The following is a 72,089-nucleotide window of genomic DNA, read 5'->3' as shown; positions in this document are numbered from 1 at the left end:
TTTTTAGACTAGAAGTCAGTGGTGAGATACGGACGTGTTCCGTGTGAAGGTGGTTTCGAAGCGAGTAATTAAGCAATTTATGGACTACTGCGGAAACCATCAATAACTTGGAGAAGACATTTTCTTTAGATACTTAGCATTTGTTACGTGTATGTCTCACTTTTATCACCAGCGATGTACGGGACAAAGCACAACATACGTGTGTAGTGGGCGGACTATGTGAGGAACCTGTAACCTCCACAGCATTAATGCTACTAATTAAGAAAAAGTAATTATTGATAACTTATGTAATCAGTATTGGACTCTTACAAAATTGTGATAATAGCAACGATCTTTTGAAAGTAATTTAGTTTCGTGACTGGAATAGAATCGAATCATTTAGTTTCTACCCAGAAGAAAATTTAATTTTATGCCCCAAGCGGTAATTACCCTTAGGTTTGGCACCACTGGTGTACTGCATGTGCAAAATATGACATCTGAATGGAATGGAATGCATATTTATGTTTGCATTTTTGTTTTGAAATATGTCAGACTTTGAAGTTTTGCTAATGTAATAACTCATGTATTACTTTTCTTCTAATGAAGAACCTTCTTGAAAAAAAGAGTACTTCTCCATAAAGATTATAAAGAGAATCGATAATAATATTGAATTCTGCGTTTTAATTTTTTCTCGATAGTAACGATCGTATTCTACAGTCGTATGTATACGCACCACTTGAACCTGGCAAGCGGTCGCTCAGACTAAATGGACAGTGAAAGGATTAACTGTCAATGAAACTAAGTTCCTTTAAAGCAGACAGTTGTATAAAGGCTGTGATTACTTTCCTCTTGTAATCGTTGGTTACTAAGTTTTCAGTATGTCAACTTACTAACAATGTAAATACAAAGACAGTTTCTTTTCAAAGGGTTTTGAGACACAGCCTGTGTAAGATATGTTGAATGTAATTTTCCATTGTTGCTAAGGGTTGCAGAATTTTTGATCGGCCTACGAATGTATGGATTGCACAGTTTTATTGGTAATCGAGAAAGATGGTTCTCTTCTTGAAACTATATCATTTCTTAGGTTTCGATCAAATTTCAAGATGCTTGTTGGGGAATACATCACGCTGGGTTTGGCATGGCGAAGCCATTGGATGTTGAGTACTCCCCCTGCAACCTCTTTTAAGTTACCCACGAGTTTAAAAAGACTCGAAGAGGTCTTCAGTTACACGTATTTAGCGTTTGTTAGCTGTGTAGGGGTGACTTCAAAACGGAAATGCTTATGGAAGAGATTATTTGGGTTCTATCACAAATTGTTTAATTTATTTCATCCGCTTTATTTCATCTAAATTCGTTGCCGTACCAGTGCTTATGTTTTTCACGTTATTCTATTGTGATGTAAAGAGTGAGATGTCTAGCCCCCATGGCAACTTGTCCTTCAGGTTTTACCGTATTTATCTGATTCTCAACTTTTTAGTTGAGGAGACAAGCTGATGTATGCGGGTTCTATCTTGAAATTCTTATGAACCCTTTCCGTTAGCCTCCAAGATGAAATGAACTTATAATTAACTTTGTCAACTGAGTCAATGCCTCATTATTTAGTATAGTAGCCTGTTTTAATAATTACAACTCAGTAATTTTCATATGAATGTTCTGATAATCTAGAGGCTTATGTGATCCTCAATTTCCTAGTTAAGCAAGAGCCAATGAGAAATTATATCAGGGCACAAGCTGATGTTTGCGGGTCTGCCTGTCGATAGTGTAATGGAAAAGGTGGTTCTTAGTGTTTAACGTCCCGTCGACAACGAGGTCATTAAAGACGGAGCGCCAGCTCGGGTTAGGGAATGATTGGGAAGGTAATCGGCCGTGCCCTTTCAATTAACCATCCCGGCATTTGCCTGAAACGATTTAGGGAAATCACGGAAAACCTAAATCAGGATGGCCGGAGACGGGATTGAACCGTCGTCCTCCCGAATGCGAGTCCAGTGTGCAGTGTAATGGAAAACTGTCAACACTGTAGAGTGCGTTTGGCAACTATGTGACCATCGATTTACTTCCTGTAATGGTCCCGTAAATTCACTTGATATTTTCTTACCATTTGTTATGAATTAAACACACTTAAGGCATTACATAGTGGTAACAAATTTATGTTTTTTTCATCCAGGAAGCTCATTTGAACAGGAACTGCAGCTTTTTCGCCATTATTTGAACAACAAGGGAGCGCTGGAGTGCTGTTTGACTCAGCTTTATGCTAGCTTAGTGGGAAAGTGTTCACCCTTTAAGTGAAAGACTATGTTAGTTTTCAATTTTAATGTTGCTGGAGAAAAGATTTTTACCACTTCTGTGGAAGAGCCACTAGCAGGAAGATCGACCATCAGTAAAGAAATCCTAAGACAACTTCTTCCCCATAAATTTGGTTGCTTCCTTGGTTCTGTATCCTTTAGATTTAAAGGTGAAAACCTCACTAAATTTCACACTTGTTAGTGCCTGCCCTTTCTGTTTCTGTCAGTCGTGCTGATTTAATTGTTGCAGTGAATTATTTATTAAATGAATTTTGTTATGTACCTACTACTACTACTACTACTACTGCTACACTGACATACTTTCCTGGTAGTCCTGTAGCGTTATTTCAGTTTGCCTGTTGACTGCATGTAGACGTAGACCATTTCGAAGCCAAAACTGCGTATTATCCCTCTAATTCGGAACAATTTGTCCATATCACTATTCTATTTCTTTGTTACCTCTGTGTAGTACCACTCTGCTCTTGTGGCAGAGACAGTTATTCGTCTGAATGACGCAATCGTCGTCAGGAAAAACCGGAAACATGAAGTGATAGAACTAGCCCGCAACAATATTCACAGAGTACGCTGGTGGTATGGTGCCTTCAATAACTACCACAGATGATATGGAACCCAGGTGAGTGACCCCATAGCATAATACTGCTTCTGCAGCCTGCGTTCGTCGCGATGTACATACTTTGAGTAGATCTTCGCCTGGTTGACGGTGTATACGAACACGGCAATCGACCCTGTGTAACAAGAAATTTGATTGGTTCAACCAGGCTACATATTTCCATTTGTCCACAATCCAGTCACGATGTTGGCTATGTCACTGGGCCAACGTGGGAATACCTAGGATCGATCGGATGCGGAGCCCTCTGTCCAACAATATGTGCTGAACGGTGTACTCCGAAACTCTTGTGCCTGGCTGCTAACTTTACTTGGATTACATAAGGATTGAGAATTTTACCTCGTTCGATACTCATTTCCCACGTCATGTCGCTATAGGATGGAGAAACCAAGACATCTTTTCTGCATAAAATGTATTTGTGAATTATGGTATATTTCCAGTGCATTAGTATGTATTTAGTCACCTAACACGTTCACTGAGGAGTTACTCAGCAGTTTAATGAGGACGTGAGAGTGTATTACTGTGGAGAATCGGTTAAGACGCACGTTCATTATCGAGATGTAAATTTTAAATTCGGTTCCTACTGTTGAAACGTAACAGAATTTTTATTGACAAATAATGATACGGTATCTTTGATAGACAAAAAGCAGCTATGCGTGGAAGGTAGATTCTCTAAATATAACAATTATTCCTTGAAACAACCTACAATCTCGACACACAGCCCTCCATCTCTATGTCGTCACACAAATCTAGAATTCAGCCTTACATATGTCTGCAATCTGCTGATATTCATTCTGCTTAGAAATTTTGCAGTACATTGGATACCAATTCAGTGGGCAGATGAAAAGAACTGCATAAAGATAACGTACAATGTGCACGACACAGTCTCTGGTGTAAACATTGAAACTACATTGTTTTTGAATGAAAGTTATTTGAAGTATGTGCTAGAGTTAACTTTTTGCAATCACATAGGAAAAAATTAACTCACCAAACATCTCTCTGGTTATATCGATTTCATAATCTATCTTTACGTAACGTTCCAAACCAAGACGTAATCAAATGGTTCAAATGGCTCTGAGCACTATGCGACTTAACTTCTGAGATCATCAGTCGCCTAGAACTTAGAACTAATTAAACCTAACCAAACCAAGGACATTACACACATCCATGCCCGAGGCAGGAATCGAACCTGCGACCGTAGCGGTCTCGCGGTGCCAGACTGACGCACCTAGAACCGCACGGCCACACCGGCCGGCAAGACGTAATCATCAGAGTTCTTAATAAAGACGTGATTTATACCATTCACGTTAACTAAAGAAGTTACTGTAATTAACGTTTCAAGCCAAAAGTCGGCCGGTGTGGCCCTGCGGTTCTAGGCCCTTCAGTTTGGAACCGCATGACCGCTACGGTCGCAGGTTCGAATCCTGCTTCGGGCATGGATGTGTGTGATGTCCTTAGGTTAGTTAGGTTTAAGTAGTTCTAAGTTCTAGGGGACTGATGACCACAGATGTTAAGTCCCATAGTGCTCAGAGCCATTTGAACTACACTCCTGGAAATTGAAATAAGAACACCGTGAATTCATTGTCCCAGGAAGGGGAAACTTTATTGACACATTCCTAGGGTCAGATACATCACATGATCACACTGACAGAACCACAGGCACATAGACACAGGCAACAGAGCATGCACAATGTCGGCACTAGTACAGTGTATATCCACCTTTCGCAGCAATGCAGGCTGCTATTCTCCCATGGAGACCATCGTACAGATGCTGGATGTAGTCCTGTGGAACGGCTTGCCATGCCATTTCCACCTGGCGCCTCAGTTGGACCAGCGTTCGTGCTGGACGTGCAGACCGCGTGAGACGACGGTTCATCCAGTCCCAAACATGCTCAATGGGGGACAGATCCGGAGATCTTGCTGGCCAGGGTAGTTGACTTACACCTTCTAGAACACGTTGGGTGGCACGGGATACATGCGGACGTGCATTGTCCTGTTGGAACAGCAAGTTCCCTTGCCGGTCTAGGAATGGTAGAACGATGGGTTCGATGACGGTTTGGATGTACCGTGCACTATTCAGTGTCCCCTCGACGATCACCAGAGGTGTACGGCCAATGTAGGAGATCGCTCCCCACACCATGATGCCGGGTGTTGGCCCTGTGTGCCTCGGTCGTATGCAGTCCTGATTGTGGCGCTCACCTGCACGGCGCCAAACACGCATACGACCATCATTGGCACCACGGCAGAAGCGACTCTCATTGCTGAAGACGACACGTCTCCATTCGTCCTTCCATTCACGCCTGTTGCGACACCACTGGAGGCGGGCTGCAGGAAGTTGGGGCGTGAGCGGAAGACGGCCTAACGGTGTGCGGGACCGTAGCCCAGCTTCATGGAGACGGTTGCGAATGGTCCTCGCCGATACCCCAGGAGCAACAGTGTCCCTAATTTGCTGGGAAGTGGCGGTGCGGTCCCCTACGGCACTGCATAGGATCCTACGGTCTTGGCGTGCATCCGTGCGTCGCTGCGGTCCGGTCCCAGGTCGACGGGCACGTGCACCTTCCGCCGACCACTGGCGACAACATCGATCTACTGTGGAGACCTCACGCCCCACGTGTTGAGCAATTCGGCGGTACGTCCACCCGGCCTCCCGCATGCCCACTATACACCCTCGCTCAAAGTCCGTCAACTGCACATACGGTTCACGTCCACGCTGTCGCGGCATGCTACCAGTGTTAAAGACTGCGATGGAGCTCCGTATGCCACGGCAAACTGGCTGACACTGACGGCGGCGGTGCACAAATGCTGCGCAGCTAGCGCCATTCGACGGCCAACACCGCGGTTCCTGGTGTGTCCGCTGTGCCGTGCGTGTGATCATTGCTTGTACAGCACTCTCGCAGTGTCCGGAGCAAGTATGGTGGGTCTGACACACCGGTGTCAATGTGTTCTTTTTTCCATTTCCAGGAGTGTATTTGAAGCCAAAAATCTGGGATGGTTTAATGCATATAATAAGTGTAAGCAAAAGCCAAATTACTCCATTACGACACAGTGGTGCTCCCCGAGGCACTATATGCAGTAGAGACCACACTAATCCTAGGGCATACACGTATCAGACAATTAGAAAAAGTAGGACGGAAAATACTTAGGAAAATATTTAGCGCAACTAACAACAATGGAATATGGATCAAGAAACCTACAGAGGAACTATACAAACATACGAAGACAATCACAGAATATATTAGAAAACGCAGACTACAATTCTATGGACACCTATACAGAATGCCATCATACAGGCTGACCAAACAGATCTTTGACTGGGTAACAACTAGAAACAACAAATGGGTGGCAGAGGTAGAAAACGACCTGAACCAACTCAACATAACAGCAGACACAATAAACGACAGAATAAAATTCAGAAACATCATTAAGAAAAGTACATGAGATATAATGTGACAAACGAACAGGCATAAAATGGACCGAAGAACGCAAGCAAGATCACAGCCAGAAGGTGAAAGAAATATGGGCAGCCAAAAAGGCATTCAAGATGAAGCCGAAGACACAAAGCCGACAAGAAGCATGGACAGAGGACCGGAAACAGAAACACAGCGAGCGAATGAAGGAAGCTTGGGCAGCAAGGAAGGCAGCAAAAGGAACTGGCCATGTAGTTTAGTCTAGATGCGCTCTTTAAGGGCAAAACACCAATAATAATAATAAGTGCAAGCAAATATCTGAAATGCCGTCTGCCTATGATTTTGTTTATCTTAATGCTACATATGTCAGCATTATTTTTGTAATAAACACTTCAACTTCAAATTTTCCGCAGTAGCTGCTCGTTACTATGTTTGTGTGGCGTTACACAAGTTTTAAGGATCCGAACTGCCTTCATACATAGTACGGAAAGCGATGCTTGTCATATACCGAAGAAGGCTTGAGTTTCGAATGTACTAACTGCAACGCGTAAACTGCCCGTTAACTGTAATAAGGAAGTTGTCCTTTGAGTTAGGGAAAACCCGCTGCTATCAGATTGACCTTTACTGAAAGCTGTCGTTCAGACTTGTTACTGAATTTCCCATCTGTTACGTTCGCAGCGATTTCGTTGAACGCGAAGTTCCGCGAACATCAGAAGGAAACACCCAATTTTTGAGCGAAAGAAATTTTTTGTCCGGACTTTTAGGTTAATTCTCTAAGGTAACTTTCGGCCATATTTAAAACAGAAATACACTACTTTTTAAACATATTTACTATTCCACAATGAAGAAGTATTTCGTACTAAAGGCTTGCAGTTACCATTAAGGAAAGTAAGCGAGTCTTAGTTCGACGCCGCACACTGTTAGATTGTTGGTATTTTTGCTTCATTACAAAAAAAAAAAAAAAAACTGCAAGTCCTCGTTGCTGGTGCATTAAGATGCACAAGACTTTCCACGGTCACGAATCTCTGAGCAGCTATTTATTGGCTGTATTGCATAACGTGGAGTTGTGGCGCAATGTTACACGATATGTGGAATAAACAAGGTCGTACGTTACTGGCATGAAATCACTTGTAATCGTTAAGCCCTCACATTTTGCACCAGATAAATACTTTTATACTGTGCAAAGGTGGATTACCTGTTCTGGATTTACAAACTGTTTTTTAACCATCGGACGAGATGTTCATATATGAGAACAAACTGAAAGTTTGTCTGTTCAGCTGCGAAAACGTACGTTGTGAAGTAAAATGTGCCTTTAAATTTCATCCAGTCTATTTTCAAGTCCAAGCGCTTCACGCAGAGGTTTTGCATTCCGTGAATTCCACCCCTGCAGTGTGACTGTGCGCAGGTTGCAAGATATCCATCAACAGTTGTCGTAACCTCTTTCACGATACAAAGTTCATTGCATGTCAGAGTAGGCTATAAATTATACGTTGTCGGGTTGAAAGTCAGATCTGGAAGCTGGAGAGATCTGTAGAGATTGAATAAGTGTCCCTAAGCGTTCTTTCCACCAACCTGTCTTCTAAAGTTGGGTCCCCAGCGCAGGAGACAGCTCATCGGTCGTGGGGTCTTCTTCGGCGGAGGCTGCTATGCTGTCATCTCGAAATTGAACCTGTGTTTGTGCTTTTTTCAGGTTGGTTTCTGTATCTACAGATGGCAAGATCTGTAATACTGACAATGATGGTAGGCGATACCTCTCATTATTGTATCCTGTTTGTTTATATTTTAAAATATCACTTTTTACACTGTCTTCTACAACACCCGACATACCTTTCTTAATAGTATACTAACTTTTCTGACAACTTCCTACACAGAGTACGACATCTCCGTCCAGCTCTGAAGAAGACCCGAAACAGAGTGACAAGCGCAGTTGAAGTACATCGTCTCCCATCGCACCAAAGCGACCCGAAGATGCACTTCGCTTGTAATATCATTAATCTTATGTTTCTCAAAACTAGTGAACATTAATAAACAAAAATGGTAGACATGCAGGTTAGCTATGAGAGAGTGTCATACTGAAAACTGGGTTAAATACAATAAAAAGTATATAAATCATTAATAAGAGAAGTTTGGCGTTTTGGCGCCCAACACCCAAATGTGCCGACCAAACAGAAGGAAGTTCAATACAACTGGAGGACTGTACCATCTGCTGCTTGTACCTTACTCCACTTTTGTTCCATATGCTAATTCACGTGTATCAAGCTGCATCAAGGCGACCTTCAAGCAAGATAAAATACTGGTGGCCACAGCCAGAAATATCACAACGTACAAGGCAGGTGTCAAACCTGGTGAACAAGGTTGATGTTTGAACAAATCATTCTTCAGATTTCGCGCTTTTTCCATTGCCGAACCACTGCCATGACCAGGTACGTTCCCCCAAAGGAAGTCGACATTTGTCTCTTGTAAGCTAAGATCCTACTCTCTTATTTTCTCATTCATATGGTTTAGGAAACTTTCATAGTGTTCAACAGTTATCGTTTTTCCTTTTCAAGGTAATCAATAAGAAAAATTCTACACTGACTACTGGTCTTCTGAGTGATAAAATCGGCTATGCTTCTGTAGATCCAGGAGTACCACTTTCTAATCTCTACTTTAATTAGTGTTTAATTTATATCGTGAAGTCGTTGACCGACGGCGCGTCTATTTTCAGACATTGTCCCATAAAATTAATTTGACCATTTCCAAGCGATCCAGACAATTCGTTTAAGAAAATCGTTAATATTGATGCGAAGTACCCTCTGCAATGCGCTGAACAGTGACTTCCTGAACGTAGACGTACAAGTAAAATGTTATCTACTTCGTTCACATTTAATAACCAATCATTCTATTCCATCATATTGTGCACTATTTGTATCTCTAGTGTGCAATTTTGTGACCATCTTCTCATCGGTCATCTTGCAGAAAAGTAAGGACATCTTTCCATGCAGACATCCATTTTTTGAAATTTCAAATGAAGGAACCATCACCTTTTAAGTCTCCACCAATTTTGGACAAATTTCCTCCAACTAGAAACTATCCAAAACTTAGATATTTAATTACGCTGCAATATCCGGTTTTTCCATTTGAACAGAAAAAACACAACATGATTGTTGTAAGAAGCTGACTAAATTAAGCTATTCTGCAAATCAAGTTTACCTTCAAACTATAGGGCAATGCGAACTAACGACATGGGGACGCAATTTAATTGGTATGAACGCCAACTTTGCACTACACCAAAAACCGTTCATGTTGGCTTTTACCTCACAGTAGGTAAGGAGTACATTTTACCTGCAGATCTTTATCCCCTCGCAACGTCCACATACCAAAAAGTCAGTATAAATTTGAAAACTGAATAAATCACGGAATAATGTAGATAGAGAGGTACAAATTGACACACATGGTTGGAATGACATGGGGTTTTATTAAAACGAAAAAAATACAAACGTTCAAAAAATGTCCGATAGATGGCGCTCATCTGATCAGAATAGCAATAATTAGCATAACAAAGTAAGACAAAGCAAAGATGATGTTCTTTACAGGAAATACTCAGTATGTCCACCATCATTCCCCACAATGGCTGTAGTCGAGGAATACTGTTGTGAACAGCACTGCAAAGCATGTCCAGAGTTATGGTGAGGCATTGGCGATTATGTTGTCTTTCAGCATCCCTAGAAATGTCGGTCGATCACGATACACTTGCGACTTCCGGTAACCCCAAAGCCAATAATCGCACCGACTGAGGTCTGGGGACCTAGGAGGCCAAGCATGACGAAAGTGGCGACTGGACACACGATCATCACCAAACGACGCGCGTTAGAGATCATTCACGAGTCTAGCAATATGGGGTGTTTTTTTGGCTTCTAATAAAACCCCATGTCATTCCAAGCATGTGCGTCAATTTTTACCTCTCTATCTACATTATTCCGTGGTTTATTAAGTTTTCCAATTTATACTGACTTTTTGATCGCCCGGTAGTGTTCAAGTTGCTATAGTGCTGTAATAAGCTTCAGTTATCAGCGTCACCGCTGAAACCAGTAGGAAGGATCTCACCGTCACCGCCGGTAATGCCATTGTTTGCCGCTGATTCGTCACTCTAGCTGGAGAGGAAAAACGTCCACCCCCTCCCCACGCTACTAATTTGTGACGTCACACTAGTTGCCTTGTTCTACATGCATCATGAATACTCGGCTACATGTGTAAACAGAAGGGAAATAAGTATTTGAATTAAAAGGTAGCCACTAAATTACCTTAATTTGTCATGTGTTACCTAGAGCTTAGTAGTATTTAAATCTGCAGCTACGAACTGTTAAGTGGTCTGAAACAGTAAGTCGCTTGCTGCTGGAGATAGTCGCTGCAGCTCGTAAGACCTGCAGTGCCACGTGCTGTGATGTACGTCACATTGCCCGTATATCATGTTGGTTCGAAGCCAGAGGTACTAATTGTGTAGCCACTGACGCCTCTCGACTTGCAGACGGTGTAACCTGAATTTTGACGACCTAATATCGCTATACGATAAGAACAACTCATCTACAGAACAGAAATCTGGAATTCGATAAAAAAGATGAACCCACAGCATCAATTAACGATCATTGTTACATAAATCGTTACAATGACTCCTACACTCCTACAATCACTCTTGGTTTCTTTCAAAGAAACCTCCCTCCATTCCCGTATTTCCCACAACTACCAATATCTGTGCGATAATCAGTTCCGTCCAAAGAACTGTCTGCATCACCAGCACCACTGTCTACACTATCAGTATCACAACTAACTCCATCACCACCAGCGCGTCCATTACCAACACAGTAGCCAGTGCCATCACCACTACATCATCTTCACCACAGGATCTTGGTAACATATGTCTTCTATCTTCGTAGAAATGACATCAGACATCCTTAAAGAAGCTTTACAGACCTAGATCCCATTTAAGACTTATGGTAACACCAAAACAATAAGGACAACATCTAATATAAGGACATAATATTCAAAAATGGTTAAAAAATGGCTCTGAGCACTATGGGACTTAACATCTTAGGTCATCAGTCCCCTAGAACTTAGAACTACTTAAACCTAACTAACCTAAGAACATCACACACATCCATGCCCGAGGCAGGATTCGAACCTGCGACCGTAGCAGCCCCGCGGTTCCGGACTGCAGCGCCTAGAACCGCACGGCCACCGCAGCCGGCGAATGGCTCTAAGCACTATGGGATTTAAGATCTGAGGTCATCAGTCTCCTAGACTTAGGACTACTTAAACCTAACTAACCTAAAGACAGCAAACACATCCATGCCCGAGGGAAGATTCTAACCTGCGACCTTAGCAACAGCGCGGTTCCGAACTGAAGCGCCTAGGGTCGCTCTGGCATAACGGCCGGCACGTAATATTCCGCCAACTCCAGTCACCTCAACAACCCCTTTCATACCCACCTGGTCATTCTTCTCAAACTACAATCATTAGCAAATGAACTACACTCCGTTCCAGACATGCCTCAAAGTTGCTGTATATAAAAAATCATACTATATTGTTTGTAAATACTCATTAGGTAGCAGAAAACACAATTCTTTCATCTCTGTTAAAGCAGCATGTAACAGTTTTCGTAGACATCTTCTTAACAAGCTGATTATTTTTTTAGAACCTGTGCCACCTTCACTTATCAGGCCTTTTGCATTCCAAACTATGACCTCTACACGTCACACACTAAAATTCACTACCATGATTATTAGTATCAGTTTCAAAATTACGACAGACGAATGTGCGATAACAACTCCAACCTCAACCTGCTTATGTGAACTATAGGCCATATCATAACAATCACGGTTCCACCTACATACTTTGCCTTTCCACAGCATTCTCACCCTCCATGAACAACTTTATAAAAATGAGGCCACCATTTATCTATAGTGTCACAAAACAGAAAAATATGACACCCAATATTAAGCCATATTATGCTGCTTCTCGGTCCAATACAATGGAGAGCAAGTCCACCATTTCTAAGCATTCGACAACCTGACCTGAATGCAAGTTTTAATACACATGTACAAAATGTTACAACCTGGTTTCTTATCACATTTGTAACACCTGTGATAAAACACTCCCGTCACATTGCCACAACTGTGAAGTCAAGTGCACTTTTAAGAAGCCAGAGGTCACTATTCTACTCCTGTCCTCAATCCACCTTATTAATTCCTTTACACCTCTCTCGCAACTACAGAGATTATCAGATTTATCACAATAATCTTGCAAATTACACACCCATTTCAGCGACCTCGCACAGTCCACAAAGTATCCCTAGCTGCTTCAACAATCTTCCATCTAAATGAAACAGCAACCACCCCCACAATCAAGCCTACTTCATCTGTAACTACTTATCAACCTTAGTTAAATTTATTACGTCTATTTAAGGGGAAATATTGTACATTAACCTCATCTGTGTTACCACAGACGACGTGTTAGAGATCACATTTGTTCTGGGAATGCATTTCCGGTGAGCTGTCCAGTTGCTTTCGCCGCCTTGAGTGAAATGCATAGCGTTTTAACGATCTGAACAACCTGTAGTGGTTTAAAGATTTCCTCTATGCAGACAGCAGCACTTAGGTCTTACATCCATGTTCTTGAGGCTACAATAAACCGTCAACAAGAAACTGATGCTACTTAATTAAGTAGTTAGTTCACTTCTTTTTCAGGGATGTTACTCTTATATATTTTGACATGAAACATGGCAGTGCCTTCCAGGCAGGCAACTGCCATGGTAATACCTGTCAGGCACTTCCCCTTTCATTTTTTTCAGTGATTATCATACTATTTCATTTTCCTTTAGTGTATCTAAATTTTCCCTTATTGATATTAATCTGATGGGCTATTAGGTTTAGGGTAAACTACTGATTGATCTCTCGGCATTTGCATGACTTCAGTAACAGTAGTAGAATTAAATTCGGCTCCAGAGACAGATTTTTGGACGCAGGAGGTGACCATTGCATTAGGGGCAGCTTTAAACTTTCCCCGAGCGGCAGGCGAGTTCTAGGAACCTTCTTATTGCTAGCCTTCCTTTGATGTCACCGAACCTTGCCGTGGGCCCTGCAGGGCAGTGGTTTATGGGCCGCCGTACTGGCCGCCAGCCTTTGTTCCGCTAGCCGCCGAATCAAGAGGGTGGTAACGTCGTGGCTAAATGCGAAATGACACTTCTTTAGTAACTGACTGCGCTGGACATCCTGGCGCCGGCCTAACCGCTTTATTAGCTAGTGGACGTGGTCTGGGAGACTGGTTTCCTCATCCCGTGTGCAGATCCAAGTAAAGCGGCGTCTGACTGGCGCCTGGCTAATATGTTTATTACAAGAACAGTGTACCTAGTGAGACAGGAAGACGAATTTCTCCGGATGTCATGTTTCTCAGATGCCGCCACACCTCGCCAAAACGGCGTCCACCAAATGGTTTTATGGCACGGACGGAACTTGTTTTCACTAGGAAGCTTCCCTCATCTTGGGAAATGAGACAGGGGTTTGGCTGCAGAACCTCCTGGCATTGTGTGCTGTTTTTTCGGAGAACAGAAAGTGTACTGCACTGCAGTAGTTGGTTGAGGAAGATCGGGTCTCCTTGCTAGAAAACGTGATTGTCACGGTAACCATTGCTGGACCATGATTGGTATATTCAAGAACATCGGGGGAATGTTGGGAATGTGGGTCTCACGAGGAGCGTGCAAGGGATAAGTCCCTGCAGGGGCACTCTTCTCTGTGTCGTCGCTGGCTCAGATGGATGGAGCGTCTGCCATGCAAGCAGGAGACAGGAGATCCTGGGTTAGAGTCCAGGTCGAGTCACACATTTTCAACATATCCCCAATGATGTATATCAACGCCTGTTTGCAGTTAGGGTATCGATTTCATTATCATTTCATTCTCTAGAAGCTACACGGTCATCAATGGTATCTGTTCTCTCGGGAACAGATACTACCTTCATGTACGATCCATGCTCGTTTGTGAGCTTATATTCAACATTGTAGCGTTCACGAAGGTCCTTAACGTACCAGTATTTCACATTTGCAATGGGTTATCTCGCACTTACATTCACCTGTAGTCTTGCAATGTTAATTACTTAAATATGTAACCTAGACAAACGTATCGTCTAAATTAATTTATTCTACATTAGCAATTTTTTGGTACTGATATTTTTCCCGTCAATGTATTAACAAATTTTGTCTAACAACAACACTGAATGATTACTCGTTATTAATCCTTAAACTCTTTTAAGGTCAATGGAGGTTAAAGGCAATAGATTTAGTTCAGAGTGATAGAAGTGGAAGAAGTAACAGCATGAAACGGAAGTTAACTAACGCCATCACTTAACTCGTGCACTTAGTAATCGTCAATTTCCTGGCAATGCAAAGTGTGCATCGCTCTCTGAGGTATGTGTTCATAACACTGATACCGTAAATTTCTTTGCTAGCTCCTTACATTATGTCGACTACCTCCACAGTGTGCGCTATTCTAATTATTGTTTTTGGATTCTCACATGTTCATTAAATTTTTTGATGCCCGAGTTTATCTGGAAAGCCCTTTGTCTTGACCTTATCAGTACTAACTTATTAACATGATAATTATTTTTCGTAACCTACTTATTGGATTTGTGAATTTTTTACCGGCTTTTTGTTTCACTCTGCTTACTGCTAAATTCCTCTTTCATTTCGTGTCTTAGTGAGGAGGTTAACAGTTCTTCAGTAATATTAGGTACTCCTTCTCCCATTAATAACTCTTGTGGTGGTATTTTCGTGGTAGAATCAGGCAATTGATTCATTATTCTCTTAAATTCTTTCATTTAATCTATCCACATAATATGTTTCCTAGAACAATATGCCTTAAAAAATCTTTTGAGCTCCCTCATAACTCGTTCACTCATGTGTGATTGCAGGCGATGTCTTGATACATAAATGGGCGTTATATCCAGTTTATTTGGCATACTTTCCAACACTTTGATATAAATTGTAATCTATTACCACTAACAATCCTGTTAGGATTACCTGCCTTTTTTACATAGTCCTTTCTTATCTTGTTGGCGACCTATTTGCCTGTAGCCCTTGTTAGTGTGTTCAGTTTTACGTGGTTTGACAACACGTCCAAAGCCAGAAACATGCATTTTTTTGTCTTTGTGATGTGGGTAAGGGGTTGTAGAGATTAATGCATACCTTATCCATCGTTTTTGTTGGGAACATACCATGCATTCTGCTTTTTTACTAGAACTGGATGCTTTGGTCTTTCAACATACACAGCAGGATATTAGGATATCTAGTGCCTTCCCTTCTAAATTATTAATCTTGTTTGCACATTGCTTCGCACCAAAATGAGTGTATGTAAAATGTATGAATCACACTAACATTTCAGTATTATGGTTTGTTCAGTAAGCCTTCAACACTTACTATTTAGAATCTGAACTGCGATATAACACCCTATTATGTATGATATGATATTTATTAACTGTGTCACTTGTTTTTCTACTCCATTTTATCTTTTGCATATTAATAATGCAATAGGTGTTTTGTTTCCTTCTCAAATTTTTCAAAACATTCTTGATCTTGTCTTCGTGTTTTACATTTGTTAAGTACAACATGAAAACTTCCTTCTGCACTGAGTCGTTGAAGTCTGTTTTATCCATACCCAATGGCAATCTGGATAAGGCACTTGCAAAAGTGTTACTTTCTCCTAGTAAATATTCTACTGTGGAGTCATATTTCTGGAGAGTTAATGCCCACCTCGTTAGCCTATTGTGATTTAGTTTACAATCTATTAGAAATGAGAGAGCATTATGGTCTGTAAACAGACGTAACATCTGAAGTTCTTAAATACACACAGGGGCTTCTTTTTCACTACAGAATATTTTGTCTCCCACTTATTTAGTATGCAACTGCCAAACTCTACAGATCTACTTTATATAATGTATTCGGCTTTTACAAATTGACACAGATGAGCTCCAAGGCCACATTCTATGCTATCACTGAACTTACAAAAAGATACACTTAAGTTTGTATGTAGCAAAACAATACTGTTACATAATTCATGTTTTACTTTTTAAAACGTTGTTCACATTCCTCAGTCCAAATCCATGTGACATTCTTCTTAGTCAGTTTCAGTAAATCCTTTGCATTGATCTACATATTTCCGATAGAAACCTGTGAGACCGAAGAAGGCTTACATTCGTTTTTTATTCTTAGGTATTGACAATTTTCTGAGTGCTTCTAACTTGTGTCGATTTGGTTTCACGCGCTCAGCTGATATGATATGCCCCAGGAATTTGGTCTCTCCTCTTCTGAATTCGAACTTGCCTAAGTTTGTACTAGTGTTGTTCTTCTCAAATATAGATTACACTCGCTTCAGTATGCCATTGTGCATCCTCTAGGTATTGGCTACGATCAAAATGTCATCAACATACACAGTAATTTTGCGTACGAATTCCTCTTCTAGGACCTTATCTAGCATACATATGAAAACAGATGTTGGTATGCTTAAGCGGAATGGAAATAATGGGAATTTAATGCTGTAAATTTTTGACAATTATCTGCTAACGTAGTCGGCCAGAAGCTGTTCAAAAATCAATTCTTGTTAATATCTTGATGCCATTGACTTCTTTACAAGCTCCTCTAGTACCTCAAGCCTGTCCATTGGTGGTATAATGACTTTGTTTAAGACTCTGGCATCTAATGTGATATGTACTGAACCATCTTCCTTTCAGACAGTGACAAGAAGGCAGCAATAATTACGTTCAGACCGCTGAGTAATTCGCCACTCTATCATTCTTTTTATTTCCATGTCCACCGCTTCTCTTTTCGATCGTGAAATAAAAAATGTTTTAAACCTAAGCGGACCATGTGGTTCAACCTGGAAACAATATTCATAATCTTTCATGTAGTTTGGTTTCTTTGGAAATGCTTTTTAATGTGGCATTTTAGATCGCGTGCCTTGTACTCACTTAATCCTTCAATACTTTACAATGCTTTTTCTGATATATACCTCTGCGAGTGCCTCATCTGGTGGTGTCATTCCCACATACAAACACATATTTTTGGGGCCGGTCCAAGATCCCAGCATATCTATTTTCTGTCAATATGTACCTTAGAATCATTACAGTTACATTGTGGGGCCTCAAATATAAATGAAAATAAATATAAATATTTTTTTCTCAGCGTCCTTCATCCTCATTATGCCTTCAGCAAAATCTAGCACTGCCCTATTCGCAATTAATCAGTCCATTAACAATGTTAAACTGATGCATAATCCTTTAGTACAAGAACCACTATGGCATTTACTGAAAAGTCTTATCTTGTGTCGTAAACTCCAATAAAATCGGCTTCTTCTTGAACTAACAATTCTGGGACCTTGGTATCCTTCTTTGTCTCTTCATACAAAGTATTTGAGGCACCAGGAATTTCACTACCAGACTCCAAAATCGCAATTGCTTTCAGGTACTGTATTTCAGTTTCTATTAGTGGTTAGAACATTTTTTTATCTCCTGCTTATCGTCCTCCATGAGTTCATCTTTTATTTCATTTCGTTCATCATATCCTAAGGATCTTACTATACGTCCATAATAACTCCTATATTCAAATCTCTTTCTTCACCTCCCTAGCTGAGTGTTCAGCGCATCCGACTACCATGCAGCGGGCTTGGGTTCGATTCCTGGCCGGGTCGGTCCCCTAGAGGACTGCGTTTTGTGTTGTCTTCATCATCATTTCATCATTATGGACACGCAAGTCGCCCAGTATGACGTCAACTGAAAAGACAATTTCGCGGCCGAACTTTCGCAGTTGGGGACTCCCGGCCATCAGTGCCATACGATCATTTATTTCATTCATCTCTTTGATAGGCGCCGCTCCTGTCGCTTGAAGAGATGCAATTACGTGGTTTGTGTCTGTTGTTCTCCCACGCACGCCGTTCCTCGTCCATATCCCTACCACTGCTTCTGCTCGGCTAGCCGTCATTACTAAGGTTTATCCACCACCTCTTTTATCTCCATCCCTCCTGCACTGGTCTGTTGGCAGACCGTGAATGTAACTAGTCTAGGACGCGCATCAAATTATTAACGTCATTTTTGTTATATTGGTCAGTTTCTCCTGTACTGATGCCGGCAATTTAAGTGTTATTATTGCAGTAAGGCCAGATTCTTTTAATGGATCCGTATCTATTCTTTTAATGGTAGTGCTGGAAGAATTCGTTATAAGTAGTGCAGTCGCTGCTAGCAAAGCATCTGCCCTCAAATATCTCACTTCTCTTTTCTCAAGCTGTTCTGTGTGCTACTGGACAAGCACTGATTCAAGAATGTTTGTACAAACTCGTTTTACATGTGTTAATAACTTCTGATCCCCATGAAATTACGTCTCCTTCTGATCTGCTAGCCACCCGCTTTATTTTTATTGTTCTGGCCGATGTTCAGGGATGCTCTGAAACTGTAGAATGAAGGCCACTGGGTGCTGAATCATTAATATGAACATTAACATGAACATTCCTTTTTTTTCATGTTCGCACCATGTTTCGAAATTTTGACTAGATTCACTTTCTATTTTTTTTAACGTGATTAGTCACATCATTTATTTTAGGAGGCTTTTCTACCTTGTGAGCAATATCTTTCAATTTATCTAGAATCGCAACCGTGTTGCCCTTACAAGGAGATTCTAAATGTGAACCCAATGTCTAAGAATATCTTAATATCCTGTAATTCTCTGAGCTGCTGACTATGTCTGTCATTACATGCTATATCAAACTTAGTTGCTACTTTTCTATTTGACTAACATCACTATTTATTTGCTCAACCACCTCATCATGGGTATGCATATTGCTAGTTATCCTTTTTGTCTCAGTGTCAATATCTTGTCTGATTTCAGTCTTACTATCATTTCTTCTTCTTCTTCTTCTTCTTCTTCTTCTTCTTGTTTCGAATGGGCCTGCTTTGGACCACGCTTGTTCAGCTGTTGGGCTTTGATCTTTGCCCAATACTGTCGCATCCTCTGTTGGTGTAACTCCTTCCTTTCTTCTGTCCAGGGGGTAACTTTTCTTCGGGACTTTTCCTGAAATCCGCCGACTTCGTTCAGGGTGTGTCTCAAAGACTGTCTGTTCCGGAGATCAGTTATTCCCAGTTCTTTAATGTCTTTCTAGGCTTCTGTTAGCCAAGTGGAGCGAACCTTCTTGTTTTGCCAGAAGGTGAACAGACGGTTGGTCAATTTTTTTGGAGTTAATCTTGCAACATAGCTATAGAAAGCTATCCTTCTTTTCCTTGCACAGTCAGAGGACCTCTCGATATGTTCTTAGAGCTCCGAGTTATGACACCTTCTGAATTCCCGAGCTTCTTCTACAGAGCCTAAGATCTTCCTGAGGATTCTCCTCTCTCTGACTTCCAATTTCTCCATAAGACCTCTCCGGTTCATAGAAAGACATTCCATGGCATACAGGGCTTCTGGTCGTATGAGTGATGTGTAGCGCTTAAGTTTAGGGTTGCGAGATAGGCATTTCTTGTTGTAGGTGTTCATAGTCAGTCGATAGACTAGTTCCAACTTGTTGACTCTCATAAATAATGACGTTTTTTCTGATAAGTTTGCACTTTGCGTATTACGTACATGTGAAGTTTTCGTTTGCTGATATGGGCAAATAACGGACACGTACATTAAGTAGTAGTTGTGGTGTTAACAGCTTTTTTTCAGGTATATTTTCATCAATCTACACTATCACTGGCTTGTTGTGGATGGATCCGTCAATAGGTCTTATATCTTTGTCAGCGAAACTGATTTACTAAAGAGACTTTCTCTCCACACTCCTACAAAAATTGTTGTCACTAATTTGCTTTTGTTGAATTTACTGCCTTAGAGCACACGATTTGCTGTGCTATGTGCCACAAACGAACATGTCTCACCACTGAAAACCAAGTTATTTGGCTCCAGGATTTTCTATCTCTGTAGTTTATGCATGGTCCTTAATTATGTATGTACTTTTTTTTCAAGTATTGATGAAAATAGTCTTCATTGTTGTCGATAGCCGTTTTGAAAACTCTTTTGCCCTCGTTATATTTTACATTTTGTGGTTAGTGTTTGCGATCGTAGAAACGTCTGTTGTGGCTACGATATTGTTAAAAGGTAACTGTCAACTAATAATTAGTGTATTGTCTTTCATCTTCCAGAATTTTGGTATGGCGTTCACTATTTTCCAATTACCTATCTCAATACTTAATTCGGGCTTTTGCCGTTGGATGCTTACAATAACTGATATGCTAATGAGTTTGTGTACTGTGTTCAATGACCTTCTTAGAATCACACACCATAGCCAAAGTGCTCTCGTACGCGAAATTTCTTCTCTTGTCTACTCAGATGTAGGCTCAATGGATTATTATGCTCTCTATGTCTTTACGCGCTAAAATTAAGTGCTAGAAATCAAAATAAAGTATTACATCCACCATCAACACAAGTTATCGCAGTTTTCATCTTAAGACGAGAATAAATAAAAATATCGTAACAGAGAAACGAAAACTACTCGTTTCGGGATGTTACATCGCCAGTGATTAAAATTACAACACCATGACGACTGAGGATCGGTTTTCTCATTCAGAAATAACATTCGACTTTTTTTGTTTTCTTTTGCTCTGTTTTTTGTTTCTTTGTTTGTTAGGAGACCATGCTACGCCTGTTGTAAGAAGGACAAACGTGTACCAGCAGGTAGCTGTACACAGACGTAACAAAAGTCATGGAATACCTCCTGAAATCGTGTCGGATATCCTTTTGCCCGGTGTAGTGCAGCAACTCGACGTAGTATGGATTAAAAAAGTCGTTGGATGTTCCCTGCATAAATACTGAGCCATGCTGCATCTATAGTCGTCCGTAATAGAGAAAGTGTTGGAGGTGCAGTATTTTGTGCACGAACTGACCTCTCGATTATGTCCCATTAATGTTCGATGGGATTCATGTCGGGAGACCTGGGTGGGCAAATCATTTGGTCGAATTGTCTAGAATGTTCTTCAAACCAGTCAAAACCAGTTATGGCCAGATGACATGTTGCATTGTCATCCATAAAAATTCGATCGTTGACTGGGAACGTGAACTACATGACGGGCTACAAATGGTCTCCAAGTAGCCGAACATAGCTATTTACAGTTAATGATCCACATAAACACGACCGACATCACTATGGAGTCACTACCAACTTACACAATGCCTTGTTGACAATTGGGTCCATGGCTTCGTGGGGTCTGCACCACCCTCGAGCCCTACCATCAGCTCTTACCAATTGAAATCGGGACTCATCTGACCAGACCACCGTTTTCCAATCGTTCAGGGTCCAACCGACACGGTCACGAGCCCAGCAAAGACGCTGCAGGTAATGCCGCCCTGTTAGCAAAGGCAGTCGCTTCGATCGTCTGTTTCAATAGCCCATTAACGACAGACATCGCCGCACTGCCATATCGGATACGCTCATCGTACGTTTGACATTGATTTCGGCGATTATTTCACGCAGTGTTGCTTGTCTGTTAGTAGTGACAACTCTACGCAAACGCCGCTGCTCTCGGTCGTTAAGAGAATGCCATCGGTCGCTATGTTGTTGATGCTGAGAGATAATGCCTGAAATTTTGTATTCTCGGCACACTCTTGAGACTGTGGATCTCGGAATGTTCGATCCCCTAACGATTTCCGAAACTGAATGTGCCATGCGTCTATCTCCAACTACCATTCAGCGTTCGAAGTATTAATCCCCGTCTTGCGGCCATAAATACGCTGGAAATCCTTTCATATGAATTACCTGAGGACAAATGACAGTTCCGCCAATGCACTGGCCTTTAATACCTTGTGTACGCGATACTACTGCCATTTGTACACAAGGTGTTTCCGTAAGAGCGTGCAAAAATGTAACAGGTCATAGAGCGGTTTGAGGTAGGCAATCTGGGGTCGGAAAAGCCATCTTAACCAGATACTGAAGTAAACTTGTCTACCGCTTTGTCAATCGTTATTGTTTTCCAGCTTCTTTTCAACTAACGCGCGTACAAGTTTACACGTACCGTGCCGTTTATTTACATGTATGTTCTTTGTTTCCTACAAGGAAGCGAACTGGAGAAGCCTGATTACCAGGAAGCATTTCCTGGCCGCTGGACTGGAAGGGGAGGTCCTGTCCAATGAGTCCCCTTGATTGTTTCCTATGGGGCTATCTAAAGTCACTTGTGTATGAGACCCCAGTGGATACGGACATGGAATTAGTTGCCAGAATTGCAGCTGCCTGTGATGTGATTTGAAACACACCGGGTATACTTGTCAGGGTTCTTCAGAATATTTTTCATGATGTTATGCTTGCACTAAGTTGATGACCGTCAGTTTCAACACAATTTGTAAGATACATACAAATGGTACGTTCATTGTGCCAATAATGCTACTTGTAGTTAACTGTAACTAATGGAAATAAATAACTTCACAGTAATGTGATTTCATTCCTACTTTCTCCATAAGTCTTCTTCTCCGACCGCAGGTTCCCTGCCTCTATGTCCCGTTAAATTTTTGCACGCTCTTACGGATACACTCTGTATGTGCATATCGCTGTTCCATGATATGCGTATATCACAGTAGTTGTGTCGTGGTATACCGAGACTGCGTTTTATTGCTCCGTGACAGCGCTACTCACGTTGGTTGGGATCCCATGACAGTCATCTCACTACAGATCCTAAGGGAGATATAGAGTGCTCTTAGCTGTGCATTGTTGTGGCCGTTCTTTTGACGCGGCAGTTAAGAGAGGCGTACCGACAGTGGTGCGCTCAACGTCAGCACTTTGCACAGGAGGGAGGGATAGGGCGGGGGAAGTAGGAATAGGAAACAGACGGGTTAAAACCAATACCGGTATTTTAGTTCTGAATAACTGGTATGTTTCGGTATTTGTTTGGTCTCGGTAATAACAGGTGTTTTTCTTTTTATTTCTTACTGATAATCGAAATATACATTAGCCGTACGAGCAGTGTTAAAAGTTTTCGTTTTTAACTAAACCTGTTTTAATAAATGACTAATTTGATTCATAAAATTGGCATTTGTTTGAAGTATTGCTTTATTATAGAAAATGGGAAAATCTATCAGTACCTCATTAATGACAAAGTCGACAGAAACGAGAAACAAACACATGGCATAAGAACTGGTAAAGCACAGCTGAGACAACAACGTCCGTGTTGCCAAGTGTCGTGGTTTTAGGAATGCATGCCCCTGCAGTGTGTATCCACCTGGTCAGCACAGTTGTTTCTCGCATTCGTCGACAGACATCCGTTGTATTGCTGAATGGCAACAGTACTAGTCTGGAAATATTTTTACGAGGTGGCAGGCCGATCAAGTACAATGCTTCATTTGCTTTAAGAGATCAAATGTTTTTCTGTCATTTCTATGAAATAATAAAAGAGGATGGAAAGAGGTGCGACAACAATAAATTAAAAACTTCAAAAAATCATTCATAGTATACAACAAAACTAGAATGTAGCTGATATCCTGCCTGTGTCTTCTACTTGTAGCCATCGAAAATAGCCAAATTTACAGAAAAATACAGTTCTTCAACCTCGGTTTTCACCCATTAGCATTGACTATTTGTAATGTCCAAATAGTGATGAAAATCCCTAATTGCAACATGATTTTTGGCGAGAGTTTCAAAACATTGGAAGCAGTAGGAGAGTACTGGTGATTTTTTTGTAGTATTCTACTGCTTATCACTTTTCGATAAAAGAAGCGAATACACTCCTGGAAATTGAAATAAGAACACGGTGAATTCATTATCCCAGGAAGGGGAAACTTTATTGACACATTTCTGGGGTCAGATACATCACATGATCACACTGACAGAACCACAGGCACATAGACACAGGCAACAGAGCATGCACAATGTCGGCACTAGTACAGTGTATATCCACCTTTCGCTGCAATGCAGGCTGCTATTCTCCCATGGAGACGATCGTAGAGATGCTGGATGTAGTCCTGTGGAACGGCTTGCCATGCCATTTCCACCTGGCGCCTCGGTTGGACCAGCGTTCGTGCTGGACGTGCAGACCGCGTGAGACGACGCTTCATCCAGTCCCAAACATGCTCGATGGGGGACAGATCCGGAGATCTTGCTGGCCAGGGTAGTTGACTTACACCTTCTAGAGCACGTTGGGCGGCACGGGATACATGCGGACGTGCATTGTCCTGTTGGAAGAGCAAGTTCCCTTGCCGGTCTAGGAATGGTAGAACGATGGGTTCGATGACGGTTTGGATGTACCGTGCACTATTCAGTGTCCCCTCGACGATCACCAGAGGTGTACGGCCAGTGTAGGAGATCGCTCCCCACACCATGATGCCGGGTGTTGGCCCTGTGTGCCTCGGTCGTATGCAGTCCTGATTGTGGCGCTCACCTGCACGGCGCCACACCCGCATACGACCATCATTGGCACCAAGGCAGAAGCGACTCTCATCGCTGAAAACGACACTTCTCCATTCGTCCCTCCATTCACGCCTGTCGCGACACCACTGGAGGCGGGCTGCACGATGTTGGGGCGTGAGCGGAAGACGTCCTAACGGTGTGCGGGACCGTAGCCCAGCTTCATGGAGACGGTTGCGAATGGTCCTCGCCGATACCCCAGGAGCAACAGTGTCCCTAATTTGCTGGGAAGTGGCGGTGCGGTCCGCTACGGCACTGCGTAGGATCCTACGGTCTTTGCGTGCATCCGTGCGTCGCTGCGGTCCGGTCCCAGGTCGACGGGCACGTGCACCTTCCGCCGACCACTGGCGACAACATCGATGTACTGTGGAGACCTCACGTCCCACGTGTTGAGCAATTCGGCGGTACGTCCACCCGGCCTCCCGCATGCCCACTATACGCCCTCGCTCAAAGTCCGTCAACTGCACATACGGTTCACGTCCACGCTGTCGCGGCATGCTACCAGTGTTAAAGACTTTTTTTTTCACTTGCTGCTTTATATTTAATGACCCACCGCCTAATTTCTTATGGTGGGTCTTATATAGCCTCTTGGCCGCTGTGGCTGGGTCCGGGGTCCGGAGTGGCTGATTGTGCCATCACCCCGGCTCCCGTCCCCACCCACACCGTTGCCCGTGTCCCGCCACGTGGAGGCGGGCTTTGTATGGTTCTTATCTTTTTTTTGTTATTGTGCAGCATATTAAAATCTTAAAACTAATATAAAATATAAAATAAGTAGGATACAGACAGACAGACAAGTATACGAAAGAATTAAGAAAATAATAATACAAAAACTTAATAATTAATAGGATGTTTGGAAGAAGTAGAGAAAAGGGAAAGGAATAGGGAAAGGAATGGTGTAGTATGGGCCCGTCACCTGGTTGTGGGCGGCGTCCAGGGTCTTGGAATGATCCTCAAGTCGCTGGACGTCGCTCACCATTCCTTCTAATGTCTGCCATTCTAAGTACTTACTTAACTATGGAAGGTTGAGGTACATTAGCCAACTAACCCTCCATGTCTAGTCTGCAAAGCTACCTTGTGATGAATAACAAATAATGCCCAGATTTATGATCTGGCTCAGAAGTTATTGGTGGAAAGTTGTTATGGTAATGGTAATAGAGGTGAGATGGAATGTGGCTGTTTATTTCGGGCTTGCATGGCTCCTAATAAAGACTGTTCGGTTGTTAGCACCTCCCGGCCCCGCCGACAACACGGCCTGAACGCTGGTTTTCCCCGATCTACAAGATGTATCTGTCGGGTTGGGCTCAGTCAAGAGGAACCACAATTAAGATCCTTCCATCCGGGCCGTGTGCCGCCTCTTACCAGGAGGCGTAGGTCCCTTGAGGAGGTGCCTACCTTTAAGCTTTGGCTTCGATGGTATTGGTAAAATAGTGGTTATGGTAGCGGTTGTACAGGTGCATTAAAACTGACAATTTGTGTTGAAGCAATAAGGCTTATGATACTGCATAATGCGTTAGTTAGCACCTCCCGGCCCCGCCAGCAACACAGCCTGAAAGATGGTTTCCCCGATCTACAATATGTATCCGTCGGGTTGGGCTCAGTCAAGAGGGACCACAATTAAGATCCTTCCATCCAGGCCGTGCGCTGCCTCTTACCAGAAGGCGTAGGTCCCTTGAAGAGGTGCCTAGCTTTAAGCTCATGTTAGACATGGAGGTACTATTAACTATATACATATTTACATTTAGGTGCAATCAGTTTTCCAGAATTTATGTGACATATGCACCATTTGTCGGTCTTTCGGGAAAAGTCTTTGAGGCCACTTTAGTTGACACTATGGGTCATACGCGCTGGACGCCTCAATATCTGTGTTGGTGCCTTGGTCTGCATCTGTGTCTTCTTCTTCTTCACTCGATGTATCAGTAATGTCTGTGATCCCCTGGGCATCCTGTTGTCTGGTTGTGCCGACTTGCCTTCTGTATGGTCTGTTGCGTAAATATTCAACATGTTGAATCTTTGAGATTTCGTCAGTCAGTGTATTAAGTTCAGTCAACCTTTCAGGATCGCGTACTATGGCATGTAGTTCATTTTGTGTGTTCAAGTGGTCTACGTGTACTGTGTGTCTTGTGATCGTGCGTTGTCCGCAGAAAAAGACGATGTGTTCAGGGGAACCTTCTTCCCCGCATGTGCATCTATTAGTCTGCTGCAGACTCACGCGGTTCAGGTGCGTGGGATAGGGGCCGTGTCCTGTGATGAAGTGTACCATACCGCGGCTGGGATCGATATGTTTCAGTTTTAGTCTTTCCCGGATGTCAGGGAAGAAGTTGTATACTCGGCGGCCCTTATCGCTGTTGTCCCACTCGCTCTGCCAGGTATCCACTCGCCATGTTTTAAGTTGACGTGTTGACTCAATCGGTACACCAGTGATCTGCCGAACCTGGTCTATTCTCCCCATCCTAAGCCAGTACATTGCTGCACGGTACCTGATTGTGATGTCTATTGGGAAGATTCCCATGACCACATATAGTGCATCAATTGACGTTGTGTTGAAGGCCCCAGTTAATCGAAGTAAAACACTTTTTTGTCCTCTACGTACGATGGTTCTGTTGGTTGAGAGACTCAATCTGTGGGCCCATGTACTGGCAGCAAAGCATAGTACTGACTCGAAGAGAGCACAATGGTATGTTCGTGTGACTGACAGGGGTAGTCTAAATTGTTCCGAATTTAGCCTTGCCAGTTTGTGTAGTAGCTTTTCTGCTTTGTTTGTGCATATTCGCATGTGTTCGTGGAAGTTCAAACGTTCTGAAATGTATACTCCTAGATAGCGTGTAACCGCGAGTCTTTTTATGTTTGTGTCCCCTATTTTGACTGTTGGGTTCCTGCGTAGGATGCCCTTTAACAGTGTGTATGTTGTTTTGGTTTCTGCTATCTTTAGTTTGTTCTTAGCACACCATTTGGTTATTGTATGAAGTGTTCCATTGGCTCTTTCTTCTAGCTGGGCCCGGTTATTTGCTGATACAACCACGAGTAGATCGTCAGCATAGGCGACAACTCCATCTGCCAAAGTGTGCTCCTCTAGTAACTGTAGGAGCGGTTCAATCACTATGTCCCAGAAGATGGGGCCGCAGATCGACCCTTGTGGACAGCCTTTTGTAATACGTTTGATTACTTTCTGATTGTCCATGTGCCAAACGACTGTCCTGTCTTTGCAATAGTCGATGAAGCTATTGTACAGGGATCCCGGCACCTGCATGTGTCTGAGCCTCTTGAACAAGGCCGACCACCACAGGTTATCGAAAGCACCTGATATATCTATCATAATGGCAAGTGTGTATTTGTTAGGTGTGTTATGTACTATTTGGAGTGCTCTGTTTATTGCGTCGTCTATAGATTTCCCTTCCCTGAAGCCGTATTGGTGTGGTGTTAGTCCCCGTAGTGTTCTATGTGCTCGTAGTCGTTTACAAAGTAGTTTCTCTTGTATTTTACCCAGTGTGTTGTTGAGGCATATTGGTCTGTATGACTTGGGATCTGAGGGGTCTTTGTCTGGGGCTTTTTTGATGATGACCGCCTTCGAGGACTTCCACACTGCAGGCACTCGACCCAGCCTTAATGCGTCGTTTAGCAATGTTGTGAGATATGGGGTGATCTGCGGTGCAATTTGTTTTAGTACCTCAGAGTGGATACCGTCTGGTCCTGGCGCCTTTTTGTTTTTTAGTTCTGAAATCGCTATCGCGACTTCTTCCTGTGCAAAAGGACAGACGACAGTTGGTGTAATGTATGCTGTGTCGAGTTCGCGTCTCAGTGCTGCTTGTTCTGGTGTGTCAGTGTCAGCGATGTCATCAGGCAGGAGTTTGCTTAGCAGGAACTCCGCTGTGCGTCTCCAGCCCTTAGTCATCGCGCCGTCTTCCTGTCGCAGCGTTCCCAGAACCAGTGGGCTCTTTACTTTTTCTGTCACTATTTTGTATGGTTCCCCCCAAATGTTTAGTTGTGTTTGTGCTGCTACATGGCTGTTCCAGTGGTCTTTCCTGGTCTTATTCAGCTCGAGTTTGTACCTGTCCTTGGCAAGCCGGTAGTCGTGTAGTCGTATTTGTCTTTCTCTGTCTGAGATTGCTCGTTGATAAAGCTTACGCTTACGTTTTGAGTCCTGTTTGAGTCGCGTTAATTGTGTGGTCCATGGAATGTTTTGGTGTTTTATCTTGCTTTGTGTAGGTATGCAGGTGTTCTGTATTTTTGTGATGATGTCCGTCAGCATGTGTGCTCGGAAGTCAACGCTACCGGTGATGTCGTGCAATGTGTGCTCATGTATTGTTCGTCTGACCCTATTCCAATCCGTTTTGTTAAATAACAGTCTTTTGGGTTGTGTGACTGAGTTGATGTTGGATGTACCATTTAAGGTTAGTGTGATGATGTTGTGGTCGCTAGCTGTGATCTGATCATATACAGTCCAGTCTCGTACATGGTTAATGGCAGCATTGTTGGCGATGGTAATGTCTATGTTTGATGTGTAGCCGTTGTGTCCGGTGTAAGTCGGGTGGTGTCCTTCTTCGTTGAGTATGTGGAGTCCATTTTCATTAATGATGTCGTTTATGATTCTGCCTCTGTCGTCAGTTCTGTCTGAATGCCACAGGGTGGATCTGGCATTTATGTCTGCACAGATAAGTAGTTTCTTGTTGCCAGCATAATTTGCAAGATCTCTAATGAGGTCTGCATATGGTATAATGCTGTGACAGAATTGGGCGTACAGCGACGCGATGATCCACGTATCCCCCTTGTGCGTGACTTTGACTGTAGCTAGGTGTTCAGAACAGAGTTCTGTGATTTTCACCGGGTATATTTCTTTGTTTAGAATTGTGACGGATGCCTTGCAGCCCGCCCCCTCCGCAACTGTCACCGCGCCTGGAGGGAGATTAGGAATTTGACCTATTCTGGTATATGGCTCCTGTAAACACAGAATATCACTTCTTAGTTCACGTAGGGCTTGTGGGAGCTCCGAGTTGACGAGTATACTCCGCATAGCATTAAGCTGTGCTAACAGCAGTTCGGGTGTTTAACAGTGGCGTAGCACTTGCTGCCAGTTTGACTATAATCGAAGTATGTTCTCCCTTGAGCCCTAACGTGATCCTTATATAGCTTATCTAGGTCGAATGGCTCCTCCCTGCGCGCGCACACCTGCATGAGCAGATTAAGCAGGCTGTCAGGATCCGTCGGTATGTTTTCTGTTTTGAGAATGAGTCTGTCGGTTTGCTCCGATGTACGAAAACAGACCGAATCTCCATATGGATGTAGGGTGCGAATAAGCATCCGTTGTGCCGTCTCTAATATGTCCCTCTTTTCTAGCCTACTTAATTTTACATTTAGGTCTAACTTATCGTATTTAAAACTAGTGGTGGTGGTGGCGTGTGTTGACGTGCCCGCTGCCGTGTCGTGCCGTGGTGGTGTAGTGGAGTCGTTGTGCGCCTCTGCGAGAAGCGCTGGATGGGTGCCCATGTTGGTCGTTGCGGGGGATTCCAATGGCGTTGACGTTGCGGTTGTTGATTTGGGAACTGAGGGTGTGTTTACACCACTGGGGGGAATCACTATTTTGACACAAGGTGTTGGAACAGCCGGCAATTGCCGCGGTTGGTCGTCACACGCTTTCACTTTTTTAACTCTCTTAGGCTGTTTAGGTTTATTACGTGGGTTTAGTTTCTTGAAGGCTGTGATTATTTTCGTGTGTTTTTTGTGTGTTTCATTTGTCCTATCTTGTTGTGTTTTAGATGTGTTGGGTGAGTGTACCTTAGTTCTAATTCGGTCTGACACGAGTTGGTTCTCACAGGTCTGCTCTTCGTCATTATTTGCATCGGTCGTATCAGCTTTGAGTATGATATGCGCACTGTCAGCTTTAGTTGCGGTTGTTGCCCCGACTTTATGCGTGTCATTTGCGGTGTCGGTCAGTGCTGTGGCCTGTTCAAGATTGGCATTGGGATTTGGTGGATCATTTTTGTGTACGCTACAATCTCTGGCGTAGGGGCAGTGATAGACGTCATCTTCTTCCTCTGCCGATGAGTAAGTGTGAGTTATTATTCGTTTGGATTGAATGCAGCCTGGGGTGTCTGATTTGTCTGTGTCTTTCGTTTGAGTTCCAGTTTCGCTGGCTTGCATAACGGTAAGGTTCAAAGTCTCACCTAAAACGAACTTAACTGGTTTGATATATCCTTCGCATTTCGTGGTATCATATGTGCGTCGTTGCGTTGGAGTAGAGGGGCCTCGTTGGGTCGTTGGTGGTGTTGTTTTGCATGGTTGCTCTGGTTGGTCATATGTGTTGTAGCATCCTGATCTGTCAGTGTCGGAGTATGGGGTTACCATGTCTAATCTTAGTAGTTCGTCTTCAAGTTCGTCTATCCTGTTAATGAGGGTCGTCTGAAACGTCATCCAGTACCTTATCTGTCTTTTAATTAGTTTGGCGGGTTCTGGTACTATTTGTCCTGTCAATGTGAGATCGTCAACGTATTCGGTAACTGCGTGAAGGCTGTCTTCCAGGTTTGTACTGTTCATCAAGCCTGGGATGTATCCATTGTTGGGGTAGTCGTCTGGTAACAGTTTTTGCCTCTTACGCCAGAGTATTGCACGTAGGTGGTTTCGGTTTTTTGTCGAAGGTGACTTGTATGACTTCGTTTTAGCAGGGTGTGATTTGTGGAGCAGGTCAGTTGACGCAGGGGGGTGTTCAGTTGCCATAGTCAGTGCTGTCAATTAGTCTGTCAAGCAGTTGTTTGTAGGTCTGGCATACCCCACCCCTACTCTTATTGCAAATTCTGTTACTATTCCTACAGGGAATACAATCGATGGGTTCTGTTGCACGGCACTCTGCGCGTTTGTGACCCTTCTTGCCACACCTTGAACAGGTCGCACTTGTGTCTGCGCAAGCTTTGGTTGTGTGGCCTAGGTCACAACAATTGTAACACTGGCTTGCGGAGGTAAAGTCTTTGACGGTTAATGATTGAAAGTCTATGTACACCCTTCCTTTTTTAGTGAGATACCAATAAATTCTGGGTGTAGCCTCCAACACCTGATGGTTATATCCCTTTCCTTTTGGACCTGTGCGGAATCTGATTTTGACGTCTCTGTCAAATTCGTCTTTTGTGAGATCGTCGCTGAGGTTCTGCTCGTACAGACACTCCAGAAATTCTCTATCTGAGATAGTGTCTGTAACTCGGTCGACTATCACCAGAGGTTGCCGTTTTCTAGGCCCTTCACACGCAATGTTCTCTATGTCTTTCGTCTTTTCTATGATTTTACGGCAGTCCTCCTGTGTTGCTGCTTCGACAATAACGGCTGTCTTCGTGTTTCTTATCGATTTTATATGTAAGTTATCACGTCTTGGGTTTATTTTTTGTGTCAGTGTTTGTTGTACTGTTTTTGTGTCTTGATTGTTTGTTGATTTTATGAACAATGTTGTTGCCTGTTTGGCTTTGGCCGCCTCAATGCGTTTATGTTCGTTGGGTGCGGTGGATAGAGCTGCAGCATATGTTAATGTTTTGGCCTGTTGCTGCGCTTGTTCAGTGACTTTCCCTGTCAGTTCCCTGATCTGGTCTCTAAGTTCCTGATTTATTTCAACAAGCTTGGAGTTGTCCTCCTCTAGTTTATTAACCTGTTTGGTGAGTGTCTCAATGCGTAGGTCCTTTACTGGATCTGCTGAGTATTGCAATTCTCGCAGTAGATCTTTATTCTGTTCTTGCAGCAGTTCGACCTTGGCTTCTGCTGACGTAAGTTGAAATGCCAACGGGAATATTTTATTCCGTATTGTGTTCAGTACACTACTAGACACGTGTTTAGCCTTCAGTTCCGCTGCAATGTCATTCAGTAGCTCGTCAATTGCAGCGATCTTTTGGCTCGGCGACATGACGGCATATTCGTAAATACCAGACGCCATGCCTATTTGCGACACTTTGTTACTGATGTTTGCCCTGCCAGGTGGCCCTCTTGTCGATGTCGGTGTGGTGCTTGCACCACTAAGTTGTCGTACTCGATCCAGGGTTGCGTGTTTATGTGGTGACTACTCGGTTGCCGCAAGGGCAAAGACTGCGATGGAGCTCAGTATGCCATGGCAAACTGGCTGACACTGACGGCGGCGGTGCACAAATGCTGCGCAGCTAGCGCCATTCGACGGCCAACACCGCGGTTCCTGGTGTGTCCGCTGTGCCGTGCGTGTGATCATTGCTTGTACAGCCCTCTCGCAGTGTCCGGAGCAAGTATGGTGGGTCTGACACACCGGTGTCAATGTGTTCTTTTTTCCATTTCCAGGAGTGTAGTTAAAAGACTAACTTTTGTTTACCTTTTCAATTTAATGTTTTTATCGTTTTTCTTCTGTGTATCTTAAAACTAGGAGAGACAAATTTTTTTATCTTTTTCGGGGTCCACCTTTATTACAGAAAATAATAGGAATATAAAACGGAAAATCAGTTATTTAAGGCACTCCTTATTATCAGTGGTTTCAACAGTCAGGTTAATCTGGTGTAACAAAAAGAAAACGATGTAACCGAAAATCAGTTGTTCCAACAAGAACTGCCATCCTTGATTTCGAGGCTCTCAAGAGAACAATCGTTTTTGATGACATTTGTCATCGTCGTAATGGCGCAACACATGGCGTGATGGTATGGTGTACACAACACGATAACCTCTGGTTAGCATAGCCTGTAATTTGGACACCGGATGATAAATTCTTCACGTTTTAAGACCCGTGACTGTGCCCTATAAGGTCTCCGTAGCGTCACCACTCAACAAGACCGTGTGTTTCCTGTGCTGTCCTGACCTCTCTTGTCACAAGCGGTGTTCTTCCGTTTCCCTGTCCAGCATGTTCTACAGGTCTCTCAACAGCTGAAAATATTTGGGCATGGAATGCCGAGAAACTGACACGCCACCACACGCAAGACACTATTATACGTGAACTGTTGCACAGCGTTGAAGTAGTATGAATGTAAAGGTAATATCCGGAGTACCGCAGGGAAGTGAGATAGGACCGTTGCTGTTTACAATGTATATAAATAATCTAGTAAAATACGTCGGATGCTCTTTATGGCTATGCACAAATGACGCAGTTGCCTGTACCAAAGTAGCAACGCCAGAAGATAGTAACAATTTTCAGAACGACTTGCAGAGAATTGATGAATGTTGCAGGCTCTGGCAGTTGACCCTGAACGTAAATAAATGCAACGTATTGCGTGTACGTAGGAAAAGAAATCTATAACTGTACAGCTACACTATTGATGACCAACAGCTGGAGATAGCGTCTGCCATAAAATATCTAGACATGATTATCCAGAGTGACCTTAAGTAGAATGATCATATAAAACAGATAGTGGGAAAAGCAGATACTAGACTCAGATTCATCGGAAGAATATTACGGAAATGTAACACACTCACGAAATAAGTGGTTTATAAGGTGCTTGTTCGTCCAGTTAATGAGTATTGTTCATCTATCTGGGATCCCTATCAGGTAGGACAGATAGAGGAGATAGAAAAGATCCAGCGAAGAGCAGCGCGTTTCGTCACAGGATCTTTTAGCTGGCTAGAGAGCGTTACGGGAATGCTAAACAAAATCCACTGACAGATCAGATGTTACAAGAGAGGCGTTGTGCATCACGGAGAGATTTACTATTGAAATTTCGGGACGGCAGATTTCAGGAGGAGTCGGAAAACATATTACTTCCCTCCACATACATCTCGCGTATTGACCACGAGGAGAAAATTCGAGAAATCAGAGCCAATACACAAGCTTACCGACGATCATTTTCCCACGCACTATTCGCTAGTGGAACAGGGTTGGAGGGATCAGATAGGAGTGCCGAAAGTACCCTCGCCACACACCATTCGGTGGCTTGCGGAGTATGATGTAGATGTAGATAGAATGATGTAACCAGATGTGTCATCGAAACTCAGTTCCACTCTACGTCCAAGCATTTTAGACCCATTGGTACTGCCAGCACTGGCAGGTCTGTGTACGAGATTTGGTACATAGTATATGCCAACTTCACCTACAAATCTAATCACGTATTCTTCCTACTGTACTGTATGCGTTCAAGAAGTAAAATTTCATTTGTTACCTTCTTTGGCGTTGGAGTTTTAATGGCGCCTTCTCTCTGACCGTTATCTCGTAGCTGTAGTGTGGGACAGAGAAAATGCGGTTGACTTATATGGTCAGTGACGAATACTTTCAGCGCAGCTAGATAGCGGAAGCATCACGTAACAGCCGGCTTAGCTTGATGAGAATAGAGGCCAAGGGTGGGAGGGTGAGAAAGACCAGGACTTCCTGTCTATGGACAACGGTCTTGCAGAAGATCTCCGGCAGAGTAGACAAGAGGAAGGAGTGAACACTGCGGGGTCGCGTGGCGTGGGTGGGCTGCGGGGGAGGGGGGCGGGCGCAGCACAATAGCTGGTGAGTGAGTGGGCGTCGGCATATGCCGTGGCACACGTGGGCGGTGGTGTTCTGTGTAGCGGGTCACAGCATCGGATTACGTGCCATGAGCCTGACCTGCAGAGCTTTGTGTCTATACTTGTTTGTATCTCAGTGCCGTAAAAATGTTTGCTCCGAAGAATCTCCGTGTACAAATCTTTTTGAAAACCTCTACAGGGCAGAGAGAAATGTCGAATCGCGCATGAAGTTTCTGCTTATCTATAAAGCATCCAAAACACCCCTCAGTACCTCGTCTTACATATCAGGCACTTCGCATCATTATCTAACGAAAATCTTATTTATCTAATTTGTTGACTGTGGCAAGATATAGATAAGGAACGTTCCCAAACCTGTACTCCATCACTGCTGTCCGCCTCTGCAACACTCTGGAGTACAGGTAGGAAAACTCCAGCAAAATGCCGCGTTCAAGGAGATGCTGAAGTATGTTTCTTTATCGTTACAGTAATTTCTCACAGTAAAACTCACTCGTTGACCATTTCTCTTTCCTTTATCTTTGTAACAATTTCTCTCAATAAATCCATCCAATGGCATTTTCCCTCACTCTTTTTTATCGTTATAGTAATTTCCTTCAGTGAAATTCATCCTGTGGCCATACCTCTTTCTCCAATAGTGAACCAAATTATAATATCTGCTTCAAGTTTTCCTGTATCGATTATTTTTATTTCACCGCTCTTCCATATTTTTCTGTCTGCCGCTCCCGTCATATTCATATACGTCAATCGCTGTCTTATTTCACATTCTAAATATTCGTAAAAGTGAAATTATATATTAATTACCTCTTTGTGGTTACTTCTGTTAGAGTGACTTTCTAAATGATAGATTTAGTAATAGTATAATCCTGTTTTGGTACTTTTAGCATAGTAATTAAGCTTACAAACACATGTATCTGGTACAAAGTATCCCAAAGACAATACCTTATGTTGTTGCAGCAGTGTAAAACCTAATTTCAACCGTTCTTGACCAAATTTTTACGCCTCACTGAAACATGAGTACAAATATAAAAATAATTTGATTTCTTCGACAATTAATATAAAAAACTTGACTTTGTGAAGTTTCCCTGGACCACTGAATGAGGGTCAATAGTGCGATTATAGTTTCCTTCAAACATCTCTCTCCAGCTTAGTTTGCCCTCCATTTTCAACCAGCTGGTACTTGTCGAGTTGTTAATCACAAACTTACCTTCCATTGCCAATTCCTTTCCTAATCACCAACACAATTTCTGCATCTGTTTACCTTCATATTACCACATCCCCGACAGAAAAGTCCTGTACATACACTCCTGGAAATGGAAAAAAGAACACATTGACACCGGTGTGTCAGACCCACCATACATGCTCCGGACACTGCGAGAGGGCTGTACAAGCAATGATCACACGCAAGGCACAGCGGACACACCAGGAACCGCGGTGTTGGCCGTCGAATGGCGCTAGCTGCACAGCATTTGTGCACCGCTGCCGTCAGTGTCAGCCAGTTTGCCGTGGCATACGGAGCTCCATTGCAGTCTTTAACACTGGTAGCATGTCGCGACAGCGTGGACGTGAACCGTATGTGCAGTTGACGGACTTTGAGCGAGGGCGTATAGTGGGCATGCGGGAGGCCGGGTGGACGTACCGCCGAATTGCTCAACACGTGGGGCGTGAGGTCTCCACAGTACATCGATGTTGTCGCCAGTAGTCGGCGGAAGTTGCACGTGCCCGTCGACCTGGGACCGGACCGCAGCGACGCACGGATGTACGCCAAGACCGTAGGATCCTACGCAGTGCCGTAGGGGACCGCACCGCCACTTAACAGCAAATTAGGTACACTGTTGCTCCTGGGGTATCGGCCAGGACCATTCGCAACCGTCTCCATGAAGCTGGGCTACGGTCCCGCACACCGTTAGGCCGTCTTCCGCTCACGCCCCAACATCGTGCAGCCCGCCTCCAGTGGTGTCGCGAAAGGCGTGAATGGAAGGACGTGTCGTCTTCAGCGATGAGAGTCGCTTCTGCCTTGGTGCCAATGATGGTCATATGCGTGTTTGGCACCGTGCAGGTGAGCGCCACAATCAGGACTGCATACGACCGAGGCACACAGGGCCAACACCCGGCATCATGGTGTGGGGAGTGATCTCCTACACTGGCCATACACCACTGGTGATCGTCGAGGGGACACTGAATAGTGCACGGTACATCCAAACCGTCATCGAACCCATCGTTCTACCATTCCTAGACCGGCAAGGGCACTTGCTATTCCAACAGGACAATGCACGTCTGCATGTATCCCGTGCCACCCAACGTGCTCTAGAAGGTGTAAGTCAACTACACTGGCCAGCGAGATCTCCGGATCTGTCCCCCATTGAGCATGTTTGGGACTGGATGAAGCGTCGTCTCACGCGGTCTGCACGTCCAGCACGAACGCTGGTCCAACCGAGGCGCCAGGTGGAAATGGCATGGCAAGCCGTTCCACAGGACTACATCCAGCATCTCTACGATCGTCTCCATGGGAGAATAGCAGCCTGCATTGCTGCGAAAGGTGGATATACACTGTACTAGTGCCGACATTGTGCATGCTCTGTTGCCTGTGTCTATGTGCCTGTGGTTCTGTCAGTGTGATCATGTGATGTATCTGACCCCAGGAATGTGTCAATAAAGTTTCCCCTTCCTGGGACAATGAATTCACGGTGTTCTTATTTCAATTTCCAGGAGTGTATAAGGGAGAGTAATGTACTGTCGAACACTTTTTAGACTTTCGCCTCCAGCCGGAACTATAACAGAAGTTTAATATATTTTCCTCTCCCAATTTTAAAAGATGATATTCAGTTTTTTTCTGAAACTATAAAAATTACTCCCAAAATACACTGTGATGGTGTATCACCGCATTACATAATACTCATGTTAAAATTAGTTTCTGGGTAGAGAATAAACTAGAAATGAAAATAATTCACAAAACAGACAAACCTCAGAAATGCAAGCAATCAGGAATATCAAAATTAAATTCAGTAACTGTAACAAGATCTACATCAGACAAACAGGACGAAAATTTACCATAGTATGGAAAGCACATACAAACAAATGTGTAGATTAACGTCTACACATTTAGTATGATCTTCGAGAAAAGCAACACTCTGTGGTAGATACAAACACTAATCTTTCTCTTCTTCATAGAGCCGAAAAAGGAAGCTACATGGACATTTTGGAGGAAATACAAATCTACATACTTTTCGCATAAAATCCAAATAACACCCTAAAAGAACAAACAGAATTCAGAAATTAAAAAAAAAAACTATTGAAAACATCGGCAAAATTCTTATTGGTGACAGATAATTAAGAACAAAAGACAATCCTAAATTTTATGAACCTTATCAATCTTTTCTCGTCAAAGATAAAAATTTGGAAACAGACCAATCTCTGACACATAGATCGGTAACACAAAGACCTTGCTTAAATATGACAAAACAGAAGTACATCCTGTTTGTAAAACAACGTTTACGATTTTATTGCGTAACTAAAAAACTATGTAAACAGGAAATACACACACGCACTCACGCACACGCACACACACACACACACACACACACACACACACACACACACACATGCATACCCACATATTGTGATAACAGCTTTGTCATACTTAGGTATCGCTTGACTGTGAGCCATGCTCGAAGCACCTGTGATGGAATATCATTTCAATATGTTGTGCGATTAGTAGCTGCTGATCAGCATACAAGAAATTACTCCAGAAGCTTAAAGTTTTTCCACTTGTGGAAACATGTTCCAAGGTACGACGTGGTCATGTACCTAGAAGCAAATACTCTACTGAAATTTAAAAATGCTTTAACCGAAAAAAACTTGGGAATCATATATTTAATCATCGTCTGTTTGTTGCATTATATCTCTTATTACACACCAAAACGACCAGTAAGGAAAATCACATTACGTAGAAGTACTATCAAAAAGCTGTTACAAATAGATACATTTTCACACTGGCGCTATTGGAAACTAATGCTAATTTCCATTTTCAAAACAGGTAAAATTGTTAAGACATTGACGAAACTTAGTTAGTTTGCAGATTACATGTTCTGTGTAAGAAGATTTTCTTCTGTTTCCAGACACAAGACGGTACACGACCAAGGAAGTTTGACTTGACCGTTAACACGATGTGTGACTAATTTAAAAAATAACAATTTTACCAGCCAAAAAAATGTGCAACTGAGCGTTACAGTATATTCCAAATAGGTTAAAGATATGTAGTGTTTCAAAATGACTACTGCATTATAACATTTAGAACATTCAATTTAAAATTAGAAATAATACACTCCTGGAAATTGAAATAAGAACACCGTGAATTCATTGTCCCAGGAAGGGGAAACTTTATTGAAACATTCCTGGGGTCAGATACATCACATGATCACACTGACAGAACCACAGGCACATAGACACAGGCAACAGAGCATGCACAATGTCGGCACTAGTACAGTGTATATCCACCTTTCGCAGCAATGCAGGCTGCTATTCTCCCATGGAGACGGTCGTAGAGATGCTGGATGTAGTCCTCTGGAACGCCTTGCCATGCCATTTCCACCTGGTGCCTCAGTTGGACCAGCGTTTTTGCTGGACGTGCAGACCGCGTGAGACGATGCTTCATCCAGTCCCAATCATGCTCAATGGGGGAGAGATCCGGAGATCTTGCTGGCCAGGGTAGTTGACTTACACCTAGAGCACGTTGGGTGGCACGGGATACATGCGGACGTGCACTGTCCTGTTGGAACAGCAAGTTCCCTTGCCGGTCTAGGAATGGTAGAACGATGGGTTCGATGACGGTTTGGATGTACCGTGCACTATTCAGTGTCCCCTCGACGATCACCAGAGGTGTACGGCCAGTGTAGGAGATCGCTCCCCACACCATGATGCCGGGTGTTGGCCCTGTGTGCCTCGGTCGTATGCAGTCCTGATTGTGGCGCTCACCTGCACGGCGCCACACACGCATACGACCATCATTGGCACCAAGGCAGAAGCGACTCTCATCGCTGAAAACGACAAGTCTCCATTCGTCCCTCCATTTACGTCTGTCGCGACACCACTGGAGGCGGGCTGCACGATGTTGGGGCGTGAGCGGAAGACGGCCTAACGGTGTGCGGGACCGTAGCCCAGCTTCATGGAGACGGTTGCGAATGGTCCTCGCCGATACCCCAGGAGCAACAGTGTCCCTAATTTGCTGGGAAGTGGCGGTGCGGTCCCCTACGGCACTGCGTAGGATCCTACGGTCTTGGCGTGCATCCGTGCGTCGCTGCGGTCCGGTCCCAGGTCGACGGGCACGTGCACCTTCCACCGACCACTGGCGACAACATCGATGTACTGTGGAGACCTCACGCCCCACGTGTTGAGCAATTCGGCGGTACGTCCACCCGGCCTCCTGCATGCCCACTATATGCCTTCGCTCAAAGTCCGTCAACTGCACATACGGTTCACGTCCACGCTGTCGCGGCATGCTACCAGTGTTAAAGACTGCGATGGAGCTCCGTATGCCACGGCAAACTGGCTGACACTGACGGCGGCGGTGCACAAATGCTGCGCAGCTAGCGCCATTCGACTGCCAACACCGCGGTTCCTGGTGTGTCCGCTGTGCCGTGTGTGTGATCATTGCTTGTACAGCCCTCTCGCAGTGTCCGGAGCAAGTATGGTGGGTCTGACACACCGGTGTCAATGTGTTCTTTTTTCCATTTCCAGGAGTGTACATGAAATGAAAGAACAATTCAGACCGTTTTGTTTGTACACCTGTGTACATGCACTTGAGCTGTTTGCTGTGCCTTCTGTTAGAAAGGGCTACCAGCAAAGGTGTTGACTGGCGAACTGTAGGCTTTTCGTGTTTTACGGTTTGCAGGGACTGAATCTGTTGTTACAGTGCAACGTGTGTACCATAATACATTCCCATATAATCCTCCAAGTGCTAATCCGTGGATGCGATCATCGATTTCAAGACAGCGGCTACTGTTGCAAAGGGAGGAGTACGGGACGCCCAGCAGTGACTGAAGAACGTGTTGAACGAATGAGAGAGCCTTTAACGCGTAGCACCAAGAAACAGTTCGGAAGGCTAGTTGCAAATTAGCAGTTTTAGTGACGTCCGTGAAGACACTTTTAGGGAGGTGCTTACAACTACGTCCTTATCGTTTGCAGTTGTTACAAGCTCTAAAGCCTAAAGACAGTGGTGTACTTGCCAACTTCGCAAACGAAATGATGTTGCACGTTGATGAAGATTTTCTGGTTCGTGTCGTCTTCAGTGACGAACCGCCATTTCACCTCAACGGAAATGCAACAGACAAAATGTGTGTTTCTGGGAGTCAGAAAATCACCACGAGATAGTACAGCTGCGACGAGACTCCCATAAATTCAATGTTTTTTGTACCACACCCCGGCGGAAGGTTTGTGGGCCTTCCTCTTCCATGAAGCAACTGTAACACATGTTTCATACCTTGCTGTGCTGGAACTATGGCTGTTTCCTCAACTGGAAGAAGGTGAACGACAGAACTGCAGTTGGCAGCAAGATGGTGTGCCACCTCACTGGAATAGCTTAGGATTGGTTAAACGTCGTTGTACCTTACTGCTGGGTTATCAGTCGCAACGGGCAGGATGACATACACTGGTGTCCAGAATTAAAGCACCAAACGTAAATTGCAAGGTTTCGTTTATTTTTCCACAAAACAGTATAAACAAGTAACTGCAAAGTAGAAACAATGTAAAGACTACAGAACGTACACAACTACAACACGAATAACAGTGGACGAAAATGTTCTTCCTTTTTTTCCAACTTACAAGATTTGCTCATACATTCCGACAACTACAGGGTGTGACCACCTCTCGCAGCAATACAGGGTTGTCAACGACGGAGCATGCTGTGAATGACGTCATAAATGTCATGTTGAAGCAATAACGCCCATTCTTCAAACGGAGCTGCCTTCTTGGGGAGTGGTTGGTGGTTGCTGACGTGATGCAACCCGTCTCCATAGTGCACCCCAGACATGCTGTAAGGGATTCAAACCAGGAGAGCGAGCAGGTCACGCCATGCCTGCAGTACCTTCTGTTTCCAAGAAAACAAGAGGCTCAAATATAGCTGTTATCCGACAATAAAGGCCACTCTGTTGAACCCTTCTCTACAACGTTTGCCACGATACAAGACGTCCAGTAGATGCGGCGAGGTCCGATGCCTGTTGCAGCGCAGAACTAAGGATTTGCCGTCGTGTCCTTACACACAAATAACGGTCCTCTCTGTCTGATGTCACACGTGGTCGGCCCTGCCCAGCGCTTCGATATACAGTTTCGGTCTCTATAAACCATCGCCACATCCGAGAAACTACAGAACGATTAACATTAATTACTCGGCCCCCATCAACGTGCGACTGTCCTGCTTCCATTCTTCTTATGGCTCTTCACAGCAGAGAGTCTGCTGGGCCATAGTGCACCGTTTGTGACTGTGTACACAGCGACTGTGGTTGTGGAACTACCCAGCAAACACTACTCCGCGCTGACGTCGTCGTTGGTGTGGTTTTCCGTTGACCGAAACGCCAACTTCCGTGCAGAACGCGATCGTACGGACATTTGTTGACACTTTGTCTGATTATGTCGTGAATTAGACACAGGACAGGGAAATAGTGGTTTGTGGTTTTACTTTTAGGTACCAGTGCAGTTTGTTTCGCATGGCCTCCACGTTCACCCGATCTGACGCCATGCAAATTTTACCTTTGGGGTTTCTTAAAGGATCACGTGTACGTTCTTCCGCTACCAGTTGATCTCTCTGGCTTAATAAACAACGTTGAAGACTTGATTCAAAAATTGCTGCAGACACAATTATCAGGGTTTGGAAGGAACACACCTATCGACTTGAGGTGTGTCATGTGATGAACGGTACTCACACGGAACACTTGTGAGAAAATTGTTTGAGTTGCTCTTTGATTTGATTAATTATTTATAACTGTGAGTTGAATGTAATAATTGCTACAAAGCCTTAATATCTTTTTGGAAATTTGTGGTAAGTTACTATGGGACCAAACTGCTTAGATCATCGGTCCCTAGCCTTACACACTACTTAATCTAACTTAAACTAACGTCCGCTAAGGACAACACACACACACCCATTCCTCAGGGAGGACTCGAACCTCCGACGGAGGGAGCCGCGCTAACCGTGGCAAGGCGTCTCAAACAGCGACTACCCTGCGCGGCTATTCTTTTTGAAACCCCTGGTATTTAATGTGTAGGTCTCTAAGGATTCACAGATACTCCACAAAACACAACCTCATATCTAGCAACAACAACAACAACAACAACAACTGCAGAAAATGGCGGAAACTGTTACTGGTGGCCTCTAGCGCACATTGCTTCACGTTATTCTAAAACCAGTGACTTGACTGAAGTAACGAAAAAAAGACATGTGTTCCTAGTTGCACTCTCCTCTACATATATCTTTCTCTCTAATAGAAATAAAAGAATAAACGAAGGACGTCAAGATTCTATTTCTCTCCATCCCATTGCTCTATAGAATTTATGTGAGACATCGACCATAGGACTCCATTTACTCTTGTGGATGAGATGGAAAACATTAATGTCACTATCTAGTAATAAACGGCGTTTATGCTGCTTCATATTGGGTTGTGGACAGACGTAATGCCATTCCATTATGCAAAACTGTGGCTTCACTAGCGTGGTGTGCGACACCTGTTGCAGGGATTCAGTTTACCCTCACATAGTCACTGCAATAACCCTACCTACAGATAGCACCCAGAAGCCTTTTTTTCAATATTTTTATTATTGTGATTGAGAAATGACAGCAGTGGGCAGAAGTAAAAGGACTAGAACGTAGTACGATAAAGGCACATTCAATAATTTCTCATATTCCGTAATGGTGGTATCTGACAAGCTGTATTTAATAGTATCTTTGTATGTATAACGATCTTCTAAGCAGTTATTAGAACAGTTAGTATTAAGAATACTGCTATTTAAGAGAGTGTTATAACTTACTCGGCCGGCCGCGGTGGTCTAGCGGTTCTAGGCGCTCAGTCTGGAACCGCGCAACTGCTAGGGTCGCACGTTCGAATCCTGCCTCGGGCATGGGTGTGTGTGATGTCCTTAGGTTAGTTAGGTTAAAGTAGTTCTAAGTTCTAGGGGACTGATGACCACAGATGTTAAGTCCTATAGTGCTCAGAGCCATTTGAACCATTTGAACCATAACTTACTCCTTTGGATTTCATTGACAAAACATCATTAGAGATGGTTCTTTACATATTACATACAAAATAGTTCCTACATTTTGTTTCTTATAGATTATAAACGAACCGCACGTTTTTGAGAATTGTTAAATTGAGAAATGCGGATACGAGGGGACCTCTAAAAGTGACTTAAACATTATTATAGAAGACCAAGTAACTTTTAACTCACATAAAAGTAGTACAGACACATGACGCTATTTTTCTATATATGCACCAAGTTTCTGTAAACAACGGTAGGAGCGTTCTACCAATCGTTCAGTTCCCTGGCAAGAGAAAACCGCTCCTCAGTCACAGAGCTATTCAAGAACCACTGTGTGAACGTTGTCATCCTTGTAAAATCTCAGGTGTTCTTCCAACTTGCCGAAAAGATTGCCTTGACATTGTCGTCTGTGGTCGATGTAATCGTAGATAGCCTTCCTTCCTTCCTAATCATCATCAACCACGTCTGGGCGGCTGTGGCCAAATTGTTGGCACCATTTCACTACGGCTGCGTTTGGTTCATATACGGCCTGAATTTCACGGTGAATCTTGGTGCAACTTATGAGTTTTGACCACAAGAATCGTTCTGTCTGTAGTACTTCAACAATGAGGTACTTCTCCAGCTGTCGCGTCATTTCCCTCTCGTCCTATGAGGCACCTGTTGATCGTGCCGCTGCAAAACTGTGTCTGCAAGAGACAATGAACATGTACTCTCTTCTGAAATGCACCTTTGCCACTGAGCATTTTTTTTTAGCGTGGGACGACGTGTGTAACATACTTTATGAAATCCCTGCTTACACATATAGCGGTGTATTACATATATTGTTCCTGAAATACTAAAACTGCTTTGTTAGATGGTGGAGCTATTTACTCCCACAAAATCTACGCAGTAAAGCCACTCTTTCTTATGATAAATTTTACAAATAGAGCTCCTTGTACTCCTTTGGTTCAATTTACTTCTGGAATAACGTAAATAAAGGATAGCAGGGATAATAAAAGCGAAAAAGGAAAACTTCTGCGGCAGCCAGAGCTTATATTATGAATCTACACATTTACGGTCTAGATAGATACACAAATTTATCTTGTCAGCTATCTGAGCAAAAGTATTCGGACACACCTATGTAATGCGGAATTGATCACAAGAAGTCACGAGAGATGGACAACTATTACCGGAAACGTGACGTCATTTTAACGTCACACATCATATCAACGACCGCATGATCGGTTGAGACTTCCGATAGAATTCGATGCGGGCCTCTCATAAAGTTTATTGCGCGTACCGAAGATTTACAATAAACACCTCATTCTTAGTATGACTTATTATAATTATTGCTATAATAAAAGGTCACGTAATGATATATCGACGATTAATGCCTTCATATATGAGTGCTCTCTTAGGAGTAAGTTATTACCGTCAAAAATTTACAAATAAGGAATGAAACACACTTGTTTTATAATTTCCAGTATGCCTTTGGAAGTGCATAAATTCCTGTAGAAAAAAATTCTTTTGGTAGTCCGCGCAACCACTCATGCACCGCGTGGCATACCTCTTCATCAGAAAGGAACTTCTTCCCTGCCATTGCGTCTTTGAGTGATCCAAACATATGGAAATCCCTTGGGGCAGGGTCTGGTGAGTATGGTGTATGAGGAAGACACCAAGATGCAGGTCTGTGATTGTTGCAAGTGTTGTATGGGTCGTGTGGGGCTTTGCATTCTCATCTTCCAAAGGACACCTGCTGACAGCAATCTACATATCTCTGATTTGATTGCACGCCATAGATGATTTTTTAGGAGATGTGTGTGTGATGCACTGGTGACAGTGGTCCCTCTAGGCATGTAATGCTCCAAAATGATGTATTTTTCGTCCCAAAAGAGAATCAGCATAACCTTCCCTGCTGATGGTTCTGTTCGAAACTTCTTTGGTTTTGGTGACGAGGAATGGAGTCATTCCTTGCTCGCTCTCTTCGTTTCTGATTGGTGGAAGTGAACCCAGGTTTCGTCCCCAGAAGTTATTCTATCAAGGAAGCCGTGAACTTCTCGTTCAAAGCGCTGAAGAAGCTCTTCACAAGCATCAACATGTCGCTCTCTCATTGCAGGAGTCAGTTGCGGTGGCACCCATCTTGCAGACACTTTGTGAAACTGCAGCACATAATGCACAATATGCTGACCCATGACTAGTCTGTAAACGTGCTGCAATGTCATTCAGTATCACTCGGCGGTTTTCGTTCACTATGGCTTCAACTGCCGCAATGTTCTGTCGAGTTACAACTCGTTGTGTGTGACCTGGACGAGGAGCATCTTCCTCTGAAGTCACTCCATTTGCGAACTTCTTACTCCATTTGTAGACTTTCTGCTGTGACAAACATGAATCACCGTACTGAACCTCCATTCGTCGATGAATTTCAATAGGTTTCATACCTTCACTACGCAAAAACCGAATAACAGAATGCTGTTCTTCCCTAGTGCAAGTCGCGAGTGGAGCGCCATCTTTATACTGATACTGTGATGGAATGTTTGCATCTGCACTATGCTGGCACCTACAGGCCATTCTGCACGCTGTTTGTAGCATGATAACCAACTTACAGGATAACTGAGCGAAATTTCGAATTGTTATTAAATGTAAGGTTTTTATTTGACTCACCCTCATAATAAAAATCATCAATTTATAAGAAGAGACTGTAATTATATTTTTCAAAAAGAGTGTATTAATGAATGGTTAAAAGAGCAATTGAAATGTCCAGTGTGTATAAGAGTTATTAAAATACTGAATGAAATATCAAAATAGGAATCAATTTGGTGATGATGACATTTTATTTTGATTCTGATAGTGATAATGATGATGACTGTGACTAGATTAACCTTATAATATTTTAATTGTATATAAAGCAGGTAAGTTCTGCTATTTCCGATTTTGAAAACAATAGTTTCAGTAGTCCCAGCTGCAGGTTAGTAACCAGATGATAAGATTAAGAAAATTAAAAATTTGTATGATTTTGATTACTTATATATCCAGATGGATGAAACAATACTTACTCAAGTAAATGATGATGTATTAAAAGAACCAATAATGGTATCTCAAGTAACTCTAAATTTTGAGATAGGCGATGATATGAATTCACTGTTAATAACTAATTCGTTAAAGTTTTTCCCTTAAAATTTACAAAAGATAGATGGAATATATCATAGAGGAAGTGGCGAAATTGTATTATTTCTTAACAACATGATATACAGGACAAACATATGAAGATTACAATTCATTTTTATATCCACAATCCATATCTAAATACAGGATGTTCACATTTGCCACTTGAAATTAAGATCTAAAACGCGATGATTTTTCTATTTTATAGTTACTGAGAAGCCACATCAGCCACTATAATTTACTACAAGTTAGATAAGTAATTAAAGATAATTGAGGGTCACTGTAGACCATTTTGATAGTTTTCTCTTTTGTGAAACTTAAATTAAACCTAGTTTATAGATGTGATATGGCATAGATCATCCTTCGATCGATTGTAGAACTTGGAAACCCATTCAGGGAATATTCGTTCACATTTTCATTGAACGCTGTTGGTTTTTACCATCCTGTATTAAAACATTTCCTTTTATCAATAGTGCAATTTATAAACGATGTTTTGTGAGTAGAACAAAATTTCCAATGGTAAACTTAACTGCTTTTTCGACGTTATTTTACCAGCTAACTAAAAATAGGAAAGCCTTGAACCCTTGCCACTAAATTTAGTTAGTATTAAGATTCTTTTAGAGGGAGTGCAGTGGAGCTGACGCTGAGATCATTTAGTGTTTGGTTATATCATCGCTAGTCTCACTGAACTGTTCTGAATTCTACATGTCATGTGTGGTCTGGCGTCTCCATACCAGCAACAGGTCCCAGGTTCAAACTAGTTAATTCCCTAAAAAACACGCACAGAGCGTCGTTGCGCGAAAGTGGTAGGGAGACACGATATAGAACAATCAGACACCACCATGAATGTTTAGAAAACTTCCATCAAATTTGAGGCATTATTTAATTTAGTGATCAGAAAAAGTATATATCTGTATGATTAAATGGACTCTTGGAAAAAAACTGAAGAGATACAACTACCAGCAAAACACTGTGAAATAAGTGATGAAGACTGTCAACATGCAAAAATAGTTTGGAAAAAATTTAATATTTAAAATGTAGCTGAATATAATGATCTGCATCTTAAATCTAACGTGCTATTATTGTTTAATGTACTTGAAAATTTTAGAAAAACTTGTATAAAAGCTTATGATTTAGATCTATCTTGGTATTTTACTGCACCAGGATTACCTTGGGTTGCAATGTTGAAAAGGACAAAAGTTAAATTACGTTTATTACATGATTATGATATGTTTTATTTCATGAAAAAAGAAGAAGAGGAGGAATATCACAGTGTTGTAAAAGATAGATTAAAACAAACAATAAATATATGGAGGTTTTTGATACCAAAATGATACCGAATTATCTAGGATATTTAGATGCAAATAATTTATATGGATATGGTATGAGTCAGTATTTATCTTATGGAGAATTTGAATGGGATGAACCAAATAACTTTTATTGTACAATAATAAGTAACATTTCAGATACTGCTAAAATTGTATATATTTTTGAAGTAGATTTAGAGTATCCAAAAGAATTACATGATTTACAAAAAGACTTACCATTAGCTTCAGAAAATAAAAGTATGCCTGGACACAGTCCTAAGGCTGCTTCAGCTCTCACTGTAACTAGACAAAGCAAATTGCAAACCACTTTAGATAACAAAAACAAATATGTAGTTCATTACAGAAATCTTAAACAGTATTTATCATTAGGAATGAAATCAACAGAATTACATAGATTTTTAAAATGTAAACAATCCGATTGGTTGAAGAAGTATAGACACTGAAATACAGAAATGACTAGTAAAGCCAAAAATTATTTTGAGAATGATTTCTATAAACAAATGAATAATTCAGTCTTCGACAGGATAATGGAAAATATTAGAAATGGAATGGATATAAAATTAGTGTCAGATGGAGAAAAATGTAATAAATTAATAGCAAAGCCAAACTTTAAATCGTGAACTATAACTAATGAAAATCTCACTGCTATTCACATGAAGAAGACAAAAATCGCATTTTATAAACCAATCTATGGAATGAGTATACTTGATTTATCTAAAGAACTGATCATGATTTTCAGTATAGAATAAAGGAATTGAAGTATGGAGAAAATATTGAATTGTGTTATCAAAATTGTGGATATAACTGTCCAGTTATATCTGCAATATACAGACTGAAGATTTTAATGAAGATGTGAAATCCATGACTAATAATTTTGATACTAGTGATTACCCTGAATATAATATTTATGGTATGTCACAAGTTAACAAGAAATTTGTAGGAAAACTGGAGGAGGAATGCGATGGTTAGATACTTTAAGAAATTTGTGGTCTGAGAGCAAAACTGTAAGGTTATAAATTTGATAATAAACTAGAGGAAAAATCTAAAGGAGTTAAGAAATGTATTGTCAAAAACAGAATAAGCTTAGAAGAATATGAAGATTGTTTAACAGCAGAGAACAGTACAGCAAAATTAATATGATTTGAAGTGAAAAATATGAAATGTACACTGCTGAAATAAACAAGAAAGCACTGAGTCCTTATCATGAAAAAATATATGTCTTGAAAAATAAAATAGATTCGTTACTATATGGACATTACAAATGATAAAAAAATTCTTACATTCACCATAATTAATTTTATTTAGTTTCTTATGTTCACCTTGCATAATAAAATACTTAAAATTCATTTTCTTACATTCACCTTGTATAAAATATTAACAAAATTCATTTTCTTACATTCACCTTTGTTAGAAAAACGTGAGTTTGACATGAAAATTTGATTGTAGTAGATACAAAATGTAGGTTTTTAGAAGTGTTGGCTCTAAAGTGATGGAACTACGTGGGCGAGGTAGTGAGCATAGGGTGAGCCATAACCTACATTTTTCATCTACTAACGCTGTCACTATCTCACGTGCCGTCAGCGAGAATTTATCCAGCGTTTGTCTCAGGTTCGGATCGAGCGCTAAACAGGTCTTATCCTGGCGATCGAACTCTGTGTCGGGACCAGTCAGGAGAGTACACCTGCATTGGCATACTGGGCAGTGGGGCGAAAGTAGGTTTCGTAATTACACTCGATCGAAGACCACTCTTACCGCTGCAGACACTGAGATGTCTTTTCCGAGAAAGTGGACCTATGCCTAAAAATCGATATTATAGGCTTGTGGTAGATTAACAGGTGAAATTTGCTGCCATAAAACATATATGCCATTTCTTTACAGCGTAAACTATTGCTAAAGTCTCCTTCGGCTGCACAGAATTTTCAGATGCGTAACTGACTGGTCTTTCAGAGGTGTCTGATAACTGATAATTTTGGAGGTTAAACAGAGTGTCACATACTGAGAGATAACAATCAGGAACATCAACCGCAGGCTCAGTATTTACAGTATCAATCATTACGCTAATCTGATACAATACTTATGGCGTTGAAATCCTGTTGATAGGGAGTGGACCAAACGAATTTCATGCCCTTTCAGCCCAGGTGATTGATTAGGCGTACAATTTGCGCTGCTTGGGGTATAAAAGATGCTGGATAGCAGCATAGCAGTATGCTGTAGAAACTTTGGATACATAGTACCGGCACAAGGTGCGAATGTGTCATAGACTGCATGATATGGTAACTCCTAACGCAGCTTTTCTGTCCAACTCCGATACGAAAGCATAAACCGCAAAACGAGCAAGAGTCACTGAATATACAGAGTGATTCAGTATTCGTATTACATGTTTCTAGGGGTTGTAGAGGGGATTCAGGAGATGAATTTTTGTTAAGGAACACATGTACAGAGATGTACCTCTCCTGCTTCAAGGTACGCACACAACGGAGACAATGAGCTCTGACTTGTTTACTGGCGGAGTACATGGCATGGATAGAGTTTAGAACCTCAGGTTCTCCTCTGCGTATCGGAGGACGTTCTCTTCGAAGTCGAGAGTGCAGCGCTTCCACAGCGCACATCAGCCAACCCTCCCAGTTTCAAAATCACCAGTTTCTCGCAGCCGTTGTTGTAGTCGGATGAAGGTGTAGTGTGATGTCATAATTAGAACAGGAACTGACGACGACATCCTCTTCTCAGCTTTCGTGCGCACCGTGAAGTGGGAGATTTGAAAGTGCTCCAATCTTCAAATTAATTTTATATTCAAATGGTACATTATCGAACATGGGTTCCTAATCAATTTTTCATATACTATGTCCCTCTTCGTGCGACTGGCGCCATTCACGTGACACATTTGTTGCGCCTCTTGTGACCAGAGGCAGCTTTTTTCGCTACAGCGAGGTGCAGCACCTCTGATTCACTATCAGTACCCATTCTAGAGTGAGCATAACTTATACTATGAACTTAAACTGTGACGATAGCGAGTTTTGAAGGATGTTCTATATTATTTCAATTTTAAACCAGACACTTTTAATGTAAAGGGATTGGCTGTGAATGAGCATAAAACGTTTTCAAAATCCAATCAATTTACTAAATAAATGTGTTAGATCATTTGATAGAAAGTGTTTTTCCGTTCCCTTGAAGCACTTACTTTGCAGAGTTGCGGCGACAGACAAGTCATAGTTTCAGGCACGATATCTGAATGCAACATTAGGCAGTCATATTGAACAATCTTATCCCAGCATTATTCTGGAGTCATTACCAGCAGTATATGCTTCTACTGTGCCGTGGGGAGCATTAGTGAATATGTTGATAGAGGTTAGTGAGATACGAGGGTTATCCGGAAAGCAAGGAACGATCGGTCGCGAAATGGAAACCAAAGCGAAAATCTATGTCGTGAGTTTTCTTCTTCAAGAGAATTCTCAGCCGCATTCTGCAGGGGCAACGAAGGTGCTCCTGCATCGATTTGAATTGTAAATTTTTGATTACCCACAACAAAACTCGTAATTGTCACCCTCTGAGTTTCATTTCTACTCACATGTACCGTTGGCTATGAAGACAACATTTTGGCACAGACAACGAGCTGTAGGCCAGCGCAGTGAATTGGCGGAAAGCACTGGCGGCTGCTTTCTATAACTAAGGTATTGGAATGTTGGTACAACGCTACGACAGACATCTAAGTCGGATTGGCGACTGTGGAGGTAAGTAGCTGGAAGTTGTAGCTAATTGTTGAAAATAAAACATGTTTGATTTTCCCTCTGGTTTCCATTTCGCTATCTATGGATCCTTACTTTACGAATAGCCCTCGTAAAAGGTTACCGGCAGAAAGAAAGATGCGAACATCGCTAGCCTGGAGATTGAAACTAAACGTTTACTCCCTGACAAAAAAGTGAACCACTCAGATGGGAGGAGGAAACGAAATGAAACTTCTCGGATTTGGAGGATATTTGATGTTATTTCAGTGATAATAATAACACGTCAAATTTATAAAGAAGTAGGCAGTATGAGCCCACTTATCAGGATGATGTTACACACTCTCTGGCGTAGACGCATGCACACTGGTTTGGTTGGAAAGAGTGTCATAAAGCCGTTGTATCCTCTCCTAAGGTAGGCTCGCCGTTAACTGTTGTAGCTGGTCCATGATATCTTCGATACTGTCAGTGGGACATTTTACTGGATGGAGATCGGAGCTGGTCCCACACACGTACTGTCTGGAACAGAACTGGGGATCTGGCTAGCCGCAGGTATATGTCAGCTTCACTACATCGTCCATAATGCCTCGTGCCGTGTGTGGATGAACATTATCCTGTCGAAAAATGACACCACGATACCGTCGCATGAGAGGTAAGACATAAGCGTGCAATATGTCTGAGACTTGCCGTTGTGCCGTTATGAATCCCTCAAGCACTGCTAACCATGACCTGAAGTCATATCCGACGGTTCCTCATTCCATAACGCCATAGTGACACCGCTGTGCCTCTCCCAAACATTGGAAGGATGGGACCTCTCATCAGGCCGCCGCCATACTCTCTGACAAGTGTTGTCCAGGTAGTACAGAACCTCAATTCATCGTTGAAGACAATACGACGTCATTCATCAGTAGTCCATTCTTCCTGGTCACGGCACCACTCCAAATGCAGTCGCTTGTGTTGTAGTGTTAACAGCAACCTACGCATGGGACAGTAATTCCCTAGTCCATCTGCTACTAATCTCTGACCAACGGTGCGGGAAGACAAAGAATGTAGTAGAGAGTCCATTACTTGTTCGGCTGGTGCAGATGTGAAGGGGTTATGATGTGTTTGTTGCAAAAGACGGCGATAAATCTTTGTGGTTGTCAAACTTTATCGACCGTAATCTTGAGGTAGAGTATACCTGCCCTCACGTTTCCGTGTAGTCCGATATTGGACCACTATCACATCCAGATGCCCCACAAATCGGATATATCACTACCTGACCAAATGGCCAAATGAGAACCCACTACGAAGATCCTTTAAAACAGCTGACAACGCTGTCTTACACGAGTACGCTGCATCTGTGTCCGCGCCCCTTAAATGCTGTACCAGGCCTAGTAACAACGCTAACCGACAGCACTACTGTACTTGGTGCTCGATCCACCTGTCGCAACAACTGCAACTCTACTCATTTACTTACCCGCTGTTGGTTTGTATGTCTACAAAGCTACAATAGCATCCGTCCATGTTATCTGGGTCCATCACTTTTTTTTTTGTCAGGCAGTGTATTTCGTCTTTGCGTTTTTCCAACCCCAACTGATTTATGGATTGCATGCACTACAAGGAGTTTCACATTCCAAGGAAGTTATCCTTTTTGTTTTTGTATGTGGGTCAACAAAGAATCTAGAGTGGTTTGTGTAACACTGTGAAGTACAATTCTGACACAAAGGAGTCGTAGATAAAGGGATGCTAGAGAATTTCTCGCCAAATAAGGATTTGCACAATGCTGCGGTAGTACGTCAGACTCTAGACTAACCTGAAGTGAAGGTACAATTATGCGAAATGTTATCACAGTTATGTAATTGGCTTGAAGACTGTTATACTAATAGTAGCGAAAGTAACATCAAGTGTGTCGCAAATCAACTACTGTTCTCAACATACGTAAATAACTTGTTATAGATTTTAGCAGCACTCTCTTCTGGCATTGCTTTTGGCAACAAGAATATGTCGTCGCTTGCTCTTGTCCACAGGAATGTATTGTCGGTTGGTGAAGGAGAAACGATTTAGACAATATTTAAAAATATCATATTAAGTTGAGAAGGTGACTGACTGTTGTTTGGATGTTATTTTCTTGTGCGTCAAAATAAAAAAAAAGTAAGTCACAGAAGATTAACGTATTCATAATCTCACAGCTGATGTCTCAATATCTCACAAGACTTTTTCTTGCGTAAACAGTACGTGTGGAATTCTACGCATTATTTTGCCATACGACGTCCAAAAACTAAAAGTCGCGAGGTACGAAATACGTATAGTTCTCCGTAGGTAGAGGGAGCTGCGTGGAGGGAACTGGGCGGGTTTTTAGTTTGGATGGTCTCGAGGAAGAGCAGAAAAGGACCCAGTTTCAAAGGGTGAAGGACGAACACAGGAGAGGGTAGACTTAGGAACAATCAATAATGTAGTTGAAAACTGTCGTCGCTGTGTTGGAAAAGAACCACACGAGGAGCATCATGACACATACACGGATTAGTGACCACAGTGTTGTTATAGCTAAAGTGAATACCGTAGCATCCAAAACCATCAAAAATACGTGCAGAATACGTCTATTTAAAAACAGCAGATAAAAATTCGCTTGACACCTTCCTAAGAGACATTTTACATTCCTTCCATTCTGACTATGTAAGCGTAAATCAGGTATGGCTTAGATTCAAAGAAATAGTTGACAGGTATATGCAAAATACATCAATAAGAGGTGGTACTAATCCCCATGGTACACAAAACAGTGCAGAAGATTATTGTATAGGCAAGGAAAAAAGCATGCCAAATTTCAAAGAACGCGAGATCCCCAAGACTGGCGAAGTTTTAGTGAAGCTAAAAATTTACTGCAAACTTCAATGCGAAATGCCTATAACAGTTTCCACAAAGAAACTCTATCTCTAAGTCTGCCACAAAATCCAAAGAGGTTCTGGTCGATGTAAAGTAATGAATACCTTCACTGTTATTGATGACAGCGCCATAAAAGCGGAGCACAAAAGAAGACGAAGTAAATACTCCAGAATTCGAATCAAGAAAAACAGTCAACATGAGTGACATAGAAGTAGATATCCTCGGTGTGGCAAAGCAACTTAAAACACGTACGAAAGGCAAGGCTTCTGGCTAAGACTGTACATCAGTCAGGTTCCTTTCAGAGTATGCTGATACAACAGCTGCGTACTAAACAATCATATACAACTGCACGCTCGTAGAAAGATCCTAAGTTGCCCAAGTCATACAGATCCCAAGAAAGGAAATAGGAGTAATCCGCTGAATTACAGACCCATATTACAAACATTGATTTGTAGTAGACTTAGGAACGTGTACTGTGCTCCAAAATTATGAATCACCTAGAAAAAAACATTTTATTGACAAATAGTCAGCACAGATTCAGGAAATATCGTTCTTGTGGAACTCAAGTTCTTTATTCTCACAAAGTAATGGGTGCTATCAACAGGGGACGTCAAATTGATTCCATATCTCTAAACTGGCAGAAGACTTTTGACACCGCTCCTTACAAGCGACTTCTAATTAAATCGCGTGGCTATGGAATTTCATCTCAGTTGTGTGACTGGATGCGCTATTTCCTGTCAGAAAGGTCACATATCGTAATTATTGACGGAAAGTCATCTATAAACCATTTACGACACAATCTCAGCAGCACCCTTAGATTGTGTGCAGACGATGCTGACATTTAGCCTCATGTTAAGTCACCAAGTGATCCAAACGAATTACAGAATGATTTAGGTAATATATCTGTGTGGTGTAAAAAGTGACAGTTGTCTCTAAATCATAAAAAAATGTGAAGTTATCCACATGAGCACTAAAAAAATCTGATAAATTTCAATTACACGATAAATCACACAAATCTAAAGGCTGTATACTCAACTTAACACTTAGGGACTAGAATTACAAATAACTTAAATTGGAACGATTACATAGATTATGTTGTGGGGAAGGCTAACCAAAGACTGCGATCTTTTGGCTCAACATTTAGAAAAGTGTAGCAGGTCTGTTACGGAGACTGCTTACATTACTCTTATCCGTACTCTTCTGGATTACTGCCATGTGGTAGGGGATTCGCTTCACCTAGGATTGACGGAGGATATCGAAAAATTTTGAAGTCGAGCAGCTGGTTTTGTATTATAGGAAAATAGGGGAGAATGTGTCACTAATACGATACGCGAATTTTGGTGGCGGTCATTGAAACAAAGACGTTTTTCGCTACAGCAGGATCTTCTCATGAAATTTCGGAGAGTGAAAATATTTTGTTGGCACCCACATACATAAGGAGAAATGATTATCATAATAAAATAAGAGAATTCGGAGCTCCCACGGAAATATTTAAATGTTCGTTTTTCTCCCGCGCTATAAGAAAATGGAACGGAAGAGAAGTAGCTTCAAGGTGGTTCGATGCACCTTCTGCTAAGCACTTAACTGCGAATTGCAGACTAGTCATACAGATGTAGATGTAGATGCAGATGCAGATGTTGGTACAGACATATTGCTTACGCATGTACGAGGATATAATTGACGTAGAGATAGCTGCTGTGACTTTAATCACTCTACCTTATGGCTGTTTTTATTTCTGTGTCAAACTGCATTTTCACTTAGCGTTATGAATGACATTTCTCTTTAAATGGGGAAAAACGTCAGATAATGTGCAGGGAAAAGGTAAACAACCGATAGTATTCATTTACGTGATTAATGTAAACATTTTGGACCTGTCAAATCGTTTAAATATCTAGAAGGAACAGTAAGCACCGATACGAAACGAGACGAACGCATTAAATCGGTAGTAGTAAGGTGAGTGGAAGATTTTGATTTGTTGGCAGAAGTCTGGAAAAATTATGATGCGCCTACTGAAGAGACCGCATGTAAGATCCCAATGCGACCTATTCCAGGCGTTTCTTCCATTCCATATGAAGTAGATTTGAGAGAAGATGTTTAACGAATTCAGAGATATCAGTTAGCATGTCAGGGTGGTGACACGAAAGTGTTATGAAAATGTTCAAGGAACTTGAAGAGGAATGTATGGGAAAAATTTGAAGTTGAGTCAATTAGACAAACGCAACTTGAGGGAACCTGAGCAATATTTCTGCAGCCTTCATCCATGTTTCCGACACACATCATGAGAATTAAAGAATACGGTGCTATTGAGGAGTATACACAATCATTTCTCAGTCACTGCAAATACGAATGGAACAGGACAGAAAATGGCTAATAATGATACGAATCAATTTACTTGCTGAGAATGGTTGTAGATGTCAATATAGATGCGCCGGTTGCTGTTCAGACTGCCCTCAGTATGACGGCGTTGTAGTAGCATGTCGAGACTATGGGACGTGACTTGGTTTTCTGCTCAGTAACGCTGTTTGGTAGTTTACTGACACCACATTAAAGTCTAATAAGTATGCAGCCATAACTGCTTGAAGTGAGACCCGTACTGAAACATTTCTTTTTTCCACTTAGCTTCAATTTTTAGCACACTGGACTCGCGTTCGGGAGAACGACGGTGCACACCCGCGTCCGGGCATCCAAATTTAGTTTTTCCGTAGTTTCCCTAAATCGCTTCAGGCAAATGCCAGGGGGTTTCCTTTGAAAGGGCAAGCCTATTTCCTTCCCCATTCTTCCCCGATCCGATGTTGTGGTCTGTCTCTAAAGACGTTTTCTTTTTTTTTTTTTTTTTTTTTTTTGACGTGACGTGAAACACTAATCCCTTCCTCCACTTAGAGTGCCAGTGACTGCGTTCGTGCACTCACTGTAGCCTGAAAGAATAGTAGTAGTTTATGGACCGTTGAAGCTAAGAGAAAAGCTCGCATGTCAGCATCAGTCCAACCATTGACACATTTTCCATACCCGTTGCAATGTTGCAACCCGCCCGAAGGTGTACGGCCTTTTATGGCCAGCGGAAAAGATGGACTTCATCTCACGTAGTGATCATAGCGTGTGCTCAATACCAGTTCAACGCTGAAGACGATACAATTCTAATCACTGGTTCCACACACGCATTATTGTAGTAGGACTAAGACCTAAACTAGCCAAAATTAAATGGAATCCCAGAAACAGATCAGTCTACATTGTTCAGATATACTAGTGAGTTGACAGTAAGCCCTTTGCGAGGCATACTGGCACTCGTTTCTAGGTTCCCGCATACTTTGAAGTACCTTAATTATATGTGCGTAGCGCATTTCTGTTTCATTCATCACAAAAGGGGAGTTGCTGGGACTTCAACTAATCCATTTATCTGCATTCTCAATCACTTATAGACTTACAAATTCAAGTTCATTCAGGTCACTCTTCCCGGATATCCGAATTTTCTGAAACATTAGTGTAAATGGAGCACACCGTGAGTGAGAACCTGCCTGGAATCTTGTGTTGAGCGCAATGGGCGTGAATTGGTACGCTTTGTACCCAAACAAAGAAGAACAAACATTACAGTTCATGGTCCCAAGGACTGTGTAGTCACTTCAAGAGCAGTACACGTTTACTTGGTCAAGGATCGGAAAGGGAAACTGCCGTGGCCCCAACTGAGGAACGATGCCGGCATTCACATGAAGTATTTCGGAGAATAATTAGAAACCCTAAATGAAAGCGGCCACACATTGACTTGAAACCTGATTTTCCTTAACACGAAGTAAGAGTCTTAGTAACTGCCCTATTTTGCTGAAGCCATATACTTGGTGACAATTAGTGAACTACATGAAAAAAGTGTAAATTACTTACAAACTACGGCGTCCACACACTTTATTCAACATGTAAACGACACTACAGATATTTGAATATAGGTTATGACATGTTTGATATGCCTGCCATCCTTGGCAATGATGTGGCGCAGACGAATGGTGAAATTCTGCATGACTCGCTGAAGCGTCGGAACATCGATGCTGTCGATGAGCACCTGAATGGTTGTCTTCAGCTCAGGAATCCTTTTGAGGTTATAGCTGTACACTTAACATAATCCAACAAAAAGGAGTGCCATGCCAGTGGGTACCACAGAACTAGACTGCGGTCCCCAAAGTGCTCCTCCAGGATATCACCCTCCTGCGTCGATGGGGTCGAGCTCCCTCGTGCATGAACAACATCTTGTCGAAAACAGGGTAACTTTGGATAATGGGGATGAAATCATGTTCCAAAACCTTCACGTAGCTTTTGGTAGCCACCGTACCATCAAGGAATATCGCATGGGTTATTCTGTGACTGGACACTGCTGACCACACAGTAACCCTTTGAGAGTGAAAGGACTTCTTGATCGCGAAATGCGGTTTCTCAGTCCTCCAGATGCGCCAATTCTGTTTATTGACGAACCCATCCAAATGAATGCGGGCTTCATCGTTAAAACAAACCATACAGCGCATACTACTTCCCATCATGCCCGTGTCCAACCGTGCAGTTTGAGCGCCCTAACGAAAACCGTTCAGACGTTATGGCTATTTTATTACATATAGTTTAATAATTGTCACCCTGCATAATATAGCCACCCCACCGAAACTCCATCACAACAAAGACCTTGTTTTTTTACAAATCGAGGTCTCAGTAACGTAGCCCTAAATTGCCAAAAAGTTCATAATTAATCTCTTACAAATACACGTATGAAGGTCTAACTTGTGGCAACATTTTGAGTTATATCACATGTGGACTCCAACTGATTAGGTTCCATGACGATATGAAAGCTGCGTTATCGCCAAAGCTACTGATAAATTTTAGAATTTATTACACAAATATCAATAGGCGTCGAAACATCTCTGTCATTGTAAGACGAAAGAAAATTTAAATTTTTTGAGAGTTACGTATCGTTTTTTCGTTTGTGTTCATCATTTTCCTACCTATTTTATTGGAGAGTATGAGAAATAATCACTATTTCGTTAGCCATTTTATTACAAGTGACGAATATTGCAGTTGATGATTCGACCAGGAAACAACTGAAAGGTACTTCCAGTGGAGCACTCTGATCTCTACAAAACTATCGAAAAAGGTGGTTCTTATGTACGTCAGCTATGCTAGTAAGTGTTTCTTGTCTGACACCTAAATCGCCTGGATACCTTTGACATTGCAGCCCCTACACACAAAAGGGAAAAAAAAACCCTGAAAGTCTCACATTTTGCACTAATAAACTGAATGGTTTTTGAAAGAAAACCGTCTACTGTGAGTGCTTGCGAGAGCCCATTCTGATGAGACATGCTGAGGCATGCAGGTCTCGTTGTAGCTGATAGTCTTCGGGACTGGACTACAGCGCACTGTGTAACGCTCACCGAGCGCAAAGGTTGTCAGCGAGCCGGGAAGGCTGAATCATCACAACTGGGTGAAATCGCTACTCCACCTGACACAGCAACAGGAAGAGTGTCCAGAACGTGACACATAAAGGGCTTAGAAGTCAGGCTAAGAGAGATATTTGCTGTCTAGACTGTTTTACAGTTATCTATAGATAGCAAAGTTGCTGCTTCTACTTAATCGTTGGTCCTGTATTGTATGACGCACTACCCTTCAAGTAACTTTGGGAAGGCATCAGTGTCTAGGGGCGAAACGATGTAGCGTAATATCCAATTTAACGTCCAGGATTTGAAATGACTCTGGTAGGAGACAGTAGTTCTTTTCTCCCATTAATTTTTTTCATACTTTCACATAATATTTCACACTTATTTTCAAAATGCCAGAGGTAAACATCAAAATATGAAACTTAGAGCTCATCATGAACTCCAAAGTGTTTCTCTCTAGATCTTCACTACAGTGACTTTGAAACCGGTGTATGTTCAGATGTGTGTGAAGTCTTATGGGACATAACTGCTAAGGTCATCAGTACCTAAGCTTACACACTACTTAACCTAAATTATCCTAAGGACAAACACACCCGCCCATGCCCGAGGGAGGACTCGAACCTCCGCCGGGACCAGCCGCACAGTCCATGACTGCAGCGCATTTGACCGCTCGGCTAATCCCGAAAAAAGTCTGGGCTCTACTGAACTGAAAAAATATCTGACGTTGTCCGACGAGATTGAAGCAAAACAAACATAGCATAAGACAAGTATTTTGTCCCGGAACATTCCAGACTCACCATAATTCAAAATAACATTAAGATAAACTTCAATTCTCTTCAGATTATTTCTCAGTTTTAGTTTAGTAAAGGTTCCTGAAGATATGTATTGGCGTGGAGATTTTTAATAATAATATATGATAAAAAAACTAAAAATTTAGCAAATGTAAAAATTACAAATTTCCTGTTATGTTGCAGTATCGATCATACATCGTTGGGAAAATAAATACAAATATGAAAAGGAACATATATTTTGCTTGCATTTAAAACTGAAATAGGTAAAGATACCAAAATTGTTGTATATTTGTTTATATTTAATAATTTGTCAACTAATTTTCATGATGTAAGATCGATATATGGGAATATACCGACATATAAACGTAACACTATATCTACGGAAAAGTTACACCAGATGACTTGAAATTTTCCTGTACGTCGTCAGTTATGGGCTCCATAATTTTCTAATTTACTAATGAAAACCAGTTCGCATTTGGCAGAATGTAGGTGGTACCGTTTAGGTCGTCAATTGAACAAAAGATTCGAAAGGACTAGATTCGTCATAAAAGAAGATCTTCGCTCCCAACAGAGTAATAAGGGCGCAAGAGTGTTGAGTTTTGCAGAATCTCTAAACATATATTTCCGAGTTTTTAGCTGTGACACTAGAATTACTGAAAACTTACACACACACACACACACACACACACACACACACACACACACACACACAAGCTACTTGCTTGCTAGACCGTTAGACCGTAGTCTACGTAAGTTCCATTAAAAATACGAACATTTACGTGTTAAATATGAGTGATGGCAAACTAGCATTCTAAACGAGAACTCTTGCTGCCACTACCACTGCTACTCCCTATCTTACTCCTGCTATAGCCAAATCTCTTCATGATGATGCTGAGGATGCTAGCAGCACACGGGAATTCTGTAAGCCGACTGAAGTGAATTATGGGCTGCTGGCCAGACTTACATGCTCTCTGCCGCGGAAGCGGTGGTGGAGTTAGGTTTTGGTAAAAAATGTTGCATTTTCCACTGCGCCTAGACTCGTGGCATATCCCTCTTCTGGGAGTGCAGCGCTAGGGAAATGTTGTGAACCTCTGGGCACATTCGTGATAGAAGATAATGTGGGGGATTGCTTTAAATCTTTTACTTATAACCCAATTTTATAGTACTCTTACATTGTCTAATGGACACACAAAAGAATCCGTCTTGTTTTTATTCCTCTTCAACGTACGGTTGTGCAGTGGAGGAAGCTCATATGTCTCTAATTTCTAAAAGCGCCACTCTTGCGAATATCATGTAACCATACCGATTTGTCAGTACATTCCCCACAAACAATTGAAGCAATGGACGTCATTTCACCATATCTTAAAAATCATTCTGTCGTCGATGAAGTTCAGTCCATGAAAATATCTACTAACTCACAGCTCACATTTATGCATTTTTAGACATTTCGTGCTCTTGGAAGTTTTTTCTCAAAGCGACGATTGTAAAGAATGGAATAGTAACTTAGCCTTATTTATGAAGACAATAAATACAGTGTTTTTAAGTATGAAAGTCCATAACCATTTAGGAAACCTAGCACATAGATTGTAATGTTAAAGTTTGAGGTGCCTTAATGAAGTGGTTTAGTTGTTAAGCTATGGTTATTAATTTGTACAAGTCTCTGCACAGTTCCAGTAAGTGGACTGTACTTGATGCTGTAGAATTAATATGATGGCGTAGTAGCAATATGTATGATGCTGTGTTTGCTGGGAAGTTCTGAGAGGTTTCTAATACTATAGAGAACTCAATCAACCCGCTTTTTATGTTTTTATTCTGTTTTGATCAGTCTATAATGACAGTTGGAGCTAACTTCTTAAATCACTTTGGAGTTATCAGAGACCACTGATTCTCTTCAGTCTCACAATATGTTGGACGAAACACTGCATATATAACGAAAAACCGCCTGTATGCTTTATATTGTTTCGAAGAATGGTTCTGTGTGAAATAATTTTGAAATTTTCGCTGTCCAACTACAGTGCCATAGCTGAAGTCAAAGCAGGCTAGTAGGCAATAGCTCGGTTGCAAGCAGGAACAGCCAGTATTGCATGTAGCACGAGCAAATCACCGAGTTAAGTGCCACCCTACCCATGCTGTATGACCAAAGCACCCATAAATCAGAATGACATCTCGGGGAATGGAATATAACGTAAATTTGTTGAGCATAATCAGTGAAGTAACAACACATACAGAATCGTACACAAAAGTAATTTTACAGCACACAGACACTGAAAAAACAACCAAAGTGAAAGCCTGAAGAGAAGAGTTGAAACGCAGTGATATGGTGGACAACGCTGATGGATCCAAGAAACTAGGCCCCGTTCACTCATGATTGTCACATGATAAAGACATTGGTGTAGAACGAATGGTACAATGACTCTGACATCGAAAGCCCAGTTCTCAGTTTGCGGCAAACCATTACCGATGCTCGATCTATAACGCTCCATGATCACAAATTAAACACCTTCCAGCCATTTAGTTTCTAACCTTATTTTATTTGGCAACCAGTTTCAGTGTTTTACTACGCCAAATAAAATAAGGTAGGAGACTAGACGGCTGGAAGGTGTTTAATTTGACATCCTGTATCTAACAGCCAAGTCCCCCATCTCTAATAAGATGGACATACAAAGACTACAACGCTCCATCCACAGACCGCTAAATAATTTCAATCTAAGACGCAACTGGCAGCCCAGGGAAGGAGGGGCGCAGGGATGGAAATGCTGCCTGGGAACGAAGAAAGAGCCTTAAGAGCTCGAGACAACGTGTGCGCCACTCACGAACTCACGAAGGAGGATGGAGAGGGGGGAGGGGGGGGGGGGGGAAGGAGTGAGTTGGAGGATTCTGAGACAACAGATCGCGGAATAAAAAATATACTACAATATCTAAGTAGCGGATAGGGCTGAGCACCAGATGAAATAACTGTAAGATTCTACAAAGATTGTAACAGAACTTTCCTCGTCTCTTAGATTGCTGGAGCAACTGAAGTTAACTAGCGACTGGAAAACACCACAGGTCATTTCCAGTTTCAAGATGGCTCGTTGGACAGATTAACATAATTATGGGCTTATATCGTTAACGTCGATCTGTTGTACAATGAGAAACATATTTTACGCTCAAGAATTATTACATCCTTGGAGAACGAAAATCTCCTCTATGAAAATCAACATGGGTTCCGTAATCAGAGGGCTTTCGAAACTCAGCTCTCTCTGTTCCTCCATGAGATTCACAGAGTTGTACACAAGGGTGCTCAGGTTGATGGCTTGTTCCTCGACATTAGGAAGGCACTTTAAACCGTCCCACCCTACAATTTGTGAAAAACCACTGATCTTACCGAATGTAGGACCAGATTTGCGACTGGATTCAAGACTTCCTTGTAGTTAGAACTCACAGTGTCGCTCTTAACGGAACAAAATCGACTGATGTAAAGGTAATTCCATAGGGATGTGTGATAGGACCCTTAGTGTTTAGAGAGTATACAAATAATCTAACACAAAGCGTCGGAAGTGCTTTAAGGCTATTTTCATATGGTGCGATTGTCTATAAGAAAGTAACAACGTCAAAAGAGAGTATCTATTTGCATAATGACCTTCAGAGGACTGATGGATTGTCCAGGCTCTGGCGACTGAACCTGATAGTAAAGAAATGTAACAATGGCGCATACATAGGAAAATATTCACTGCTGTTCGACTACACTATTGATGGCAAACGGTTGGAAACAGTATCCAACGTAAAATATCCTTTCCTGACTATCGAGAGCTACCCAAAGTGGAATGCTCACATAAACGAAGTAGTAAGGAAAGCAGACGCCAGGCTGAGATTCCTAGGAAGAATCTTAAGTAGATGTAACTAATTCAAGAAGGAAGTGGCTTACAAGGTGCTTGTTCGAACGGTTCTCGAGTATTGTTGATCAGTCTGAGATCCTCACCAGGTAGGTCTGATAGAAGATGTAAAGTAGGTCCAATGAAGAGCGGCTGATTTCATCATGGATTGTTAAAGTCGTTGCAAGAGCGCTGCAGAAATGTTTAACAGCTTCCAATGCATACGTCAGAAGAGAGACGTTGTGTACCACGCAGAGGTTTCGTATTGAAACTTCGGGAGAGCAATTTCCAGCACGAGGCTGACTGCTTATTACTTTCTCCCGTTTACAAAATAACCAGGACAAGAAAAATCGACAAATTAGAGCTAATACAGAGAATTGCAGAGAACTATGACCACAGTCACTGTTCACACAAGTCATTTGCGTGTGGAGCAGATAAGACAGCATCAATCAGCTTTACCAAAACTACATTACGCCACACACCGTTAGGCTGCTTGCGATGTATGATGTAGACATAGATTTAGGTATTCTAAGCAGGAAAACTGGAGTTTTAGAAGCACTGGGCAAGAGAATTGCTGAATTGCAGAGGGCACTTCCAGCTGACGCTGACTTTCAGGCATTTACGCCACAGCTGCAATTGGTAACGCATGATTGCGCACAGCGCAGGACAAAAGGCGGTCCCCGCATGATGGTATCTGTGGCACACAGGTACGAAGTTTTGAAACGAGTGGATAATTATGTATAGGCAGCTCATGGCGGACGCCCAGTTATGATCGATGGGTAGCTCTTTGGTGGAAAACATATGTCGATCAATATGCTATGAAAGAAATACCTTGTGCCCAAAGAACCGACGTTAGTCACCGACAGATTTCATCGGAAATACTGTCATAGGCATCCAAAGCATTCTAAATGATGCAATTAGTTTCTTTAGGAGTAATTTAATAGAGCACCAGCATGTAATAGTTACATAAATAAGATGATTTTTCACGGTTCATAGTGATTATTGCAATTCCTGAATAACAAGCAAGTATAGGAGCATCAGCAAAGGTGAATAACTGGTTGCTCATATTTGGCATTTAAGGTACTCTAATCACGGAGCAGGCAGTCGATTCTGTGTCCAATCTGATGGAACAATTGTGTATATTTCAGCACATTGACCTACTTTGAACAAGTCTGTTCCACCCACAGGCAAATGGGAGAACGGAGAGGGTACATCACAAGGCTTTTAACATGTTCAGCTATTACGTGGAAAGTACTTATGACAGCTACATCACCACGGTATCGTACAATTTCAAGGTCTTTCAATGTATGAGGTGGTATATGGCAAGAGAAATCCTTCACCTTTCGAAGCGATGAAACCAAAATTTGAAACCATTGTCGAATCGATAAAAAAGTTTGACAAAGGACTGTGAGATTCTTGGCAGGAAGTAAAACCGACCAACATAAAAACTTCAGAACGTCAAGAAAGGACGGAACAACAAGTGGAAAAATTGTCGGTATATAGAGTTGGACAAGAATGTTTGGCAACGAATCCGTAAGTACCAAGGGTGCAAAAGACGAAGCTACCACCCCAGTACCAGACACTATATCAGATTGTGGAAATGACATCGCCTGTCAGTTATGACAAAACTTCTGAATATAGCATCTGTTATTCACGTAGGGCATGTTAAGTTATTCGGAGGAGCTGTTGTTGCTTTACCAAAAGTTCTGCCATCGTCTTCAGAAGCGTTACGACGATTTTATTTTATTTTTTATGAATCATGTATTTTGGAGTTTATGACCATTTTCATTGTTTGTTAATAAACTATGTCAGTATATGTCAGTAGGGTGAATGGATGTAGTTTTATTGTATACTGTGTTATTGAACCGTGTAGACACGTTTTCAAAGGGTAGGTGGCACACCGATGTGGATGTGCAGGAGGAAGGTCATAATCGTTATGATTCTACACCTCGTGAAAAGGGGAGTTGCGCATTAGATGGTGAACCAGCCTGTGCCGGCCGCGGCGGTCTCGCGGTTCTAGGCACGCAGTCCGGACCCGTGCGACTGCTACGGTCGCAGGTTCGAATCCTGCCTCGGGCATGGATGTGTGTGATGTCCTTAGGTTAGTTAGGTTTAAGTAGTTCTAAGTTCTAGGGGACTGATGACCACAGCAGTTGAGTCCCATAGTGCACAGAACCATTTGAGCCATTTTTTTTGTGAACCAGCCTGTTATGTCTGGAGTACTATTCTCCTGGCAACCACACATTTTATTAGCCATTAGTGGACCCTTAGACTGACCTTTAGTACATGGGAAGTGAGAACTGAGGTACGTAGCTTGCAAGAGATATTGTTGGAGATGCATAAAGGAGCACAGAAAGAACGAGTTCTGCAGGATATTGCGATACTAACCTGTTATTGCTGAGTCGAAGACTTGCACCTACTCACCCAGTCCGCAGCTCGTGGTCGTGCTGTTGCGTTCTCGCTTCACGCGCTCTGGTTTCCGTGTTCGATTCCCGGCGGGGTCGGGGATTTTCCCTGCCTCGTGATGACTGGGTGTTGTGTGATGTCCTTAGGTTAGTTATGTTTAAGTAGTTATTCGGGAGGACGACGGTTCAATCCCGCGTCCGGCCATCTTGATATAGGTTTTCCGTGATTTCCCTAAATCGCTCTAGGCAAATGGCGGGATGGTTCCTTTCAAAGGGCACGGCCGCCTTCCTTCCCCATCCTTCCTTAATCCGATGAGACCGATGACCTCGCTGTCTGGCTCCTTCCCCAAAATAACCCAACCCTCACCCAGTAACAAAAAGGAAAGAGAGGTTATGCAGGCAAGGACCTCCTTTGAGACAACAGACAAGGGAGTGCTGCACTCACCCTGGCCTCCAGGCGACATGACAGCCACCAGTGGCCCCTGGCGTTGCACACCTTTTCCTTCTCTGCGGGCCACATGACTAAAAGTAGTAACAGTAGTACGTTGGCACCTGCACAGATTTTAGGCCAGCGCCAGGTCTATAGTGAAGGAGTTCGCTCCGGGCAGGTTTCCTGGACGAGGTGCCGACACAGAAGGCATTCCTACAACCAAGATTTCCCTCTAGAGCTGAGACTACAACGACGCTGCCGTCCACGTTGATCTTCTCATGAAAGACCTGTCTGCTACGGACCTACACGATTGGTAGTCTCCATAATGAAGAGACGTAGCCCCCGACGTTGTGATCAGCAATTGGACTTAGTAATATTTCTCTTCGGTTTCCGACATCAACACATCAAACTTTAAATTTTATGCATCCGTTGAGGACTTAAAATTTTGCTCATCCTCACAGGACCTTAACTTTTGCTCACCACTTCTGAGCTTTAACTGTCGTACGCTTAGTACAGAAAATAAGATTTAGGACCGTTAAAATTACTGTGACATTTTCAAGCCCTTAATCCTCCAGATATTTTGTTCTTCCAGCACCCAAGATGTGACTTGCTTTCTGTTATTATTTCCAACTACCACTCTTCTGAGAAAATTATTTATGTGAGTTACAATGCACTTCACATTCATTCTGTATCTAGTCATCTTTCCTGCTCATGATTGATGTATGTATCATGTATGGAAAACGGAAGCCAAATGGCATGACAAGAATGAAATTAGAAGGCAGTGGAATAATGATACATGGTAGGACTTGTGACATAGTCAGCACGATGTTCTCTCTGTCAGCTATAAGCACTTAAGACAACGCTCAAATGGACACAATGTATATAGTACCGACCTTCTAAACTCACTGGATGAATTAACAGCATCACAAGAAAGACTAATCACAATGGAGCAAATACTTCAACATGTGCGACAGTATCGCGACAAACAGCATCATAGTATTATGACGGTGTTTGTTAAAACATCCAGTACTACAATGCTTTTGATTGCAAAGTGTGAAATCTGCATTTCCTTAAAATAAAAATCAGTACTCCACGCTGAGTAAGCTGTACACCAGATACCTGTTGACTAGATCACCAATAGAACTAAGACTTAACGAGCTAAACTTAAGATATTAAATTAAGCGTTAAACTTGTATACCAGACTGTGAATATATGACAGATTGTACTATCGTGTAAGAGATGACTTCAAGAAAACAAAAGGGCTTAAGACGACAACTTCAGTGGACTAAACATGAGATATAGTGCTATAGGATTCAGGTTTGAAACATGATCCTCGTGGTTCCACTCCATGGAAGTAGGAAAATAAAAAGAGTACAAAGATATAATTGTTGATGTAAAACACATATGAGGAGATGGTGTCAGCTACACAATGAGAAAAAAAATCCAGGTGAATTACCTGAAGAAAGGAGTGATGCTTCAACCCAGAATGATGTTCTGAGTGGAAGTAAAAACTTATAAGGTTTTCCCTGGCCATCGACAGTGCCAGAGCTGAAGCTAAGGTAGGCCAGCTGAGAAAACCAACAGAGAGGAGCAGACAACATCTCATGTAGCGTGAGCACACAGCCAAGTTAACAGCCACACTCCACTCGAGCAGGATGGCGAAAGGACAAATGCAGCAGCGTCACCTCATAATGTCATTCTGTTGATCAAGCACAGTAAGGTGACAGTGGTTAAGTCATACGCAGGAGTAGCTGTACAGCAGGCAGACACTGCAGAAATAACCAGTGTGAAAGCCTGAGGAGAAGAGGTGGTACATTGTGATGGGTCCAGAAATCAGTTCAACATTCTGTCATGGTTCCTACACAACATCATCAATGGCTTAAACTGACCAGTACAAACACTTTGACTTCCAAAGTCCAGTTCAAGGTTTGAAGCCAACCAGTTTCGATATAGGATGTGTGATGCTCCATCTGTAGTCCACCTAGATGACCTTGATCTATGATTAAACAGGGGGAAGGACCTAATGGACTTGGCTGTCAAGGGCTGTGGCCAACTCACCTTCGCCAAAGCTGATGTGCAATCTTGGGTGCTTCCCACCACCAGGCCCCTTGGAGGCCTAGCATATGGTACCTGGTAAGTTGCCAAACTACCATTATCTCAAATCTGTTTCAGCACTTATACACCTGCGTCGGTGGCGATTCTCTCCCTGAGTAGCTGTGACGTAATCCTTCATGACCATGGCCACCCTATGGGTAACTGTTCGGTGCTTTTACAGGACGTCATCGAGAACATCCTGGTATCCTGCTCACTGTGCTGCTATCTGCCAAGTTCACGCAGGCAATATCTGCTGTGCGTCCAGTCAGTAACCTTCTGAGATATAACTGCCCACAGCGAGTGCCGCGCTTTCGCTGCAGTAGCTGAGACCACTAGGCTTGCAGGCGTCAGTGCATATGTACCACGCATGAACTTCCTCTGCTGGCCTCACTGCTGACCCCCTAAAAGAAGACGTCTTTGCACCCATGAGCAATAATTGTGTATTCTGTTAACAATATGTCACTAACACCTATCTGTGGCCGAAAGATGCTCCCTGTGGCAGTTCACGCCATTTCATACTAGCAGCCGTAGAGGCCATGATTCCGCACCTGTGTAAGCGTTACAAAAATCTTGCTGTAATTTGTCATGTTAATGAACTTTTGGGTTAAAGTAAACTATTGCATTTGTTGGCTTACAGTTGTCGAATAGACTCGAATCACGTTTATAGTTCGCCGCGCGTGATTAGCCGAGCGGTCAGTCTGCTTTCCGCAGCGCCGCGGCCAGGACGTCTTGTTTACGTCCCGTCCGCACGCTCGCGGTTGCTGCCTGGGGCAAGAGGAATGGCACTCACAGTACTGGGTGTCCGCCTTATCAATATCTACGCACCTTCTGGGACGAACAAACGTCTCGAACGTTCACGATTCTTTGCGGAAGACGTCGCCCCACTCTTCCAAGGCCGCCACGACCATCCGGTGTTTGGAGGTGACTACAATTGCGTACTGGCGCCCAGAGACCAACTCCTACGACATAATCCGTGCCCGGAACTCGAGACGCTAATTCGAGACCTGCAGATGGTGGACACTTGGGAACATCTTCACGGCCACCGACGGGGATTAACACACTTCACGAGTCACTCTTCTAGTCGTATCGATCGGATTTATGTCTCACGCTCTCTCGCCGCTGGAACACAGGATGCGTAACTAAGGCCTGCAGCCTTCTCGGAACACTCAGCTTACATTTGTGCCGTCACCCTGCGGCGGCAACAAGTGTGGAGAAGCCGCAGACTGTGGAAATTAAACATCGCTCACCTGTCGTACCCGGATTGCCGCCAAGCCGTTGAGGATACGTGGCATTCGTGTGAAAATCGCCTCCGTGCATATCCCACAACGATCCGCTGGTGGTTGGAGTGCGCCAAACCGGCACTGAGGCGAACGTTGATAACCTACGGTCGCGACCACGCTACATGGCGTAGACATACACTCGACTTTTACTTGAGGGTACTGCGCGACTGCGATGCTATGGCACCGTCTCCGGAACGACAAACGGCGGGCCACCGTGCTAAGGCTCAGATCACCGCTCATATGCGACGCCACCTAGAGGGGGTAGTCATTCGCTCAAGGACGCAGGATCGGATACCGAGCGAACGTCCGTCAATGTTTCACGTTCTTCGTGAACGTAAACGACGCCAACGAGCGCTGATACGCTTCATCGACACGGAGGACGGTCGTCGCCTCACCA

The sequence above is a fragment of the Schistocerca gregaria genome, chromosome X (assembly GCF_023897955.1).
Source record: "Schistocerca gregaria isolate iqSchGreg1 chromosome X, iqSchGreg1.2, whole genome shotgun sequence".
Classification (NCBI taxonomy): Eukaryota; Metazoa; Arthropoda; class Insecta; order Orthoptera; family Acrididae; genus Schistocerca; species Schistocerca gregaria.
This window is presented reverse-complemented; position numbering follows the sequence as displayed.